General features: G+C 36.6%; 1 long non-coding RNA gene and 1 pseudogene across 1 annotated transcript; one reads left to right on the forward strand and one right to left on the reverse strand.

The window, feature by feature from the left end:
* The first annotated feature begins 686 nt into the window (after window positions 1-686).
* Window positions 687-1,626, forward strand: LOC141499320 (protein mab-21-like 3 pseudogene; annotated as a pseudogene).
* A 12,934-nt stretch (window positions 1,627-14,560) lies between these two features.
* On the reverse strand, window positions 14,561-41,920 carry LOC141497367 (uncharacterized). Its single transcript, XR_012471314.1, has 2 exons — window positions 41,834-41,920; window positions 14,561-14,842 (listed from the first exon to the last, which is right to left on the reverse strand). It is a non-coding gene; the product is annotated as an uncharacterized LOC141497367 (long non-coding RNA).
* Between the last annotated feature and the right edge of the window lie 30,169 nt (window positions 41,921-72,089).

Consider the following 72,089-nt stretch of genomic DNA (forward strand, 5'->3'; position numbering starts at 1 on the left):
CTCTTCCTTTTTTTCTTTCTTTATCTTTCTCTCATATATATGTACATATATATATATATATACACACATACACACATATGTATGTGTGATGTATTACAAAATAATTAGTTGGAAAGAGAATAGTAACAGCATAGGGCCATCAGGAGAGGCATCTTGTTGGAGGTGGCATGTAGTTGTGCTTTGAAGAAAGCCAGGTATTTACAGAATTGAGATTGGTCTCTGAGAGAGTGTTTCCCTTCTCTGGGCATCAGTTTACTTATCTATAAAATTGATGGAACTTCTGAGTGGTACAATGGATACATGGCTCTAGAAATGTCCTAGAAAAGACCTAAGTTCCTATCCTACTTTGAAGACATGCCAGCTGTATGACCTTGGAAAGCTGTTTATTACCAACATTTACCAACATAGCCCTATGCCACCTCTTCATGTGAGACAGGAGTAAAGAAAGCTATCCTGGCAGAAGATATGTGCTTATGACTTGCAAGAGATGATTTGAGTCAAGAGCTGAGGAGGAAAGATCCCTGAGTAGTATAGACTGCCCTTTTGTTTAACTTTCAGAGAAACTGGGAGGAGTAACATGTGGATAGTGAATTACAGCCTCCAGACAAATTGTACAGCAACAAGTTTCTGTGCAGTTATAATCAGCCCAAGAATCTAAAGCATAATCTGGAGCAAAAAGAGAAACCATGGATTCATTAACAGAAGAAAACATGAAGCGTTTTCTTGCAAATAAAGTTTTGGCACTCACCCAGCTTATTGTCACAGTCCCAATTAAAGGATTACTTGGTTATAGAAAGACCAAGAGCTAAAGATGGCAGTATTAGTCTGTGAGTTACTCCAGACTCTTCTCTCCAATTTGGGATCCAGAAGAAATGTTCCAATGGTTGGAGCTCAATCAGTTTTTGAAGACTCTGCAGCAATGGCATGAAACAGATGTGACTATGGAAGGAGACATCATGCCAGCTAAGGTCCTTGAAGATTTCCTGGAACTGGTGGAAGAGGCAATTAAGGCCTGCAACCTCTCTAATGAAATCTACATTGCAGAAAATTGGCCCCATTGTTCTACTGATTATACAGACTTCAGAATTTAAGGTAGAGTTAGAGCTAAGGTGGAGGTCCTTAACCATCGGGATGAGAAAGCTCAGTGGCCTCCATGTTTCTCACGATGGCCTCCAGGGAGATAGTATAACGTGTTAAGTCATTCGGATTTGGGCTGATGGCTTGCTCCAGCTACTACTGGCAAGTGGTCTTGGACAGAGCTGAATATATGCTGATGGAGGGGATGGATGATGATGGTGGCTCCCTAAGGACATGTTACCAGATCATGAGACAGTTGAAAAAGGATATCCTGGTGTCTTGGAGAGAGAGAGAGACCTGTCATCACAGCAGAGCATCTTCAGTCTGTACTATTTTGGACTTGTGATAAGTACCCACGTGCTAAAGACTGACATCTTCAAAAAAGCCTTCCTGCACCTGATCCATAAGCTGTACAAGTATGTGAATCAGCAGTATTTGAAACACTTTTTTTTATCAAGGGGACTAACATGTTTCAGTATGTCAGCAAAAAATGATTTGGATATTGTGGCCCAAAAGCTGAAACCTTTCCTAAAAAAAACAAAACTCTAACTCAATTGAGAGCCAGAAATGATCTCCAGGGTTTTCAAGGGGCAATCCCCCTTGATCTTTCTTGACTTCTCCTTTGATGATCACCATGCTAATGGAAGTTGGGACTGAGAGGACAAAGGGGAACATTTCAAACCATATCCTACAATGTCTCATCCAGACCCATTTGCAGTTTGGGCTAAATATTCCTCTTTTAAACTACTTCACTTGGAATCTGAGCCTGCCCAAGCTACAGACTATTAACTGTTGATAGTTCAATGATTATTTGCCTCTGATCAGACTCCTTACTATCTATTAGAGGGGAGAGGGGAGACTGGAGCTCCTACTAGAAATGATCTTGATGATCTAGTGTACTTCCATATCACTGACCAGGAACATAACTTTTTTTTTATTTTTTTAAATGGGGAGTTTTATGTGAATCTACTGTGATGCCATTTCAGATGTAATGCACTTGATCAGCACATAGTGTTATTAGGAGCTGACATCTGCATCTAGTACGAAGAGCTTACCTACAACATTGATTAAAAGAATAGGTTTAATAACTGTGTTAATATTTCAATAGCTGTTCTCAATATTCTCCTAATTACTCTATTTCACATGGGTCCCTTTTCCATCTGTAGAGAATTATGTTGCTGACCCAAGAGTAGGTCAATAGAAAATCAATGGGATGGGTATTGACAGTTACTATTACTCATATCCATTCCCTCTGATTTAATATATATGTATGATATGATTTTTTTAGCCATTAAACTATGTACACAGACCCAACTACTGCTATAGAGACCACCACTGCTTAGAACTGCAAAGCAAAGCAAAGAATTGACTAAATTCTAAGGGCTGGTGTTCAAAGCACATGTAGAATGTTGAGAAACCTCATGTAATCCCCATGGACATCAGGGTCTACATCTGTAAACTGGAGAGTTTGGAGCAGATGATTTCTCAATCTCTTTTAGGTCTTGATGCATGATTCTTTGATCCTCTAAATTTGTCACTCAGATTTGTTGATTGACTACAAACTTGACTGAAGCTAAAATGAATTTTGATTTTAAATTTGATTAGAATCAACAGGAAATCAAACCTCCTAAAACCACAATGATTGAGCAGGAATTCCCAAATTTTCAGCCAAAGAGAATGCAACCCTTTCCCCAATCACGAATCTCATTTCCAATATCCCCAGGTACTAATTAATCCAGTGACATAATGCTATTTTTAATACTGGCATTAGACATTATAGTCCTTAAAAAGTTATACAAGGCTCAACAGAGCCTTGATAATAAAAACCTAAAGAATTAATAAGGAATAAGCCAAATGAAAGAAAAAAATACCTACAAATTAAATCAGCACTCACTGCTTTGGACAGCAGCCTCTGTCCAGGCATCTGAATTCAGTAAAGGACCTATTTCTATTTTATTATAGTTTTTGCAAGGAAATGGTGTTAAGTGATTTACCCAGGATCACACAGTTGGGTAACTGTTGAGTGTCTGAGGGCGGATTTAAGCTCAGATCCTCCTGACTCCAGGGCTGGTGCTCTGTCTACTGTGCAACCTAGCTGCCCCCTAAAGGACCTATTTCTGCTGTCCTACCTAGGCAGTAGTGGGACATCTGTTTCTCTTGTACTTAGCCTTTGACTTAGTCAAAGTACCATGCTCTGGTTGTCTTTAATGTGATTCACAACCAAGGGTCACCCCTGGGAAGGGTACAGGGCCCAGGATTAAAATGCAATGATCAATACCTCCCATTGAAAATAAAACCTTTTTTTGCTAGTGAAATATGGTCACAATTTAATATCAAGAGCTATACAAAAGGGGCAATAATTTTAAGAGTAAATGAATCACTTTCACATGGGAAAGGGAGAAGTAAGTAAAAGGGGAAAAAGGGTTTTGGGGGTAATGACATACAATTTCAGCATGGAATCATAAGGTCAGCAAGGGATCTTTCATATCATCTCATTAAAAATTATTATACAAAATCCATATTATAATTATGTATTACATTTATCATATATAAATAATCATATGACATAATTATATAAATGAGAAAAAGAAAACCCAGAGAAAATAAGTGACTTTTTTAGATCACAGAAGTAGGTTAATAATAAATTTCATCTCAAGTTTCTTTCAGGTGCCCTTTCCTCAAGGGCCTCTCACAATGTATCACTGGGGTGTCTTTCTGGACAACTGTGGTTGTACCCATGACTATATCACAAAGATTTGAATCAGAGAAAAATGCATATAAGCACAGAACAAGGAGTTGACTCAGTCACACCAAGATTCCACAACTATTGGTGGCTTGTAGATTAGCAAGAATTGCTAGCAATAGAATGGCCTACTTGGGTACCTGAACAGAGAAAATGGAAAGTGGATTTCAAATATAGTGGCTAGTCTTGAAACTATGAAGACTTGAGTCCAAATCCTGTCTTTAACATGTACTGGTATCTGACCTTAGATGAAGCTTAGTTCACTAGGCAAATTTCTAAGACTCAGTCTAAATTGTAGAGAGGGGCAGCCAGGTGGCACAGTGGATGGAGCACTGGGTCTGGAGTTAGAGAGACCAGAGTTCAAATGTGACCTCAGATATTTAGTAGCTGCATAGTCCTAGGCAAGTTACTTAACCCTTGCCTACAACCAAAGAAGGACATACATCACTCCAGTATCTTTGTCAAGAAAATCTCATGGACAGTTGATCCACAGGGTCATGAAGTATAGGATATGACTAAACAAAAGTTGTAGAGGAGGTGCCATGCTATACTGTTAAAGAAAATTCCTAAGGGCAGCTATGTAGCTCTGTAGAAAGTCAGGAGGACCTGAATTCAAATCTGACCTCAGAAATTTAATAACTTTGTGGCTGTGGGCAAGTCACTTAACCCTAAAGTTTCTCTCTAAAAGTTCATATATTAGTGAAATCACACTGAAATAATTTTCATCTTCACAAGATAGAAATTAAGGGGAAATTTTACTGTAGTCAACTGGTACTTTACCTGAGATGAACTTGAGAAATTGTGGGGAAAACCTTGGGTTTGGAGTCAAAGGACTTCAGCTGAAAACTTTCCTCATCTGTGCAAACCCTTCTGTGGGTCTGTTCATCTGAAAGATGAAAGCATTGGACTAGATCTCAAAGGTCCCTTTCAGTTTTAAATTGCATGAATCTATGGGTTAAGCATAGTCTGGATAAAGTGTTGTGAGCCACTCAGGAAAGGAGAAATGACCATAGAGGCTGAATAAGGAACCCAGAAATCCAAGTTCTTGTTTTGGTGCTGATAGACTTGCATAACCTTAAACAAGTCATTCCCTCCCTTTTTTAAAGTCAATTGGAGTTGAATGACTTGCCCACAGCCACACAGCTAATAAAGTGAATGCGAGTTACATTTGAACTCCGAAGCTGATGCTCTGTCCACTGTGTCACTCAGTATTTCCCTCTTCCAGGATTCAGGAGGAGCTCTTGGCCAGACTAAATGAATAAAGATGAAGCTGGGACAGATAGGAGCTGCTGTGAGAAAAAAAAAGATACTGGCATGGTGGAGGAACATCCAGAAAAGACAACTAAGATGGGGAGAAGACTGGAAACTGACATTCTAAAAATCAACTGAAGTAGCTGAGGATAATTGAGGCAGTTAATCAGCACAATGAAGAGAGTCAAGTTCAAACATGGTCTCTCATTTTCTAGCTATGTGACTTTCAGGCTAGTCATTTAACCCTTTTCAACATCAGTATTCTCATCTGTAAAATGGAAATAACTTTCTAGGGTTATTGTAGAGATAAAATGAGATATTTTAAAAGTGCATTGTAAAACACTAAATAAATGTTAGCTATTTTTATATGATTTGCAAGATCCCTTTCATCTCTAAGTATAAAGAGATTTGCTCATGGTATTATTGTTAAGATATCAGTGGCACTTCATTGTCAGATATCACTATTAATTAGTACCTCTGCATCTAGGTCACAGTGTTCAGGAGTTCTTTGCCCTTTGGGAGCTTAAACTCTAGCTGGCCTTAGTTGGATAGACATGTTTTACTTGGCATCAGATGGCAGAACAAACCATGATGATAGATACTGCAAAGAAGAAAAATCTACTCTCCCCTCACTGAATGTCTTCAAGAAAAGGGTAGCGTCTGGTTCAGGTAAGGGATGGACTAGATGAGGTTGGACTTGAAATCAGGACTGCCTTGACCCTTTCCAAGTTATATGAACCTGGGCAATTTACTTCTACCTAGTCTCAGCATCAGTCTCTTCATCAATAATGAAGTGGTTGGAAGTGACAGATCTAGAGCTGGGATCCTCTGAGTCTCTAAGGATCCTTCTAGCTCTCACATTCTGTCACTCTCATTGGAGGTCTGTGCCAACAAGATCAAATTTACATGTTTGATTCTATCAGGAATAGAGCAATGTTCCCTTCTTCTGAAACAGCAGATTTAGAACTCCAGACATCTATCCTGTCTTGTTGCAAATGTTGCCATTGGTTTAAAAAAAAGAAAAGAAAAGAGAGAGGTCTGGGGAAAGAATAGATGATAAGTAAAAATACTCAATAATAAAAGGAAAAGAACCTTTATATTCTAAAATATTGATAGCAATTCTCCTTATTGTGGCCAAAAAAACCCCCTGGAAATTATAGGAATGTCTGTCAATTGAGGAATAGCTGAATAAGTTATGATTGTGATGGAATATTACCATGCTATAAGAAATGATGAGCACATGATCATACAAAAACATGGATTAACCTGAATGAAATAATGAAGAATGAAATGAGCAAAACCAAGAGAACACTGTTATATAGTAACAGCAATATTGTTTTAAGAACCACTTTAACAACTAAGTCATTTGGATTATTATAAATACCAAAATTAACTACAAAGGATGAAGGAAGACAGTATCTGTACTCAGAGAAAGAACTGAAGAATAGAAGTATGTATGGAAAGGTTTTACATATGTGTATATAAACATAATATATGTTATATATATATATCTGATACACACATATACATATTTGTGTCTAATAATAGCTATCTCTAGGGTGGGGGAGGAAGGAAAGAAAATGAAAAAAAAAAGAAAATTTCATGATAACTTTATTTTTTTTTATTTAAGGCAATAGGGTTAAGTGATTTGTCCAAGGTCACACAGCTAGGCAATTGTTAAGTGTCTGAGGTCGCATTTGAACTCAGGTCCTCCTGATTCCAGGGCCTGTGCTCTGTCCACTGTGCCACCTAGCTGCCCCAACTTTATTGTTTATTTAAAAGGCATAACAAGTTATACAAAAGAGATTTGCAGTTTCATGTGTAAACTTTTTTTCTATTCTATGTTATAAAATGCTTATTTTATTTCTTAAATTCACAATAAAATAAAATTTTAAAAAAGAAGGCCAGGTATTCTGCAAGGTAGAGAAGAGTAAGGAAAGTATTCCAGATATGAGAGTAGGAAGCAGACTATTCAAAGGCACATAGGAAGTGGGAGATAGATTGTGGGGTAGAGGGAATAGCAAAATCAGTTTGATTAGAAAAGTAGGCTGGAGTCACAGTCTGTTTTGATATCTTCTACTCTTCTTCCCAAGCAACAGAGACAGAAAAATCATTCTGATAATTAATTCAAAGTTTTGGATCTGATTTTCTACCATTCCCTATTCCCAGATACTTTCTTTTCTCATGAGGCTATATCTGGGGACTCAGAATTCTGCCAGTAAGATATCTGCTTCTGTTCAACATTGGTCAACATATTTCCTGGAATGCTAGAATCTCTCTTTGGAGGTAGGTCCTTAGGACTTGAAGTATCAAGAGAACATAGCATAGTACTCCCTCCCTCCATAATTCCTATTCCTTCCCTGTACCAGGATAGGCATGTAAAAACCCAAAATGAACTGGAGAACTTCACCCAATGATTTTATCTCTATCCCCACACTGACTCATGAATCATGAACAAATCATGTTTTATATCATTCATCACTGTCCAATATTACTACTCAGCATTCTGCAGTCCCTGCATACTTCCTTCTCCTCCCACTCCACAAATATCCAGGGAGAGACACTAGTCATTACAAAGTTGATCAAATTACTTTGGTTTTTGGGAAATGGAGCATTAAGTTCCTATCAATGACCCATGTGTGAGCCCCTCAAGTTTTCCCTAGCAATGTCTGATTATTCAAGTCCTTAGTATCTATGAGACAACCCTGGGCAAGTCACCCCTCTTCACCTCAGTTTCCTTATCTGGAAAAATCCCCTCATTGGACTCATGGATGACTTTCTGTCTCTAAATCTATGATTCAATGTCACTAGTAGATTAGTCAGCTGGATTTCAGATCCTAACAGTTCCTAGAATTAGTAAAAGCAGAATATTTAGCCTAATCCTTCTCTCAGAACAAGATTTTTAGAAACTGATGGTAAAATGGAGGGGATCTTTGGGCCTTGGGGAATCTTAATACATTATCTGAAGAGGCTCTCTCCTCCTACTCTGTTCTTCTGGAGTCTCCTGTTAACATTCTCCAGTTAGAATGGAATCTCTTCATAAGTAGAGCCTTTCATTCTTTATATTTGTAAATTCAGTGATTGGCATAGAGTAGGCAGTTAGGTGGCACAGTAGATAGAGCTCTGAAACCAGAGTCAAGGAGAAATGAGTTAACACCTGGTCTCAAATACTTTCTACCTCTGAAAACCTGGAAAAAGTCATTAAACTTGTCTTTGTTTCTTCAAATTGCCAAATAAATAAAATCAAATAAAACCTTCAGAGGGTAGGTTTGTTCCCTTCCCCTTTCTTTAATAAATACTCATTAGTTCAACCAAATGCATTTATTGAGTATTTGTGAGTGCCATAAACCAGGATGTGTTGGCTATACAAAGAAAGGTTAAAAACACTTTTTACCCCCAAGAAATTTCCATTCTAATGGGAGAAACATTGATTCTCCAGTTTCCTTGGTTACCACTGCTGAGAAGCTATTGTTTCCTTGGGAAGGAATATTGCTGGGCCAAATAGATAGTGCAGTGGGTAGCACACCAGCCCTGGAGTCAGAAGGACCTGGGTTCAAATCTGTTCTTAGACATTTACTAGCTGTGTGACCCTGAACAACTCACTTAACCCTGATTGCCTCAAAAAAATAAGAAAGAAAAAAAAGAGAGAATTTAATATTACCAATGATGATAATAATAGTTGTCTTGTTACAATTAATTTACTGGACTCTGGAAGGTGAGTCTAGTTTCACATGGCCAACCTAAAGATGTGCATTTGGTCAACAGGGAATCTTTGGGCTAGATATTATGAATGAGCCTTTTAAGCAACTCATACCCCCTTTTCTATCCTCTCAATTTAATCTCCAGACCACATTTTTTCCCTCCTTCCTTGAATTTGGTTTAATTCTGATTCTAACTCATGCTTTTTCATCCAGACTTCAGTCATTAATCCTTCTACTGAACCTTCTCTATCCCTGGGATACTGACCTTGTTCTCTTTGGGACCAATAAGAATGGATACTACCTGAACCTTAACCTCCCAAGCATGGCCTTTTCTCATTCTTTGGTCCCTAGAGGTTTGGTTGTTCTGAAGAATCTCTGGAATGTGCCATGACAGCACTTAGAAGAATTTACCTGAGCCTCAATTCTCGAGTCTCCAGTCACAAAACTAAAAATGATAACTGATTTTATGACTCTGGCCCTGGGGAAGATGATGATGGCAGCTGTTTGGTATTTTAGAAAGAAATATTAAAAACCATTTTAACAAGAGCTTTGGGTTCACATCTTGAGTCTCATATTTTCCAGCTGTGTGACCATGGATAGATTATTTAACCTCTCTTAACTTTATTAAAATAATCTAAATCAATGGCAATGCTATGTTCCAAAAGCAGTTAGCTCATTTATAAAAATGAGGAAAATACCCACACAGTTACAAGAAAAGTAGTTTAAAGACTAAATATTATATAAAATATATCATATAGATATAAGTTATTATGAACAAGTTCAACATAGGAGGCAGCAAAGTAGCACAATAGATAGAGTGCTGTTATTGGAGTCAGGAAGACCTGAGTTCAGATACTGACTGTTATGCTTACTAACTGCATTACTCTAAGGAAGTCGTTTAATTTCCTTCAGCCTCAGTTTCCTCATTTATAAAATGGGATAATAGTAGTACCTACCTCACAAGATTATTGTGAGGAATAAATGAAATACTGTCTCAAGTGATTTGCTAACCTTAAAGAGCTATATAAAAGTTAAGGATGATGATGATGATGGTGATGATGATGATGATGACAATGATGTCTTAGAATTCCCACTAGTCCTTTGGATTCAGTTTATAGTAAGGAAGAAAGCATAACTATCATTTACTCACTTGGCAATTATTAGATGAGTTAAGATCCTCAAGGATCTGAAAATTTTGTAAATTAGATAATAATATTCAAGTTTCCAAAATGTGCAACAGACAGAAGAAATATAAGAAATTTATAGATTATTATGTGAGATAAGAGGAGGGAAGAGATTTGGGGGCTAAGATGTTTCATCAGGCAGGAGGAAGCCTAGCCTAGTATAATTTTTAACATCATTTCTATAATTTTATGTCAATTCCTCCATTTGTTCATTTATTCTTTCATTAGAACAAAACTTGTAGCTTAAGGACAGAGTTAAGGATAGGAGAAAAATAGCATGAACTTGCAATTTCTCATGAAGTAGAGAGGAGAGAAAAGGGACAGAGAAGCTTCAATGTAGAATAAAGGAGGAGCCACTGAACCAACGATCTAGAGAACTAGAGTCTGGCATTGCTGTTGGTCTCTGACTAGCTCTGTAAAACTATAGGAAAGAATCTATACTTCTCTTAATCTATAAAATAGGAAAATAACATGCCCCCTACTCACTTACCCAACAAACCACATGTTGGTTTGAGGAACAAAATAAGCAATAGGTGTGACCATAATTTACTATGTATAAACTTTACTGATCTGAGGTATAATGATTAGCACTACTAAAATTGCTCCTGAGTCTAAACAATGAGAAATGCTTCATTTATTAATTCAAACGCTGATCTTTAGAAAAATCAAGTATCCTTTATGAGTCTTTGGGATTTAAAAACTATTTGAGTAGCGTGCATTGCTTATTGGCTAGTCAATAATCCATAAAGTGAAATACTTTGAGTTTTAAATTTAATTTAGCTACAATTTTACTGAGTAGTTAATCTTCTAGCCTTCCTGTCCCTCAGTTTCCTCTGTCTATACAAATGGAAAGAAGACATAACATAGCTGTGTTAAAAAAAATCCTAGTCAGAATTTCACAAATAATTGAAAAATATAATATGCTAAAGAAATATTTAGTAATATGCAAAATTTTTTATTTGACAAATGTGACATATTGTGGCTTCCCTAATTTAAAAAAAACACTGATCATTTTTTCACAACCTATTTATTACTGGACTTTTTTCCCCTTTAAAAAAGAAGTGGAGAAGGAGGACTTTTTGTGAAAATTTTTTTTCCTGGTAAATGCTTCCTTCAACACTCCTGAAATCCATTTCCACATAGAGAATATAATTTAGAACCCTGCTTTCTGATTTCTTTCATTATCTAAATCATCTCCAATAGACTTTTAAAAGCAGTTTGTTAATTTAAATGTGTATATGTCGGCTCTAATTGAAATTCCTAAATAGTCACTTTCTGAACTGTCAAAATTTTAAAGCTGTTGATGGGTGCAGCACTGAGGTTGCCATGGCAACCACTTCCATTGCCTAGGAAACACTGGTCTGGTGATATCACTGCTGAACTGGCTCAAGTCTCTAAAAACTTGGCGGCTCCTAAAAATGTGCAACCATGTCCTGAAAGTTTAACGGAGTTTTTATTTTTATTTCTGGCATAAGCCATACCCTGACAGAAAGCCCTCTGCTCTATGCTGTCAGAACATGGGAAGGAAAAGAAAGTCCACTTTGAGATCCTCCATTATGCAGGCTTTTAGAGAGAGATTTGACAAGAATGCTAATACTCCCAGATCGGATTTTGCTGGTGACCTTTTATCTGAACAGCTCCCAAATAACATGACCATCAGTCAAGTCAAAGGGGCCGGAGTCTGAGGTCTGTGACAGAGCCTTGATTCAACAATGAGATAATGAGATGCTTCTAAACACATGTCACCATCAGAAACCCAGACGGTCCTCAGAATTGCTCAGATGGCTGCTCTGGGGGGAGGTTTGGATCAGTGAGGAGAATATGGAAGCTGGTCATCCCATGATTAGTTCACCTTCAGAGTCTACTAGAATATTATGTTCCATTACTAAAGTGCCTCCTGTAAAACTCTTCATGGGAAAGTTATGTTAAAAAACAAATTACTATCTTGGTGACTAGCTTTATTTTGCCTGGTCAAAAATTATGCAGGGAGAGAAAATTACTCATCTTGTCTTCTTTCCCATAAACTGATAACACACATTCTCTTAATTACATCTGGAAAATCATTTTAAAAGGATGGTCCATTTAAAATCAGTCCTATTTAAGTTATGTTGCACTGAATGAAAGATTTTCAGATGAATCCTATGAATTCCCTGCATGGAAATCTATGGATAGGTATAGCTTTGGTGACATCATGAAAACAGGGAGCATTTCAGAAATTGATGTTCCTTTGGGCTGCTAGGTACAAACATTTTTTGAAGATTGATTTTTTTAACAATAAAAGATTAAATGTATCCTATTTAATTGAATTTATGCATTTAAAAATCTAAATTCCTAAGTATCAGATAGATGTTCAATTGCAAGCTTTATCTCTCAGTCTCTCAGTGTCATATGTGTGTAAATGGAGCATCATTTAAATTAGAATCAGGTTTATACAAACTCATTTGAGGATCCATTTTTTTCTGTTAGTCAATTAAAATTTATAAAGTACCTACTATATATCAGCACTGTTCTAAATGATGGGGAGAAAAAAAGGAAGGTCAAAGACAATATCTTTTATCAAGAAACACAAACTAATGGGGGATACAAGAACAAACAATCATGGACAAACTATATGCAGGATAAATCAGAAAAAATGTAAACTATATCTACAACATTCCCTTAATGTAACAGTTTAATCACTGTCAAAAAAAAAGCAATATAGCATTAGCCTGGTATTTTGTGTCTTTGATAGAGATATGCTAGCCCATTGTGATCATTACAATCTTTTCTAGATATTTGCAATCATTCCTTTAATATTATATTGTAGAATTTTGCCAGGATTTCAAGGCAAAATAACTGGACAATAGTTTGCAAACTCCCTTCTCTACCTTGTTTTTGAATACTAGAACATTTTTCCTTCTCTAATCCTGCAGTAATTTTGCTATTCTCTTCCATCCTCCTGAGATCACTCACTATGGTTCAAGAATCAAATGGCTCTTAGGACAGAGTTCAAGTTACGTGGCTTGAACACATCAAAGTCAGATAGGTATTTTCTTAACATATATTTACTTATCTTGAATATCATCTGACTATTAGCCATATTTAATATGTCCTTTCCCATTCTATTATCATTTTCTCAAGGTCTCCTTTATAAATGACTGGTATGCAGTGTTTGGATGGTGGGATCCCAATTGTTCCACAATTGTTGAGCTATGATGTGAAGTCCTGACTTCACATATAAGGCATGACTGCTGATTTCTAAAGATAATCTACCCAAAGTTACACAGCCAAAAGACCACTGTTCCCTTTGAAGTAGCAATATTTAGAGACTTGACACTTATTCTTATAAGGCTATTACTGCTTTAAGCATTTCTAGCAAGCCTCTTTTAGAATTATCTTTGGAACCCACTATAAAATTCACTTTATCACGCGAAACAGCCAAAAACTTTATCTTTTGAATGTGGATGTGAATTTTTTGAAACATGACAAGAAAGAGTTGTGATCTGGTTTAGCAATCGTGATTATTTCAGTACCAAGATGTAAGTCTAAAACAATGAGTGGTGTACTGTGTCACTTGTCTGTTGGCCCTGAAAGGAGTTCCAAAAGATCTTCTGAAATGTTAGGAGCAGTGGTAACATGGTCAGTAAGAGTATCACCTCCTAAGGTGGCTGCCACTCTTCCAGACAGCACTTGTTGTGTGCAGTAGTTCTCGTCTCTGTTAACAGCCTCCTTTATAGTCACATCTTGTGTTATTCTCAACAAAGGAACTGAACCAGGAAACCTCTAGGAAAGTGTATAGAAAGCAGAGACAAGAAGAGTAGGAGGTGTCTGGGAGAAAACAACACCAAAACTAAATATGACAAATACAATATTATGCTTGCCTTTATGGATCATATTCCTCTTCCTTCAACTAGAATGTGAGTTCTTTGGGAGCAGGGAAATATTTTTCCCCTTCTCTGAATCCTCTGCCTAACACAGAGTCTGACATGTAGAAATAATAATAATAATAATAATAATAATAATAATAATATTTATTACATTTTCTATGTATGATTATTGTCTCATATGATCCTTATAATAATTTTGCAAGGTAGATGCTTTTTTTTTACATATAAGGGAACTGAGACTGACAGAAATAAAGTGACTTGTCTAGAGTCACACATCTAGTAAGTTGTCTGATGCTGATTGTGAACTTAGATCTTCCTGACTCCAGACCCAGCTCTCTATCCACTAACCCATAACTTAGCTCTCTATCCATTTAGGACATAGTAAGTGCTTAATAAATGGTTGGCGACTGGTTTCCTCATATGTTGGAAATAAATTAGAACCACATGGTAACTACAGTCTCGATATTTTAGGATAGAATCAACATAAAGCAGGCTCCTCTTATCCCCTATCTAAGTGGATTTCAATACTGAAATAAACAGGACTTATAAGATATTGACCTTTGGAACCATCTCAGAAAATTAGTGAGCAGTTATATAGCTGAACCGTCAATCAGCTACCAGAATAAGCTTTAAACACATAGCTAAAAACTTCTACTTCACTCAGCTAAAGCATTTTCAGCAGATTTTGGTACTCCCCCCACCCCGGCCAAGTCAAGTGAGAGAAATAAAGAACACAGATTCTAAACCATAAGGATATAAATTTGGTTCTATATGAATTTCAGCTTTGCTGTGTAAATGTCTGGAATTTTTAAGACTTGAGTTTTTCCACTTGGTCCCAGGCAGAAACTTGACAATTTCTTCTCATGAATCATCTTTATATGGCAAGATTCCACACCCGGCAGAAAAATTATGTGAGGTCATATTCTTGAAGGGCTTGCTGGCCCACACTCAAAGAAAATACTCTACTCCATGTGGTCTTCGAGTCATTCTTTAGACTTTATATTCATTCGGACTCCAAATCTAATACAGGTTAGCAGGGGAAAAGAAAAGACAACAGGATTCAGTTGGAGGAAGACTTCCAAAGACATGGAATGAATTGATCAAATAATCAGCAAGCATTGATTAAATACCTAATATGTGCCAGATACTATGCTAGTATCTGAGTACAAAAGAAATAAAATACTCATCAAGGAACTTATAAGGGGAAATGAGATAACTCCATGTAAATATGAAATATTGTATTATTTATTATTTTATATATAATTATAATATAATAAATATCAATATTATTTATATATTTAATATTATTATTATATTGCTTGTATATTTATATTTCAAGGGGAGGTAGGATGTGAAGCTTTAGCAGTTGTTGGAACCAGTATGGTAAATCTGATTAACAAAAGCCAGAAGACAATCTACAAAAGAAAAAAAAAGAGGAATACTTGAACCTTGGGCAGCTAAGTAACAGGGTAGATGGAATGTTAGACCTTGAGTCAGAAAGAACTGAGCTCAAATCCAGCCTCAGAAGCTTACTATTTGGGTGACCCTAGACAAATCTCTTAACCTTGTTTGCCTCAGTTTTCTCATCTGCAAAATGAACTGGAGAAGGAAATGGCCAACTATGCCAGTTTCTTTGCCAAGTAAACCCCAAGGGATCACAAAGAATCAGTCACAGAAATAACTGAACAACAACAAATTATTGAAACTTATCTAAATTAGATGATGAAAATATACTAACAATTCAGATCCTCACAGTAACCTCGCAAGGTAGATGCTGTTACTATGCCCATTTTACAGATAAGGAAACTGAAGCCAACAGAAGTTTAAATGACTTGCCTGGAGTCTCAATAGACCCTCAAAGGGGGCGTATTGCTGAGGATATATTCCCCTCCCTGTGCTTTGTACTCTAGCCAAAATACTATTTATAAATTTAGCATTTCATCTCCCACCTGTACAACCTTGAAAGATTAATGTAGGACCATCTCTTAGGGGAAGAGTTTCCTGAAGTCCCTAATTGTTAGTGTTCTCACTTCAAATTATTTGTATTAACTTTCCTCTTTATAAAATTTTTCTACCTCAAGCAGAATGTGAGTTCCTTGAGTGTAGGTATAGGCTTGGCTTCACTTTTGTCTTTTCACCTCCAGCACCTTGCAGATAGTAGTTACAATTCCTGTTATAATTTGTAAGAACACATAGGTGGCCCAGTGGACACAGTCAGAATCAGACTCAGTTACTCACTAGCTATGTAGTCCTCTACAAGTTCTTAACCTCTGTTTCTTCATCTGTAAAGTGGAGGTAATAGTAGCACCAACCTTCCAGGATTGTTGTGAAAATAAAATGAGATCATACTTTGAAAAGTGCTTTGCAGACCTTACATAGGTATATGAATGTTAGCTTTCCTTCCTATTAAACTGTGTGCTGCTTAAGCGACTATCCTTTGCCCTTCTTTGTATTTCTGGCAAATAGTAGGTACTTCATAAATGGTTGTTAAATTGATTTGATCTAGCTTGTTAAACTGAACATGACTAATCCTAGGACACAACATAGAAAGCTTATTGGATTGGCAATCAATAATTGCATATACATGTAGCAAGGATTTTACTCATTCTCTTTGGCTGATTAGAGAAGCAACCAGGCTCTGCCTCTATCTCGTTCTTTTTTGGAGACTCTAAGGATAATTTACATAACCCAAGTCAGTTGCTTTGGAAGAAGACAAAAAGATCTTTAAAAAAAATGGAAAGAGAACAAAATTCCTCTCTAAACTCCAAAAGACTTCAAGAGAGTGTGTTAATGTCATTATGGGGCACATTACCAGGTTCTTGGGAGAGAAAAGGTAAATGGCTACAGATTTACTGCATACTAATCAAGAACAGGAAATAGAGATGTATTTGAGTGGTCCAAGGAAAGGACATTCCTACAGCCACCTTGAAGAGACTCTTTGTGTGGAGTTTGATCTATGGAACCCACATATAAATCAGAGGTTAAGAATGACCCACGGTGCCTGCTAAAATGGAGGACAATAATGGTGAAAGGGTAGAATACTGACAAGAGGAGAGTTTTTGGATAAAGACTATAAGACTTTAAAAGTGTAAGTAAGCCACTGCCTTTTTTTATGTGAGCAATTTGCTTGTAGAATGGATCATAAAATGAACTTTTAGGGAATAAATTAATTTCTGCACAAAGAAAAAAGAATTAAAACAACTTAATGATTGATATAAGAAACTTCCCTTTTTCCTGGAGAAGCAGTTTAGTGTCCAAAAGGGACAGAACACAATTTTAAAAGTATCAAATCTATATGGGAAGAAATACAAGTTTATATTTAGTTTTGTTTTTTGTTTTTAGGTTTTTTGCAAGGCAATGGGGTTAAGTGGCTTGCCCAAGGCCATACAACTAGGTGATTATTAAGTGTCTGAGGTTGGATTTGAATTCAGGGATTCCTGACTCCAGGGTTGGTGCTCTATCCACTGAACCACCTAGTTGCCCAAAATGCAGTTTTTGTTTGTGTTTGTTGTTGTTGTTGTTGTTGTTGTTTTTAATTAAAATATGAGGCAACACAGAGGGAATGGTTAGAGAACTGAGAAGATCTGTTTGAGACAAACAAAGAATTGAAACTTCAGGACATTATGGTTCATCATCTTATGTGAATGTGACTGGCTTTTACTCTTTCTTAATCAAAAAACATTAAGTGCCTGTGATATGCTAAGAGCTAGGTTTTGGTTTTTTCCCCCAAGTTTGCATAATTAAACATCACAAAGTGATCATTCAGATTACTACTTGGAGACAAAGGGAAGATTAAATAAGGATTGTTGGTTTTTCAAAACTGACCAAAAGTTGGATTTCTTGAATTTTACCTTATAAGGCAAAGATGCCACAAGGACCACCAGAAGGTTCTGGTTTTTGCTATTAGGAATATTGAAAGAGTTCATTAGATAAGAAGCAGCCAAGAAGGCAACAGGATACCAAGTGAGAAAATGTTAGTAGGCATAGCCACTTACCAAGGAGGACTCAGCTGCTATACTTAAGAAACTTTTTATTTGGAAAAGATGCATCATTTGGAAGATGACTGAAGAAAAGGCTGGCAGCCTTCTGATTGGATGAGAGCTAAACTCTGTTGATCATTAGTGCTAGCTATAGTTTCAGACACATAAAAACCTCTTTGATGTCCCCTTTGACTTGAAAAGTTGAAAAAATATAACTATGAAAAGACACCATAAAGTTCATGTTGTTTATATTCTATTAGAACAATTATTTGCTGTCAAGCATACTATGCTCACTTTTTAAATTTTTCTTTAGTGCTTTTCTTTCTTTGTCATGTTTTTTTCCACTTTAGTTCTAATTCCTCTTTCACAACATGACTAATATGGAAATATGTTTTAAAAAAAGAATTAAAACAACTTGTGATGGATGTACAACCTTTATCACATTGTTCACTGCCCTGAGGCTAGGGGAGGGAAAGGAGGATTGTAGGGAAAAAACTTGCAAAAGAATGTTGAAAACTTACTTTGTATGCAAATGGAAAAAATAAATTTAATTTAATTTAAAAAACAATTTTTTCTATCCCTGAAAAGACAACCCTGCATATTTGCCTAAAAGAATTTTCAAAATTATAAAAAACATTTATTTGGTCACTTCCATTTGTTGCCTGTATTTAAAGGGAAATGGTTTCTTAAAATAAATCCTGCTTTTGTGGTTCCAAAAATTATTTTTTTTCCTGCCTTGATTGATCTTTCTCTACTCCTACCCCTCCTCAAATGATTTTCTTATTTACATTAAATTGCCATAGAATGCTGCTGACTTGAAATCATATCTGTGTCCTAGGAAGCTGAGACTGCCATTTATTGAGAACAGTCTTCCTTAGCATATTAATACATTTCTTTGCTTTCAGTTTGGTCTTCAATCTTTGACCCATTGCCATCAAATACCCCTTCCCTCCTCCATAGGCACCTCTCCCAAGAAGACTCATTCCTCTCAGTCAAGAAAATTTCCTCAACAAATAGGAAAAGATCTGCAATGGAAATGAAGAGACAAGTTCCAGCTTGGGTCTATCAATAACATGCTTGGAGAAAGTCACTTCAACTCTCTGATTATTGATTTCCTGATCCATTTAGAAATTGAAGAGAATAGAGCAGAGGATCACTAAAGTCCTCTAATCTAACTAGTCTCCTAGTTTCAATTGTATTGTTCTATGTTCCACTGGAATATAAACTCCATGAAGGCAATATTCTTGTCTTATCTAAACTCTTGAGTACCTAAAATGATATTTTGTCCACAGTAGGCTCTTTGATTTGAATCAAATGTGATAATACATTTGAAAGCATTTTGAAAACTCTGAAGCATTATGTAAAATATAAAGAAATATTTTTTGTCAAAGAACTTGAAAAGTGTTACTTGGGAAAGGCCTCTGAATTGTCTGACCTGAGAACCTCAGAACTTTGGGGGCCTGACTGATAGAAAACTGAACAAGTCACAGTGGTTGCCCTCAAGAATTTATTTCTGTCTTGTGAACATGACCTTGCATTTCTACAAAATCCTGTAAATAAAAGCTTTCCTGATTATTCTTGTTCTCTTCAAAAAACTGGAGAAAATGTGATTTTGTTTTAAACAACAAAAAAGTTTGATTATTTAGGTTCATTGGTTTCACATGGAATCGCACATTTTCCCCAAAGGGCCAAAAAAAGAACATTTATTAAACGATGAGTTATTCAAAAATCAGCACAGGCCCCAGTTGCCTCTCAAAAGCTCTGATTTACTGCATAAGTCTCCCTTGAGAAAAGCCTCTTTTAAATGTTCATTTCCATTTTAAGAGACTCTGGGCTTTGATCTGTTGGGAGCATTCTTTTGCTTTTCCTGACTGATACATGTAGACTATTGAAAACAGAATATGAGCCCTGCACTGGTCCTGAGTTTTGAAATGGCATTCCTTGGGCATGTACGCAGGCCTTTCTGAATCTGCCTTTTCTCCTGGGAGAACTTCTGGCCTCATACCTGAGCTAAACATGTGCTGTTTCTTTGGGATAAGGGGATGAATGGTCATAACCTATGCTGGGTGAGACAGGAGCACATTTGTTCTTCACATCTCTTCCCACTAAAGAGCCTTCCCAGGGGACCAAGACATACAAGTGTTTTTAATAGTAGGCAACATGATCAGAAGTCCATATGTGTTCAGACTGTATTATTTTTTTTTCAACTACAATCACTAATTGATCCAAGCCTGCTAGCATAATACCTGATAGCACTCAATTACACAAAGGGAGGAGCTGGTGGGTGGTTAGATTGTATAAGCCTATTAGTGGATGTGCTGTGCAAATTAATATTAGTAAAAGCTAGTATATAGTACTTTGCTTCATAAATATGATCTTAATTGATTCTCCCAACCCTAGAAGGTAGGCAGCATTATTATTCCCATTTTACAGATAAAAGAAACAAAGGCAGACAGTGATTGAGTGATCTGCCAGGGGTCACATACCTTTTTTAGTGTTTGAGGCTGAATTTGAACTGGGTCTTCTAGACTATAGTACCTAGCCCAGTAATTCTCCACTCCCCCCCCCCAAAAAAAAAACAAATAAACCAAACAAACCCTTAAATTGGCCATATTTGTTCTATTTAACTTTAGGACAGAAGATAAAAGTAAAAATAATTTTCTTATCCCCAATCCTGAACTTCAAGCACCTTTAGTATAGCTAGGACCCCCTCTAGTATTAGATTTCTAGCCTTTATAAGCCCCCCACCCTGTGAGATACAATAAAAAAGACTAACATTTGTGTACATTTTGCTACTCAACAATCCCTAGGTTCCCTAAAATCAATGCTGGTGGTGTAAAGAGGGTCTCTCTAAAGGTGGGCAAAGTCTTTTAAACCTATATTCTTTCTCATTTTCTCCCTTCCATCTCCTCATCTGGCAGGTTAAAGTCAGATCTATTAACAAAAAGCCTTTCTCATTTGTTTTCTTTATTTTTTGCAAGGCAAATGGGGTTAAGTGGCTTGCCCAAGGCCACACAGCTAGGCAATTATTAAGTGTCAGATCAGATTTGAACCCAGGTACTCCTGACTCCAAGGCTGGTGCTTTATCCACTATGCCACCTAGCCGCCCCTCATTTGTTTTCTCCATTCCTTCCTCAACACAGGCAGAAGGTAAAATTTGTTTCAAAACATTTTCCCTACCCACCATGACCCCCCACACACACACACACATCAAGTTTAAAAAAAAAAAACTTACCAAAACAAATAAAAACTACCTCCTCTTTATTCTGTATCTCCTCATCCTCATTTCTTTTCCTTCTCTTCCCTCCCTCTATGATTCTATTTTTTCTGTGATTCTTTGGATCTGTCACTTTTGGGTCTGTCCCTTCTTTTCCTATTCCTCCCCTGTTCCCATTATTCCTACTTTCTCTCCCTATGAATTATAGTCACTTCATGAGTAACATTTTATCCCTGTGAAGACTGGCTTCAAATTCAGTAGACCCAGAGACTCCCCTGCATTTATTTAGAACTGAGTTCCCTTTAGAAGTCCTTCCTTCCTCACTTGCCCCTGCTGGCTCTGTGAAAGTTTATCATCAGGCTTCTTTTTTTTCCCTATAGTAATCTATAACTTGAACTATCCAGTCTTGGGTAGAAATCAGACTGTCAAAAAATGAGCAATTGACGGTCAATCCCTATCTACTATTGGCTACCACTGCTTTCTTTCACAGGTAAATGATGGTTAGACTTTTTTTTAGGACAACCATTTTCTTGTACCACATTTTTTTTTGTTTGTCAGATTACATGTTCAATCAATTGTGACAAGCCACTAGGCATGCTAGTCAGCAATGTAATCCAGTGTCAACTTCGGGCTTTCCTAGCAGGAAAAAAAACCTGATGACAAAATGGTATGTTGAGGTTTATTCTCCACTGTTGGGAGATGAAAAGGGGAGACCTAGAGAGTTGCCTCAAAGCCTCTTTCTGTCTTGGGGAGGGAAAGACTTGTGTTCCCCAAGAGAAAAGTAGGTTATTTTATTTTATTTTATTTTATTTTTTGGTAGCTGCAGGCAGTCTGTGGATAAGTGAGTATTACGATCCTGGTACATCTCTAATTAATAAGATCAATTGCCACTGTATTTTCTTTTACAAACTAATTTAGATATGTCAGGGCTGCAATTATTTTGAGAATGATCTGGCTTTACGCTTATTCATCTTTCCTCTTACTCAAGGAGAAAATAAAACTGTCAGTTTAAATGCCCTTTGAAGTCTGTTTTAAGGCTTGATTGAAAATTAAAAACAAAGCTCTCTGCCCTGTTGCTATTACTGAGGTCAGGACTCTTGCCCTCACATTGTTTTTTTATTTCTATTTTTTAAAATGGCAACAACTTATTGGTTTCCTAACACAGTGCTCTATATTCAGGAACATGTAAGTCTGCTGATATTATTTTAGAAATAGTAAGTTACGATTTAAGAGATGTAGCATGGGGTAGTAGAGAACTGGCCTTGGAGGCTGGAAGACATGAGTTCAAGTCTCTCCTTTGATGCATATAGACTGTGTAACCTTAGGAAAATCACTTAATTTCTCAATATTGTGATGCAGTGATGTCAAACTCAAGTAAAAACAGGATCACTGAACCATATATAAGGATCCCTGTCGGCCCTCTATCGACTTAGAAAACCAATTATTAACATTATCTATGTTCTATTGTATTTTCATTTTGTTAAATATTTTCCAATTCTATGTTAATCTGGTACATAGCACTGGGATGTTGTAGGCTCCTTCCTGCCCATTGGAATTTGGATTGACACCTCGATTCTAGTCAACAACCTAAGATCCTGAGTTAGAAAGGTGAGAACCTGCCTTGGTAGATCGAGTTTCCTCCCTCAGGAGTTCCCTATAGTAATAAAATAACAGGTGTAGATCCATTCCCCAATCCCCTAAATGCACAGTAGCCATTGTTCTTATGTGCCTCTTTCCACCTACCCACCCATCCCTACTATAACATCTTGAAAAGGATTTCTTCCTAAAGTGGTATAATGACTCGTGTGAATGAAGCCTAACTTTCACCCCAATGGTAATAACTGCTATAAATTACGGACTGAAAACACCCACCACTCTACCTCCCCCCCCAACAAGTATCCTCTGATTAGGTTGAAAATGCCAAGAATTATCTTTCCCCTGGGAAAACTGCAGTGTTATCACTGAAGTCACCAAGAGATACCACCAAAGTGATAAGTACCAACATGAGGTAAGGAGAAAATTTCAGGGAAACCTCTTCTGACTTCCCTTCTGACAGGGAGGGAGAATTAACGCTGTTTAGAAATGAGATGTAAATCCAAACATAGAAGAAGGCTCCTGTTAGCCATGAGAACAAATCAAAGAAACCTCACAGTGCTGCTTATCCCTGGCCATACTAATCTCAGAGAATCTTCTTCCTCTACCTTTGCTAGCTTGTCTGATTCACCTTTAAGATTTTAACATTATCACTCGTTTGACAAACTAGTACTTTTCTGGAAAATGAGGCATTTCCAGAAGCTGACAGACACTTTTACTTGACTCGATTCATTAGCTGAAAGGGAGAGGCCTAGAGCTTTTATGCTAGCATTACATTCAAGGTGATGATAAATGCAGTCTGGCGGGGGTGGTAATAAGGGGATTTCTAGCCAGGTCCTGTCTAGACCATGGTTTGTTATGGAGTGAAAATCACAAAGGGGGACTATAGAACCTACTCCACAGAAGGGCTGTCCTTGGGGAACTTCATACACATTTAAAGTCCAAACCTTGCTTCCGGCCCCTAACAGGGACTGCCGTAAATAACATTAGAGCTGTCTTTCAGTGAGCTCTGGGAAGCTTACTGACTGAACACAGTTTTTGTTGTTCGTAGCCATGCATTAAGCTCAGTAACTGTCAAGTCTAATTATTCTCATTAAGGCCTGAAAGTTTTAGGGATTAATTAAGCAGAGAACAAAAGCTTATGCAAAACAGAAATATTTTCCCCCTCAAGGATTATCCAGCCATTTGATTGGGATTTTCCTTAAACTTTGCCCATTATTTTATGTGATAGGGAAGGGTCAGAAAAAAAATACACCTCAATTTCACATGTACTATCATCCTTGAAAATAAGTACTGGTCCATGAGCCCATTACCCAGAAGGTTCCCTAATGAGAACCAGGCAGGGGGCCTCATGAGTTAGCCAATAAACTCTGCCCTTCTTTTTCTTTGGTTATCGCCTGAATCTGCATTTAGAGGAGTTTGTGGTCAGGCTGGAATCTGGACTCTTATATTTATGGAATTGTCAGAGTTAGAAGGATGCATAGACATAAACCAATAATTATCATTTATGTAGATTTTAACTACAGTATATTATCTTGTTTGATCTCTTCAACAGCCCTGTAGGATAGATTTTTATCTCCATTTTACAAATGAAGAAAGTGAGGATAAAGGAGATAAAGGCCCTTATTTTACAGAATACAGAGCTAAAGTTTAGGGAATTCAAGTGACTATTTTTTTTTTTTTTAGTTTTTAGGTTTTTTTGCAAGGCAATGGGGTTAAGTGGCTTGTCCAAGGCCACACAGCTAGGTAATTATTTTGTGTCTAAGGCTGGATTTGAACTCAGGTACTCCTGACTCCAGGGCCGATGCTCTATCCACTGTGCCATCTAGCCGCCCCCTCAAGTGACTATTCTAAGCCAACGATTGCAAACAACAGAACTATCTGAACCCAGAACTCTCCTCTCAGGAAATAAAAGGAAGAGGGTATGATTGTTAACAAAGAAAATCATTTAGAAGCGATGTATATAGACAGGGCCAATTTTGTGTTCCAAAATGAATTTGGGATAATTTTATTCAATTATTGACAACTCTTTGCAATGCTGTACTTAATCTTCATTTAATTGTCCCTGTTTAATAGTATTATTAATAAGTAAAGGAAATTGATTTGGGAGGATTTCTAATCAATTTGAGTCTCTGTCTATATATTTTGAGGTTATCTGGGGCATCTCTGAACTGGGGAGAAATGAGACAATTTTGGAAGACAGTTCCACTTCTGTGATTGAATCTGACCCATGCAAGTATGGAGCTTAGAGTGCTAAGCCATAGGTTAGAGGAGTCAAACCACAGCCAGCCCCACAACCATCCTTATGTGAAACCATTGGTTACAGGTTACAGTAAATGAAAAAGGTCTGAATACTGTGGATAAGTTCATTTATCTTAGCAGTATACTTTCCAGGGATGTACACACTGATAATGAAGTTGACACCCATTGCCAGAACTAACTCAATGTTTGAGAGGCTCAGAAGGAAAGTGTGGGAGAGAAGAATTAGACTAAAGGTCTACAGAGTTATTGTGCTGACCTCTGCCTACGAAACCTGGACAGTCTGCCAGCACCAAAACCAGAAACCAAACTGTGTTGGGAAGATTTTGAAGATCACCTGGCAGATTAAGATACCAGACATTGAGGTCTTTGCTCAAGCTAAACTGCCAAGCATTGAAACTCTGCTACAGAGAACACAACTCCAATGGGCTGGCCATATTGTTCAAATGCCAAACATATACTAGCCAAACAGATTTTTATGGAGAACTTAAACAAAACAAGAGCTGAGGGGTGAGGGGAGGAGGAGATGGGTAGTTGCACTGGAGGAGGGGGTCCAGAAAAAGTGATACAAGGATATCTCAAGATCTCTCTTTAGAACTTTTTAATTGATTATGCAACATGGGAGATACAATGGCCCATCATGGTATGCTCTCATCACAGAGGTTGCTGTGTTCAATGAGAAAAGGATAATTGAAATAGTTCAAAAGAAATGTGAGATGTATACGTTTAGAGAACCCATCCCAAATGACCACACGGACTATTTGTGTCCAACCTATAGTAGAGCATTCTGAGCTTGCACAAGTCATATACACTGAAATTTGCCTCTAACATAGTAATGTCATTTTGGTCCTCTTCAGAAATGAAGAACAACCAACCAAGAGTTAAATCTTAGGTTATGAAGTATAGCAATATTAAAGTAATGTGGCATTTTAAAAAAAAATCTGCGTTCCCATTCACGTCCAAATTAATGTAATCTTGAGGTTAAATATACAAAATCAGGAAATGCAAAATTACTAGCATTCATACTTAACATCAATTTTGCCACATTGCATGTATTTGTGATTCTTGCATAGTGTAACTGCCTTTAAAAAGAAAAAAAACCTGAAAAAAGCCAAATCTTCCCTTTATGATGAGAAAATGTATTTATTAAACATCTTATTATGACACTGTGCTGGATTTTTTTACAAGTCAGGTTAAATAGAAAGGACCTTTAGAAGTTTGTTTATTACATAAAACACTAATGTGAGTAGACACGTGATATGCCCTTTTATAAGGGCATCCATACAAACAATTTTAGTGACAGTGACCATGATGTTTCTTATCTGAGCATGAATGCCAATAGTGATGATGTGAATATTGGAAAATATATTCAGACTAGGTTGTAATCAGGGAATATATTACTTTAATCTTAGGTGGGGTTTACAGTAATAGTGAGATTTTGAAGGTTCTTGAGACCAGGGAAATTAATGAATTACAGTGGGTACAATAAATATAGTATTATAAGCATTAAATTTAAATGTAAAAAAAGTGGGATTGAGAAGATCTGTCAAAGATAGCAATGAGCAGGGTTGCAGGCTAGACAGATGTTTCTATATGGAAGAAAACCATTAAAGATATTTTTGGTTGGCAGATATACCTGATAAAAGTTAAAATATGGACAGGTCAGAGAACATGGCCCTACTTTTGAGTTTCAATTTCATGCTTATCAGTGAAAATCTTAGGAGGAGGAGTAGATTTTCAAACCCAAACTCATATAGCTACTATGGAGTTTTGTAAGACTTTTTTTTTAAAGGGGGAGGAAGGGGGTAAAGAGAGACAGGATCTCTGATCTGAATTTTTTTTTTTTTTGCAAGGCAATGGGGTCAAGTGGCTTGCTCTAGGCCAAACAGCTAGGTAATTATTAAGTGTCTGAGGCTGGATTTGAACTCAGGTACCCCTGACTCCAGGGCCAGTGCTCTATCCACTGCACCACCTAGCTGCCCCTCTGATTTGCATTTAAGGGATAAAGTCTCATAATCAGAAATTTAGAAGGAGTTAAAAGGAATTTTCTAACCTCAGGTCAGGTAGTTTGTCTGGGTTCAAGAAACTTTAATTCACATCAGAAGAAACGTGGTCAAAAGAATGTAGCTAATCTTAATCTGGGAAATTTTGTTGTCTTTTGTTGTCTGCTTGGATGGCTATGATGATTTATAGCCCTCAGCTATGTACTGAAAAACGTAGGAGTTCCCTGACAGGAAGAGGCTTTCTTGTCACCACATTCCCAATATATGGTAGCAGACAGTAGTAGATGATCTAGAAAATGCTAAATAGCTGAAGTTCACAGAGCTTCAGAACCAAAGAGCTATTCAGTGACCAGTGGAGACATTTATCAGAGCTGTCAAAGCCAGTAGAGAAAAGCAGAGAGCATCAGAATAACATCACCAGAAGACATTGTTAGCCCTGAGATACCACAGACATTACTTTGGCCACATATACCCCTAATGTATATGCCTCCCATTTGTGTTTTCTTTTTACATATGAGATCCTTTCCTTTCTGACAAAAAGATAACCTAATATGGGAAGGTGTATCCTATGTATGCAAGGGGGAATCTTTGAAGTCTATAAGCTATAATTTGGAATGGGTATTGCTGCAGAATGCCTCAAATCTAGGATGACTTTTCCATGATCCTAATATAAAACCTTTCATTTTAGAATTGGAGAAATTGAAAAATTACCATTATAACTTGGTAATATGTGAACATGTAAGGGTAAGATTTGGTAGTATCTTTTCAATAAAGATTCATCTTATAATAATATCTGATCTGTATAATATTTCCTAATTTTGCAAATGTTTAAGTACTGGTTAAATGCTAGTTGGATCAAGAGGTATTTGAAAATTATTATTAAACAATGACTTAGATTACTGAGGAAAACTATGGAATCTGATTCTTCCCAAATGGGTATATTATTATCCATCTGGCAAGTTTCAAATGTAGTCCTTCACAGAATTTAGGGATAGATTAGCTGTCTTTTTAAAATTCAAAATGATTTTAAGCAGGTGGGAAAATGGACATAGGGTATGCAAATTGCATTTATCAAGACTCCCTGCTGAAAAATGAACTGAAGTTAGAAGTAAAGCACAACTAGGGCCCATATCTAAGCAAGAAAAGGCTCTTAGCAAATTTATTCATTAGGGTCACACTTACTCTTCTAGTCTAAACTGTAGTCATTTGTTTGTTTGAACTCAGGCCTCATTCCTTTGTTAGAGACCCTAGTGCCTAGAGTAGGAAAGAATGTGCTGGAATTTTACAAAGTGTGAATTTCACACTTTTCTATTTCCAAACAGCTGTGGATTCTACCACTTAATTTATAATGGCAGTCTGTATTATTATAATCATCAAATAGCATTTATTAAGTAATCAAGCAGCTTGGTACTACACTCTAACATAGTATCACTATAGTGCTTATATTTTTCTTATGTACCCAATATATTATAGGTATGCAAACCAATGGAGTTATATACATGGGCTGAAAAGGTTTACAGTTCCACAGAAATACATACTTGCTCAATAATTTCATTTTCTGTTCCTTCCCACATCTAAGCCTCCCCTAGGTATGCCCACCTTCTCCCCATGCTGCAATTTCACTATGCCCCCAGCTCACCTGCAACCAGTCAGTCAATCTTTTCACCTACAATCAAACCTCTAATTATTTGTGGAGCTTCTATTAAGTACAAGGCAGGATGCTAGGGACATTGGAACACTAACGCCCAACACAGTAGAAAGCAGGTTGATTTTTAGTCAGGGAAAAACCTGAGCAGGAATCTCATCTCTAACATTTCCTAACTGTATAATCATGATCAAGATGTAACATCTCAGTCTCAGTTTCGTCATCTTTGAGGATACTTGTCCTGCCCATCTCACATAACTATGTAAAAATCAAATAAGCTAATATATACATATATATATATATGGATTATGTAAGATTTAGGGTTCCAAGTGGAGGACAAAAGAAAAACCTACAAGGAAGCAAATATGGACAGCTGTGAACACAATGTGTAATATGTATTATATCGATTGTCTTAAAATGGAAATGTATTATATAGATTGAATCCTCTCATGTTCTGTGGTCTTTTTTTCATTTATTTTGTATTTGAGTTTAAAATAAATTTAATAACTAAAGAAAAATACTGAAGGTGCCATATAAATGTAATCTATTATAGGTATTTTTATTATGAGAAATATAGTATCATGAAACACCATATAATCAGAAAATATTCTGGGGGGAGGACCTCAGTATCTAATTCAATTTCCACATAAAAGGAATTCCCCTTATAATATATTCAATAAGCCATAGTACAGGAAGGGAAATACCAGCTCTCAAGGCAGCCTGCTTAGACAATTCTAATTGTTACAAAGTTTATTTGGCTGAGAAAAATCTAAAATTAATATAATGGCCAATCTGGAAGTAATTAGGTAAGCTGATAAAATTTGTCAGATTTGTTCCAACTGGCCTGTGAGTAGATGCTCCTATGACTCATCTTTTTTTTAAAGATCAAAATATTTACTTTAATTGGTCTATTACATAAAGACTTTTCATAATATTTATAACTTACAAACCAATAAACTTTAATAACATAATATTGCAATTATGAATGTCTCTAAAATACTTGCAAAAATCCAAAATTTAAAACACAAAATATTAACAAAATAGAGAATATCTCAAATTACAAAGCAGACATTTTAGCCAGTTTAAAAGAAATTTGGACTTACTGTAAATTGACTAAATGAAATTCAATAAATTTCTATTTAACAACAGAAACAGAAATAGCATGGGAAAATCTTAATGAATGTTGCATATCTGATACCACTGAGTTTTGATCAACTTACAAATTTAAGAAATTCATGATTTGCATTCAAGTACTATTCAAGAGTGTGTTTTAATATTAATGTTTTAAAGATCTAGACTCAATCGATATCTTTAACAGTGAAAAGCCTCCTTCTCCTAACATGAAGGTGATCCCAGATTCCCAAGATCTTCAGGCCCAGTGAAAGACAGTGTACCTTTCATTCAAGCACTGCCTTGGTTAAATTCAAATGGGCTCCTCACCAACAGGTTGACCACCAGTAACTCAACAAGATCAACTACTAAGGCATGGAATGATTGCAATCTGCATTGGTTGGCAGTGGGGGTTCACATCAAAGAAATCCCAGAGCTTTTGAAGGATGGAAGAAGTATGCATGTGAGATGACTTCAGAAAGGGAGAAAAAAAATCACTCACATAGATTCATTGTTTTCTATAATTTGAAATTTGGATAACTTGAACATGGAAATACTTGAAGCAGATTTTTTTTTGGAGGGGAGGGATGGAAGAATGTAATTTGAACTTAAAGAAGGGGGAAAGCTATGAATGTATCTGGCAGGGAATCAATATGTTCTTTCCTTATTTTTGTTGGTTCAGAGTACCAACAAGAAAGAGCAATGGACAGAGTTTATAAATAAAAAAGACAAAATTAGCTTACAGTTCTCTTTCTTCTTTCAAACTCCAATAATAGGAGTGGTTAAGCTGGCAATGTACTTCACAGACTCTCATAAAGCAAATCTGTGAGCAGTGAGGCATGAGTAACAGAAAGGATCATGTAATGAAGTAGGAGACAGGGCTAAGAATTTATACATATTTTCCTGTCACTTGTTGATTACAATAACTCCTCAGAAACCTGAAGCCTAAATAGGGTTCCTTGTCAGTTTGTGGGGTGGTATTTATTTTATTTTATATTTTATTTTATTTTTTACTAGTTTACCCTTGTAGAATTTGCTCAGAATTATTTGGTTAATGTTATTGAAGGAGAGATTCATTGAGTAAAACATTGAGAATGTTAGCTTTAGAAGTCTAAAACATAGAAGAATAATCAACCACATTGCTAACAAATTCATTGTCAAATAAATTTTAGTTGTGTTTAACTGTCACCCCATTTAGGATATCTTGACAAAGCTACTTCCTTCCATAGTACCCCATTTCCTTTACAAAATGGTAGACAAGGGGCAACTAGGTGGCGCAGTGGATAGAGCACCAATCCTGGAGTCAGGAGGACCTGAGTTCAAATCCGACCTCAGACCCTTAATAATTTCCTAGCTGTGTGATCTTGGGCAAATCACTTAACCCCATTGCCTTGCAAAAACAAATAAAACAAAACAAAATGTAGACAATATCCAGCTGATGCTATCATAAGAATAATAGTTGGCATTAATTTAAAAAATTAAAACTTTATGAGGAACTTTGATGCTCACAGCAATTCATTGAGGCAGATACTTCACAGGTGGTTCCCATTTTATGGAAAAGAAAACTGAGACTGTGATCAATTAATCAACTGTGTCCATTCGCACATTTAGCTAAGTGTTGAAAGCAGGATTCAAACCTAGCTCTCTTTTGACTCCAAGTTCTGTCAGTGTCCTTTGTCCTGTCCAATATTGCCTCTCTATTATAGGTTCATTAGAAGGGAGAAGCTGCAGTAAAGTCCTAAGCAGGGATTCTTGAAGATTACTAGAAAGCAATGGAGTATTGCCTTCTTTTTCTTCAAAGGAATATTTTGCTTATTTGTCTTAATGCTATTTATTAGCAATAAGCATTTGTAGGCTGAATTCCTTTCTTTTCAGTGTGGAGATCTAGTTACTCAAAAAGAATGTCTTACTTTGATAATTTAGTTAACATTCATGGAAATTAGCATTACCCATATGCCCAGAACCAGAGCAAAATCAAAGTCTACCCAGAGAGAAACAACACCGAGCTAAGAGTCAGAAAGTCCTGATGGGGAGAAAGGAATCATGAGTCGTATCTCCTTAGGAGCCTTGAATGGCAATGATTGGGGGACATTGGAGTTTTTACACACTCTCATTCATATAGCCCAAGAAGAGAAGTTCTATACTAAGGATCTAACACGTCACCTCAGAATTGGAGGAACAGTTAAAAAACAGCAAAGATACAGAGGAGCAAAATCTGGTTTTATTAGGTGTTACTACACTGAGGTTTTGGACTGCGCTATTCTAATGAGAAAATAGACTGGCTGTATGCTAACTTATATCCTCTCCCTTTTGAACAGAATCTAAGACACTGGAGAAGTACTACAGATGTGAAGCTCCTATGACTCGGGTATAAAGAAGATATTTGTAGGTGGCCAAGGGGCTGCTCCTGTAGCAGACCCAAGTTCATTCTCATCTAAAGAGCACCCAAACTGCACAGTGGTATTTTGAGTTTGGAAGATTACAAAGGACCATGAAGTCTTTTTGACTCCAAGCCTGAAATTGTATCCACTGCTGCCCATAGCTAGCATTTATATAACGTTTTAAAGTATGCAAAACACTTTATATAATTTATCTCATTTGATCTTCATAAAAGTCCAAACAGTGGATACTATTTATCATTCCCATTTTACAGATAAGGAAATTGAGTCTGAGAAAGGCCATATAGCTAGTGCCTAAAGTAGGATTTGAATTCAAGTCTTGTTGACTGTAGATTTGATTCTCTGTGCATTTTGTCAACTACCTACCTCTAATTATAACATCCAATTTCAGTATAAAAAAAAGAAATATAATTAAAATTCAGGAGAAGCAGCTTTCTGAACTACAAAGGTAAGAGAAACCAAGCTGAAAGACAAGAAAGGTTTAGTTCTTAATCTCAAATTGAGATTCAATAATTATGGAAGTCTAGAATTTGGTGAAGGCTGTGTAACCTGAACTAATTCTAAAGAAGAATTGCTCAAGGATTAATAATCATAATAATAATAATAGCTGACATTAGGTGGCACAGTGGATAGAATTCAGGGCATGGAGTCAGGAAGTCTCTTCTTAGTGAGTTCGAATCTAGCCTCTAACATTTACTTTGCATGACCCTGAACAAGTCTCTTAACCTTGTTTACCTTAATTTTTAATTTCCTCATCTGTAAAATGAACTAGAGAATGAAATGGCAAACCATTCCAGCATCTTTGCTAAGAAAACTCCAAATGAAAGATTTACATGAGCTTATGCTAAGTGAAATTAGCAAAATCAGGAGAACATTATACACTTTAATATCAACATTGTGTGATGACCAACTATGATAGCTTTTCTCAGCCAAAAAGTGATTGGGTGGCTAGGCTGCACAGTAGATAGAGCACCAACCCTGGAGTCAGGAGTACCCGAGTTCAAATCCGACCTCAGACACTTAATAATTACCTAGCTGTGTGGCCTTGGGCAAGCCACTTAACCCCATTTGCCTTGCAAAAACCTAAAAAACAGTGATCAAAAACAATTCTAAAAGACCTATGATAGAAAATGCCATCCACAGCTAGACAAAGATCTATGGAATCTGTAGGTAGATCAAAGCTTACTTACTATTTTCACTTTTTTTCTTTGATTTTTTTTCATGTGATTTTTTTCCCCTTTTTGTTCTGTTCCTTCTTTCACAGCATAACTAACATGGAAATATATGTAACAAAGTTATGCATGTATAACCTATTTCAAATTACTTGCTATCTTAGAGTAAGGGGAGGGAAGAATGAGGAGAAAATGTTACAAAAATAAATGTTGAAAATTATCTTTACATATAATGGGGAAAAAAATAAATATTCCCCAATTCATGTATATGGTCAAAGGATATGAATAGAAAATTTTCAAATGAAGAGATTAAAGCTATATGTAATCATATGAAAAAATGTTACAAATCATTATTGATTAGAGAAATACAAATTAAGACAACTCTGAGGTATCATCTCACACCTATCAGATTGGCTAAGATGACAAAAAGGGAAAATAATCAATGCTGGAGAAGATGTGGAAGGATTGGCACATTAATGCACTGCTGGTTGTGAAGTGATCCACCATTCTAGAGAGCAATGTAGAGCTATGGCCAAAGAGCAATAAAAATGTTCATTCCCTTTGACCTAGCAATTCTAATTCTAGGCCTATATCCAGAAGAAATCATAAAAAGGGAAAAGTCCTACATGTTCCAGAATATTCATGGCAGCCCTTTTTGTAGTGGCAAAGAATTGGAAATTGAGGGGATGCCCCTCACTTGGGGAATGGTTAAACAAGTTATGGTATATGAATGTTATGGAATATTATTGTTCCATAAGAAACCATGAATGGTCAGACTCTAGAGAAGCAAGGAATGATTTGTGGGATCTGATGCTGGGCAAAGGGAGAAGAACCAAGAAAACAATGTACACATTAACAACAACAATGTGAGATCATCAACCTTGATGGGAGCACCTCCTCTAAGCAGTTCAAAGATCTAGGACAACTGTATTAGACTGTTTATGGACAATGCTATCCCCATCCAGAGGAAGAAAAACAAAACAAATCCTACATTCACTTTTTAAAAAAATATCTCTTATGTATTTCTTTTCCTTAATCCTAATTCCTCATGCTGAAAATGACTAACCTGTAAATATGCTTAACACAAATATGTAAGTACAATATTAACTGACTGAGGGGAGAGGGGTGGAAAGGGAAGGTGACTTAAGACTATGCATAGGCATATGGATGAATGTTAAACTTTCATAACATGTATTTGGAAAAGTAAAAACATCAATGTAAAAGATAGTAAATTTATTTAAAAAACCAAATGGAGTCATAGAGAGTCAGACACAAATGAAACAATTGAACAACCATATTTGTTAGACTCTGTGCTAAGCATTTATAATTATTATCTCATTTAATCCTCACAAATGACCCAGAGAAGTCAATGCTACTATTATCCTCATTTTCACAGATAAGGAAACTAAGGCAAGCAGATGTTAACTAATTTGCCTAGGGACATATGATTGATGATGATGAAGACTATGCCATCAGGGAGGTACTTCCATGACAAGCAAGTGAATTAGATTTGAGTTGGGGGGGGGGGGATTGTGCTAAGTCACCAATCTCACATTCATCTCTGGAATCCTCTGGATCCAGTGGCCAAATAAGGATCAGTATGACTGGAGATGACCCTGGATGTGAGGCAATCAGGGTTAAGTGATTTGCCCAAGATCATACAACTAATAAGAGTCTGAAGCTAAATTTGAGCTCGACTTCCTGATTCCAGATTTAACAATCCATCTACAACCCCACCTGACTACCCCCTAAAAAAATCCAGATATTTGCATATCATCCCAGCAGTAGCTCCTGTATAGAATAAAAGAACGTGACTTCATCTTTATTTGACATTTAGGTTTGTAGAGGGCCTTTAATAATTTAAGCATCTTTTTTTTCTGGTTCCTGGTTTTACATACATACATACATATATATATATATATATATATATATATATATATATATATATATATATATATGTATATATATAAATTCATAGACCTCAGCTTCCTCTACTGTTAAGTCTTCATTTTTTTTAGCTTGACTAGATAATTGACTTTAAAAACTAGATTAGGTTTAGCTAGGTGTTCCAATATTCTTGGCTCTAAATCCTATTAAAGAGGCAATGGGAATAAAGATAGAAACACAGTGAGAAATACAGAGCTGTTTCTATAGAGAGCTTCATGGACCAACAGATCAGAATCTTGCCCTAGCTATTACTCAGCAGGTGTCAAAATATTATCTTTGGCTTTGAGATAACCAGCAGGAAAATATGGGTTAATAATGGACTAATCTCTAGGGAAAACTATACATAATCTCCCTAAAATCTTAAGATCACAGAAATAATGTTGATTAGACTTCCAGATTTTGTTATTTCTGAAATTCTTAATAAGGGAACCATTTGATTTGAGGCCTTGGAAATCTACCTCGTTTGAATTACACTATCGTGTGTGTGTGTGTGTGTGTGTGTGTGTGTAAAGTGTGTATATGGTCCCTTGTTCTTCCTTTAAACAGAAGTTATAAATACAGGTTTTGTGCTTCCAAAAGAACTTATAAAGTGCATTGGAATAAGAGGGGCTAAGGCCCTAGGGTCAAAGCAGTGCCAGGCTTGTTGTTTTCTGCTGGCTGTCATGGGGCCCACATAGGCCAGAAAAGGCCTCCTCCATCCTGAAAGTAATACTTTGGCATATTTGGAGCACATGCTGTCAGCAGTTGCTTTTTCAAAGGCGTTGTAAATTCCAGTTCATTGTTCTATCCTATTTTCCATTCAGAGACACAGCAAGGGGCATTTTGGCAGGCCATGAAATAAAGCCGCACGTGTTGTAAGCCCTTTTTCAGGGGGCACCTCCATCCCCACCCCCATCCTCAACCTCTCTCTCTTGGCTTTTTTTCCTCTCTGAATTCATCTCTCTTCTCTCACTATCTTGCTCTCTTTTAAAAATTTCTTTCTGCCTTTTTTCCTTCCTTTTTCACCCCTCTATAATTTGGTTCTAGCTCTCCCTCCTCTTTATCTTTAAATATAGCCATAATTTTTGTTGAGGCTGTTCCCCAAAACCGGAAAGTATAGTTTATAACGAGCCCGGTGCAAAGACAGCATTAACACTGATCCTTTTGGCATCATAGCAGATGCTAAGGAAATGCTATTTGATTTCAAAGATGTCATCATAGTTGTCTTTTGCAAGTGGATGAAAAATGAGCAAGGTGACCACATCAACCTTCTTGGCATCTTATTCTCTTCTGCACAGCAGAATCCTTAGGAATAGTCTACATTCATTCCAATTCAACTAACTATTAGTCCAGAGTGCCAAGGCAGATATTAAGAAAGAGAAAGAAAATTTAAGTTTTATATGTACACACACACACACATACACACACATACATACATACAAACTACAAACTATGGCAAATATTGGAGAAGCAGAAGGGACCAACATCACATATTATAATCATCACCTTTACAAAATTTTTTGTCTATGGAAGTCACAAACAATCTTAACTATAAGGAAAAGTTATAAAGAGTCTAAATTCACTATGATAGTTCAGTTAATGGGAGTTTACCAGGGTTTGAAAACCTATGTACAATACAATCAAGTGGATAGAGTTCCAGGCCTGGAGTTAGGAAGACTCTTCTTTGTGAGTTCAAATCTGATCTCAGTCACTTTTTAGCTGTGCAACTTTGGGTAAGCTACTTAACCCTGTTTGCCTCAGTTTTTTCCATCTATAAAATGATCTGGAGAAGGAAATAAGCCACTCTATTGTCTCTGTCAAGAAAACCTCAAATGGGGTCATGAAGAGTTAGACATCACTAAAAATGATGGAACATCAACAAACTCTTAAATTTAAGAATAATTCAGAAGACAGCATGAAGACAGATATGGGGCAGAGGGAAGGGTTCTGGGCTTAGTGTCAGAGGTCCTTGGTTCTGTCATTTATTAATTGTATGACTTTGGGCACATCACTTAACCCTTTGAGGCCTGAGTTTCTTCATTTGCAAAGTTAGCAACTTGTTCTAGGGAGGCTTGGAGTTAAGAAGATTTGGTTTCAAATTGAGCCTTGAGTATTTATTAGTTGTGTGACCCTGGACAAGCCACTTAATCTCTATTTGTCTCAATTTCCTCTACTTTAAAATAGGAATAATAATAGCACCTATTTTACAGGATATTGTGAGGATCAAATATCACAAAATGCTTAGCATCATGCCTAGCACTTAATATGAATGCCTATTTCTATTTAAAGGTCTCTTCTACTCCTAAGTGTATGATCCTCCAAGTAATTCTTCCAACTGGTTAGCTTGATTTAGTTTATTAAATATATTATTATAGTACAGAGTATAATAATACATACTTGGCTTCTAAAAATGCTAAGTTTATATTAGCTATTTTGGCAATTTTGTCCCTTTGTTGGCTCATGCTGAACCTGTGGTCAGTTTAAAACCTCTAAGCATTTTTTTGCTTCTATGGCTAAGCATGCCCCCCCTATTATCCTATGCAGTTGAATTTTTGAACTATAGCTTAAGAGTTTTTTGGTCTGTCAAGAGCCTTTTTGAATTCTCAGGCTGTCCTACAAACATATTAGCTAACCTTCTTGGCTTTAAATCATTTGAAAATTGAATAAGCAAGACCTATTTATTCATTATATTAGTCCGTAATTATATAGCATTTCTAAAATACTGTTCTCATTAAAATCCATAAGTTTAGTAGTAAAAGCATTATTGCTATCCCCTTTATGTTCATCAATACTTTTTAAGGTCAATGATCTCATTCATGTGGAAACTATTTGATGATAATTAATCAGCTACCTTTTTTAAAGTAGCATTTAATTTCTTAACTCAGTTAAGTCATGTAAAAACTTTTGGAATTAATTTTTTCTTTATAATATTTTACATGTTAAAACAAGTTTTAAAAAATATTTTTACTTAAATTTTTTAGTTTAAAATTCTATCTCTCCCTCCTAAAACCTCTTTGTAAGACTGGAAGTAATTCAATATAAATTGTACATATGCAATCATGTAAAACATTTTCATATTAATCATTTTGTACAAAAAAGACTCAAACAAAAAATGACAGAAAAAAGAAAGTGAAAAATAGCATATTTCAATCTATATTCAGACCATATCAGTTCTTTCTATGGAGATAGATAGCATGTTTCATCATGAGTCCTTTGAGATTATCTTGGATCATTGTATTGCTGAGAATAGCAGAGTATCATGGTTGTTCATTGAACAATGATACTGTGTAACAATGACTGGTTCTGCTCACCTCACTATGCATCAGTTCCTGTAATTCTGTTCAGGTTTTCTGAAATCATCTTGTTTGTCATTTCTTATAACATGGTAATATTTTATCACAATCATGTATCATATCTTGCTCAGCCATTTCCCAAATAATGAGTATCCCTTCGATTTCCAATTCTAAGCCACCAGAGGAAGAACTCTATAAATATTTTTGTACAAATATATCCTTTCTCTTGGAGATATAGACCTTGCAGTGGAATTGCAGGATCATAGGGTATATACAGTTTTAGTAGTTCCAAATTTCTCTCCAGAATGGTTGCATCAGTTCACAATTCCATCAAAAGTGCATTAGTGTCCCGGTTTTCCCATATCCTCTCTAACATTTATCATTTTTCTTTTCTATCATATTAACCACTCTGATAGGTGTGAGGTGATACCTCGGATCAACTAATATTTATTGTCTCCTGTGTTCCATGTATCCTGATAAGCACTGGTATCAAAGAAAGAAAGGCAAAAACTAGACTTACTCTCAAGGAGTTCACAGTCTAATGGAGAGGCAATATGTAAACAACTATGTACAAACAAGATACATTCAGGATAAATTGGGGTTAATCTCTGAAGGATCACACTAGGATTAATAAGGAATGGGAAAGACTTCTTGCAGAAAGTGGGACTTTAGATGGTACTAGAAGGAAGAAGCCAAGAGGAGGACATGAGGTGGAGAACATTCCAGGTAAGAGGGACAGCATGTGAAAATGCTTAGAATTGAGAGATGGAGGGATATGAACAAGGAATTTCAAGGGGACTAATGACAATAGGTTGCAGAGTACATGGAAGAGAAAAAAGTCTAAGAATGCTAGAAAAGTAGGAAGGCTTGGTCAAGTTATGAAGGGCTTTGAAAAGCAAACAACAGCGTTTTTTTTTTTTAATTGATTGTAGAGGCAGCTACATGGCACTGGATAGAGCAGTGGCCCTGGAGTCAGGAGGACCTGAGTTCAAATCTGACCTCAGACACTTTATAATTGCCTAGCTATGTGACCTTTGACAAGTCACTTAACCCCATTGCCTTAATAAATAAAATTTTAAAACTTTGATTGTAAAGGTAATACAGAGATATTGGAGCTTATTGAGTCAGAATGGAGGCATACTAGGAACTATGCTTCAGAAAGATCAGTTTGACAGCTAATTGGGGAGTAGTTTAGAGTGAAAAAAGAATTGAAGTAGGGAAACCAATCAACAGACTATTATTAAAAAGAATGTACTCCTTTGACACCTTCATAGATAGTGTTCATAAATTGTTGTTTTTTTCCTGTTGCTGCTATTGCTGTTTTGTAGACCAGATCTGTGATTTCATTGATATAATCCAGATTTGACAGGGGCACAGCAAGATTAAGTGATCTGCCCAGGATATTAAAGATAACATGCCCAATGTATAGTAGACTCAGGTCTGGATGTGTGGACTTCTCTATGCTCTGTGCCAGTGCTAAGTTGCCATAGCCAAAATAACCTCATCACCTAGAGGTCAACCTTCTGGTGATAAGCCTTTGTATGCTGAGCTAGAAGACACATTGTCCAACATTTGTTTGCCCTACTTCTAAGATGTTTCAGTTTGAGATAACTTTTAGGAGCTCAGGGTAACATTAAAATTATGATAAAGAAATGACTCCTATTGTAGTTAAGGAAACTGAGGTTTAGGCAGGTGAAGTGACTTGCCCACAATAAAATGATTATAAACAATAGAACCAGAACTTGAATTTGATTCTTATTAGTTTTGGAGCATGTAATCCTTCACTGAAGACCTGTATGTAAAAATGGCAGAATCAATTATAGATTTCCACAGTGAGTGACCAGCAATCTTACTCAAAGTTATTTTGGATTCAGTTGTTCAACCAAATATAAACTGAACTTAAAAAATAACCTACACTCACTCCTAGTGAAAATTTTCTTTTTATGTGTTCATATGCCATATATTTAATCATTTATTCTAGAATTTTACAAAGGATTGACATGTCCTTGTTTGTATTTTCAAGATCAACTATCTTCCTTCTTGAAAATTGGGACAGGTTTTTTACTCTATCCAGTCTTTTGGCTCCTTTGCCATGTACCATGATTCCACAAAGATTATTTGTAATCTCACCTGTAAATTCTTTGAATATTTTGATATATATTACTTCTTGGTTTGGAGAATATGCATGGCAAGCATTAAAACATCAAAATTAAATAAATTAAAGCATTAAAAGTAACAAGGTGCTTTCTTATCACATCATCTACTTTGGGCCACATTTCTTTACCAATGTTTATTCTATGCTGCAGAATTACAAAACACAAGTGATAGGAGAAGACACTTACCCCCAATCCTTTGCAGAGATGGAAGATCTAGGAGTGTGATATTTTGCATCTATATTCAGGCTGAGTTTTACATATTAATTATTTTTGCTTGCTTTTTTCCCACCCTTCCTTTTTTTTCCCTTTTTTAAGGTTTTTTTGCAAGGCAAACGGGGTTAAGTGGCTTGTCCAAGGCCACACAGCTAGGTAATTATTAAGTGTCTGAGACCAGATTTGAACCCAGGTACTCCTGACTCCAGGGCCGGTGCTTTATCCACTATGCCACCTAGCCACCCCCCCTTCCTTTTTTCTTAAACAAATTTTTTGAGAGATGGCTCTTTGGGGATAGAAAGGAGAGATACTGGGTAAAATTTTGCCATTGTAAAAGTCAATGATATGAATAAAAATTTATTTTAAAAAGCAATGTTTTCTCTAATTTTTCATGCTCACAGGTCATTTCTCTAGAAAGAAAATAGAAGCAAAATAGAACTTCAATTTTGCTCTCTCTCTCCTCTATTAACATTAAAGTACATGTCCCCAAATAGCAGCTGTGTCCTTTCCTTATCCTTCTTGCTCTGAATATAATAAAAAAAAATTCCTTCCTATTTTCTTTAGCATGTTTCTGAAGCCTAGACTTATTTTAGCCTTCAGTCTTCCTTAGAGGTTTGAGCCATTCATTTCTATGCTCTCATTAGTATTTATTGTCACTAAAGCCCTACTCCATTGCCTCATTATGGTGTGATGATGAGCCTGAGTGGCATAAGTTGATGCCAAGAGGGCATATATTCTATCATGTTATGCCAAGATACAAATGATTCAAGATTGCTTGACATCAATTGTGTCTGCCATTTGAGGACCAGCTTAGTAATATACAGAGAGGTTAGTCACCAAAAAGTTGACTACCAGGTGATAATATTCTGGGCCACATTAGTCTGGCCAACTACAAAGACATTAAGGAATTCTTGACATACTGAATAAATACCACATTTCAATGCTTTATATACCTCTCTTCCCTTCTTTTTTTTAAAAAATATTTTTAATCACAGCTTGAAAGCAAGTTCATGATATACTCTTCTTGCCTTCTTCAAATACTCACTGTTTTTGTTTTTTTCCAGATTGGAATGATTTGTTATGTATCTATCCATCAGGGGAAGCTCATGAGTGAGTTCTACTACTGATGGTTCTAGGTTGCCATGGTAGCAATGTGATCATGACTGCATATGAGCAGTTGATGCCCTTTAGCTAGGCTACTTGTACCCACTCCCCTCTAGAGGTTATGTTTTTGAAAGCTGGCTGAAGTAGCAGAAGTTTTTCTTTTGCTTATTCTTTTAGTACTTCTAGTTTATCATCTATTTGAAGAACTAGGCCTTAGTTTTCACTGGTAGAGGGGATTCCAGATGAGCAAGGTTCCTCTCCTAATATTGGTAACTTTTATTATTTATTGTTTCATTTTACAGGAGATTAACATGAATTTTCTTCGTTTGTATTTTGTGAAACCAGTTTTCTCCCTTTTTAAAAACTGGGAGATTTTTTTTTCTCCCTATATAGTCTTTTGGCCTCTCTTCCATGTTCCATCTGCAATCTTACCTGTAAATTCTTTGAGTATCCTAGGTTGTTATCAAGTTACCAAGAAAGCTGGGAGGTTAAGTGATGTGCCACCACCATACAACCAATAAGTATTAGAAGTGGCACTTGGACCTAGTTCTTCCAGGCTACAAGTCTTGTTTTCTTATCAACTAAATTGTACTGCCTCTTTTTATTTGGAAGCTGCTAGAAAATTGTTTCTATTGAATCATTTCAGTCATGTTCAAATCTTCGTGACTCCATTTGGAATTTTCTTGGCAAAAATACTGAAGTGGTTTGGCACTTCCTTCTCTATATCATTGAGATGTGGAAACTGAGGTAAACAGGATTGAGTGACTTACCCAGGATTTCTTCTAGTAAATATCTAAGGTCAGTTGAACTCAGGTCCTCCTGACTCCAGGACTAGTGCTTTACAAAGAAAACAGGCCTAAAGTTATTCTTATATATTTAATCTCAGGTATTTTTGCAAGGCCTATAGTAGATAACAATGGCTTTTTCTCTTTTCCTGGGAGACTCCAAATCCCAAGTCAGCCTTTCTGGGAAAATATCTTTCAGCTGTGCAAAAAAATTCTTACTCTTATTCTTAATTTTATCTACACATTAATTAATACATCAAACAATCCGTGTCCCTTGTGGGTCAATGAATTATATCATAGGGTAATGAATTAAAAGGGGCACTAGGTAGCAAAGAAGATAGAGTATTAGATTTGAAGTCAGGAAGACTTATGCATTCAGACCTGCTTCAAACACTTACTAGCTGTATGACCCCGGGAAAGTCATTTAACTCTGCCTCTCTTTCCTCACCTGTTAAATGAACTGGAGAAGGAAATGGCAAACCACTCCTGTATCTTTCTAAGAAAACCCTAAACGGGGTCATTAAGCATCAGACACAACTAAAATGACTAAACAACCACCACAACAAACAAAACAACTAATTAAAACAGAAAGTAAAATTTGGGAAAAGAACAAATATTCTAAATCTCAGTTAGCTTAACAAATAGAAATGAAGAATTAGAGAGTGTGAATAACCTGAATAAACATTCATCTTCCTGGTGTGAGAGAAAGGAAGGGGAGAGTATGACCATATCTCCCTAAAAAGCTCAGCTGGTTGAGGAGCATGAATTCAGTCCCATCCATGGTCACCCTAAACTTTTCATCATCCCTTCAACTGACCATCACTTTGGCACAACCTCTAGGAAATTCAACAGCTCCTTCCAAGAATTTTTGTGACTACATTCCATGTTCTCTTCCTAGGCTATTACTAACTCTAGATGTAATGGTCATTTTCTCCATTGATTTCTATAATTTCTTCTATTAATAAGAATAACAACTCATATTTACATCAGGTTTAAAAGTTTTCAAAGCATTTTTGCTAATTGGCTCACATAGTTTTTCCACTTTAAGTCCATAGTAGTAGTAGGTCATATGTTTCCTCAACTTTGTGAAAGATGACTTGGAAAGTTATTTAATTAGAAAGGAAAAGAAAGAATGTACTTTAAGAAAATGTGTTACCTACTTCCTTAACTATGTCACAAGGCTACTTCTAGTCTTCTAGTGGTTCCCCAACAGTCTGATCCAATACAAATACAAACCTTGGTCAATGCTTCTAAGCTTTTCATTTATTGACTCCCTTTCTCTCCACTCTTATCTCTAAGTAAACCTCAGTCTGAATCTTCCCCCTTCATGCTACTCATCCATACCTGGATATCATTCCCCCCTCTAACCATTTGCTCACATCATCCCATAGTCATGAAACAATCCTACTGCTCCTAAGGCTCATCCTCCCTGAAAATTTTGCCAATTAACCTCACTCATTATTTCACCTTGATCTATTTCTTCCAATAAGTATATTCTTAAACTTGAGGTGTTATTCTTAATAGTGTTTTGAACTTGTAATCCAGAAGACTGAGTTCAAATCTTGCCTGAACATAATACTTGGGTCACGCCTGAGCAGATCATTTCACCTCTATCAGAAGGTAAAGTTCTGATTACCTAACAAAGGGATGAGTTTTAGTTTCCTCTTCTGTAAAATAAAGATAATAATAGTGCATGCTTCATGAGATTTCTATAGAAATGAAAGCATGTGTGAAACAGCAAAACCTAAAACACTACATAACTATTAGCTTTTACTACTTTATATGTGCTGATAACATATGTGTCCATCTTGTCTCACTTATTACCCTGTTGTGGTTTTTTTCCCCTCTCTTTTAAGGTAAAAAATTAATGTGTTCATAGGATTTCCAGTACCTCAGGGTACTTAGAGTATCTTTTCAGTTTCAATTCAATTCAGCAAACCTTTGTTTTGAACTATCTACCTGAAATTGTGCCATGGGAATCTTAGATCTAAAGTGAGAAAAGATCTCAGGGTCCATTTAGTTCAATCTCCTCATTTTACAGATTGAAAAAGTAAAGACTAGAGAGTTTATTGGACTTCTCCAAGGTCACACAGGTAATAGAAGGCAGAGTGAATAATTTATTCCAGGTACTTGGAGTCCAAGACCAAGAATCATGGTATTGCATCACATTGTGCTTAAAAGAGAGCAAAGTTTGGCCTGAGATCAGAGGGATAAGCAAGCCTTATTCATTTTGGAGGAAACTATCTACCAAGTCATAAATATGGTAGAGTGATTCAAGACCTTTGTACACCCTTATCTGGGTTTCTATAATTGTGAGATTGAACCCTGAGTGTCCCTTTGATGCTGACTTCTCTGAAAAGTATATACTGAGGGCAATTGTCATGTCTAACCTTTGTAATTCCCAGGATCTGTCTTGAAAACAAAGATGAACATGGTTTGAAACTAGTCCTATAAATAGGGAAAGCTTGAAGCAAAGAATTGAAATCACAACTAATTAGTAGGGAAAGTGGAGGCAAAGCACAGAGTCCCATCCCTTGCTATCAACAAGCATATCTCAAGACTCCCCAGCTTTGAGTCCTTGCAAGCACAAAGAGAATCACCACTGGGATAAACTGCTATCTCTGTACCTGCTTCATTGACTCAGTTGATAGTCCCCTTGCTCTGACTCTGGAAATTTTAAGCCAAACCTAGTCTCTTTACTCTCAATATGTTCATTCTGCACATTCTACTCTATTCTAGTTTATCTCCTCTTTGCTTATTTTCTCTAAAACCTCTTTGAAAAAAAAATTAAAATAAATAATGAATGACTAAAACCTATTAATTCCCTTCTATGTTGCCCCTCCCAATCTTCCCATCCATTCCCCCTGAAAGCTGCCACTTGAATAGCTTATCTTTTGATATCCCCAGTAAAGGATTCCTGATACATGTTTGTTCTATAAAGGCAATTTTGAAATCCCTAGAGTCTTCCTTTAGCATTAGAAAGTATTTAAGATTTCCAAATTCTAATACAAAATAGTCAACCCCTCTGCCTAAAATAGCACTTAATTTCAGAATCACACATTTGAGGAGGAAAATATTTTTATGATAATTAGCTAACCTGTTTCCTATCCTCCTGTGTGCTTTTGAATCCTTATCTTCCACACACCCAAAAGAGACTCCCCCTAAAGCTATGCCCATTGAACTCATCTCTTCCTTCAAGATCCAGCTCATATGCCAACTACTCTTGGAAGTAATTCTTAATCTACCTAACTGAAAATAATCTATCCTCAAATTTCTTAGAGCATTTTACCTGGAATTCTTTTTTGCCTTTTTTATATCATACCTTTATGGACGGTGCAAGGTGATATGATAGATAGCAATGATTAGGCCACTAAATCTAGAATCAGGAAGATGGGTTTAAATTATTCTTTACATGTTCACTTGCTGTATTACCTGAGCAAATCATTTATCCTCTGCTGCATCAGTTTCTTCATCTGCAAAATGGACATAATAATATTAGTACCTACTTCTGAGAATTTTAAGAAAAAATAAGTTAATATTTTAGTACTTTATAAACCTTTAAATGCTATATAAATTTTAGTTGTTATATTTCTATTATAATTATTGTTATTATTGCATATGTTTTATCTCTTCTCCTAAACTGTAAGTTCTTTGTATACAGGAATTAATTTTTCATCTTTGTATGCCTAAGTAGGCCTCACACAGTTCCTTTTATATAATAAGCACTAAGAGGAAGTGTGCTACAAACAGTTCTAGATTTGGAGTCTAAAAATCAGAGTTCAAAAATCTTCTTTTTGATATTCCTATCTGTGTGACCATGGACTAGTCATTTAAGCTCTTTCAGCTTTAATTTCCTTATACATAAACTGAGGGAGTTGGAATATCTGGCCTCTGGAGTCCCTTCCAGTTCTAGATCTGTGACCCCATGATTATTTTTCAACTTTGCATGCCCAAACTTGTCAAAATTCATTGCACATATTAGGCCCCCAATAAAAGGATCTTGTGATTCAATGTTAAAGAGTTCTGAACTAATTCTGATTCAGTTGTGTACTACTCTTCATGATCCCATTTGGGATTTTCTTGACTAACATACTGAAGTGGTTTGCTATTTCCTTCTCTAGCTCTTTTTATACATGAGGAAACTGAAGCAAACACAGTTAAATGATTTGCCCAGGGTCACACAGCTACTAAATGTCTGAATCTGGATTTATACTCAGGTCTTCTTGGCTACAGATCTAATGCTTTATCTACTGTCACTTAGCTGAAGACCTGAGTTCAAATCTCATTATTGCTGAATTTGTACTCAGGTCTTCCTGATTCCAGACCTGATGCTTTAGCCACAGTATCACTTAGATGAAGACCTGAGTTCAAATGTCAATGTTGCTGACTTACCTGTGGGTAGGTCACAACTCTCAAGGACTCAATTTCCATTGAAGAGGAGGAGGCTGGCCCCTTCTAGCCCTAAATCTAATGTCTTAGGATTGCAAACTATTAGAATTTCTCTGAAAAGAACTCAGAGAATACCTAGTTAATACGATTCCATAAAGTTTGTGTGGGTATTTGCTAAATACAAAACAAACCAAATAACCAAATAAAAACAAACCAAAAAAAAAAACAAACCCTGTTCTAGAAAGTCTAGACCCAAAAACAAAAACAAAATAATCCCTATCCTCAGGGACTTAATATTCTACTATGTGTTATATGCTAACAGATAATAATTACATTAATCAAAGAAGAATGCAGATAATATATGTAAAGTGTTTTTCCAAACTTAAAGTCCTATATAAATGCTAGCTATGATTATTAGCATTTCTACTGTATATTACATAGGCATCTCAGAATCTACAATTCCAAAAACTTTTCCTTAATTTTTTATCTCTTTCCAGGACACCATCTTTCAAGTCCCCTAGATTTAAAACATCATAATCATCCTCAATTCCTCTCCCTACTTTTCCTCATTCCCCATGTCCAAACAATGGCCAGCCTTATTGAACATAACACCAACAAATTCCCTCATGTTTAAGACTTTCATCTTTCATGCAGATAACAGGTTCCTAATTGCTTTCTCCATGTCCAGTCTATCCTGTCTCTCATCTTTCCTCTGCACAACTACAAAACTGATAGTCAAAGTGCAGATTAAACCATGTTACTCCTCTGGTCAAGAAGCTCCACTGGCTCATTTTTGCTTTCAAGATAAAACACGAATTCTTCTGCCTGGCATTTAAAGCTCTTCACAGGTTGGATTCAGTATACCTCACCATTTCACATTACTCCGTGCCATGTACATGATGTTCCAGCCAAATGGGTCTTATTGCAACTCCCACACGACATTTCGTTTTCTCTACCTCTGCACAGAGAGACCTCAATAACTGGAATCTCCTTCCCCCACCATTTTGCCTTTTAGGACACCTTAAAACTTGAGATCTACCTCCTGATCTCTACTCCCTCTTCCATTTTTTAGTCCTTTCCTCTTCTTCTCCCCGATAACCTTGCATACATTTAATATTCATGTATATATTTGTGTTGTTGTTCCTTAATAGGAAGTTTTCTCCTTGGGGAGAGTAACAGTTTCATTTTCTCTTTATACTCAAACATTTGATAATTGCTTATTGAATGAATGAATGAACTAACAAACTATAGGAACAATTCTCAAATTTTTTATGTCAGAAGACCTTTACACTACTAAAAATTATTCAGAACTTACCCCCAAAAGTTTCTGTTAATATAGGTTATATATATATATATAATTACCATATTAGAAAATAAAGATCATAATATTATTTTGAAAATGCTTTTAATTTTAAGAAGTTACTGTAGTGGCGTAGTAGATAAAGCACCGGCCTTGGAGTCCGGAGTACCTGGGTTCAAATTCGGTCTCAGACACTTAATAATTACCTAGCTGTGTGGCCTTGGGCAAGCCACTTAACCCCATTTGCCTTGCAAAAACCTAAAAAAAAAAAAGAAGTCACTGGAAAGCTCTTGGGAACCCCCAGAGGTCTCTAGATTATATTTTGAGAACTTAGCAGAGATTTACTGTAGGAACTGGCACCTCACTTGAATGAACCTTGAAGAAATCTAAGGATGCCTGGAGACAGAAGCAAGGGGGGGGGGGGCGGGAATGCCTTCTAGGAATCAAGGTGTGACATTTAAAAGCTTCAAGAGAAATAATTTCTGGGTAATTAATCATTTTATTAATGTTTTTCATTTTATTAATAAAAAAGGTCAGTGACATTCTCGAATGTCAAAGACCCTCATTGTAGAGGTCACACAATTTGCCTTTGGGAAACCGGGTGTTCCTGAAGGTGGCAATCACCTTTAATTGGGTTAACAATTAATGAGAGATTAAATCTTATAATGAAATGTGGACTCATTCTCATGAAGGTCATGGGTATATGGTCAAAGAGACTTATCAAGTCTAGTGGGGAAAGTTTTTCCTAAGATTTCCTACACTGGTTAATATCTCTATGAGGAAATGGAAAACCCTTTAAACCTAATTCAATAATTGGTGATCAATATAAGAAAGAAACCTCAAAATTCCCTCAAAGAATAGCCTGAACAAAGGCACATGGAAACAGAAAAGCAAGGATGGGGAATATCAAGTGGTCCAGTTTGTCTGGACCATAAAATACATAAGGAAGAATGGCATAAACAAGTCTGTGAAGGTAGACTGGAGACAAATTGTGGAAAGATTTAATTATCAGAATGAATAGTATGTATTTTATTTGAGAAGCAATAAAGAGCTACCAAACAGTTTTATGTAGGGTAGTAACATGGTAAGATCTGTGTTTGAGGAATAGTATTTTGATGGTGGTGTAGAGAGTAGATTACAGAGGACAAAGGCTGGAAGCAAGAAATCCATCAGGAAACTCATACAAAAGATTTAGGGAGAGGGGAGGAAGCCCTGAACTAAGACAGGATTCAAGTGAAAAGGATAGAAAGGGTATACCTAACCAAGAATCTTCCATGTGCCACCAAATGTTCATCCATTCTTCATCTGAAGACCTTCTAGAAATGTTTTTTGAATTCCATTGTCTTGTCATAAAGGTAAATGGTACATTTTGTATGGCAGCAATAGTATTGGACTAATATATTCTTTAGGGTGTCAGAAGAAGTAAGGAAGGAAGGCAGGAGGGTGGGAGGGGAGGACAGGAGGGCAGGAGGAAGGAAAGAGGAAAGTACCTACTTTATTAAGTGCCTACTCTTTGCTAAGCACTGAAATTTCACTACTATATCAATTTCCAGAGCAAACTAAAACCCTAAAACCTGGAGCAAACTAAAAATCTTGTAACCACTTGCTGATTATTTGGATCATATCTTGGAAAATTCAAGAGTTGAATTTTTTTCCCTTTGAAGGTTATCTTCCATTGTCAATAGATCCTACATACTTCCATAAATGAAGCATAGGCACATTCACACATACACATCACATGCTAATAATATGATAGTGTTTAGGCTTCAATCAATCTCTCTGTGACTTAAATTGGATGGAATCTTTTTTTTTTAGGTTTTTGCAAGGCAAACGGGGTTAAGTGGCTTGCCCAAGGCCACACAGCTAGGTAATTATTAAGTGTCTGAGACTGAATTTGAACCCAGGTACTCCTGACTCCAGGGACGGTGCTTTATCCACTATGCCACCTAGCCGCCCCAATTGGATGGATTTCCAATCCACTGAACTTTCTGGATAGGTACTAATAAAGTGGACATTGATTAGCAACAGAAGAACTGGGTTCGTGTGTGGTTTTTTTGGTTGTTTTGTCTGTTTAAATCAAACACATACATACATACATACATATGACTTAAGTCTTCTATTAAATATTTATGTTTGCTTATGGAGAAAGATAGCTGGTTTAAAGGACCATGAATCATAAAATTTGGATCAGTACTACAATGAATGTTCTATTATTATTTTATTCTTAAACATCATTCAGGAAAAAGCAACAGGAAAGGGTGGAAGTCTAGGGAAAACAATAAGGGTCACAAAAAATTACTAAGAGCTAGCATTTGCAGAGTGCTTTAAGTTTTACAGAGTACTTTACAAATATGACCTCATTTGATACTCATAAAAAAATCTGGGAGGTAGAAGTTATTAACCTCCCCAATTTATAAGTGTAGAAACTGATGCAGGTTGAGATTAAGTGACATGGTCAGAGTCACACAGCTAGTAAGTATCTCAAGTAGGATCTGAACTCAGGTCCTGTACTGCAGCCACTATATCACCTAGTTGTCCCGAGGTAGAAGAAATCTAACTGGTCAGGGCTGTCACTGCAAAGACAAGTGACAAAAGAGGAAGACCATCAACAGAGATACTGGATAAGCACAATGGAGCATTAAATACAGCTTAGGTGAACATTATTGTATTTTCCTTTTAGAAAATTTGTCATTCAAATATGTTAACTCTTTATTAACCATTATATTCATAATAGCTAGTATTTATATATTGCTTTAATTTTTGCAAAGCATCTTATATTTCTTTTCATCCAAACAAAAATCTTATGAACTAACAACTGTTCTTATACTCATTGCAGATGAGAAAACTGAGGCTGAGTGACAAATCTTAGAACTACAATATAAGTAAGTGTCTGAGTCTGGATATAAGCTCAGGTCTTCCCAACTCCTAAATCAATACTCTCCACTGAGTGAGCAAGCTGACACAATAACCTATTCCTTTACCATGTTAGATTATTTGAATGCCTAAACTTTTAGTCAACTTAATGGGGTGGGGGGGCAGCTGTGAGTCTAAAACCTCCAGTTACTAAAGTAGTTGTGTTAAGCGGCAAAACAAAATGGAAAAACAGCAACAAAAACTTTCATTTTTAAGTATTTGAGGGATATACCAATAAGGCAAGAAACAAAAACTGATCTAGTATAAATCATGTCCCAAATAAAAACATAGGCAAATAGAAAACATTTCTGGTGATCTAAGAATAAGTGATACAGTCTACAGGTCATATAAGTCCTTTGCTTCTATTCTTTCCCCCCCATTCTTCTCCCCCACTTTGGTATAATAAAATATCTCAGAACTTACATCAGAAAGGTGATAAAAACCAAAAGGTAGTGAAATCAAAATTCTTAAGATTGTTTTGCAGCTGTTTAAAAAAATTGTATTAAAAGAAATAGAAAAATAGGAAATTAAAATTCTATAAACTGATACAGAGTGAAATGAGCAGAACCAAGAGGACATGATGACAATATTAAAGAGAAAAAACAGCTTTGAAGAATCTCAGAATCTCTAATCAAAGTAGCAAAGAATAATTTTAAATGAATGGTGATGAAATATATCTCCTACCTCTACAAAGGTAATGGACTAGAGGTATGTATTATCAGACATGACCAATGTATTGATTTGTTTGACTGAACTACACATATTTATTACAAAGTAGGGCTGGGGAGGGGAAGGTATAGAGAATAGTGAGTAGTGCCAAATACAGTAATAAAATAATACCAATAAAACACATTTTTTTAAATTTACAAAATAAAACTCCAGGAGACAGAAACAAAGAGCATTTTTTTAACTTTCTTGTTAAACTCTCTCTCTCTCTCTCTCATCTCTCTCTCTCTCTCTCTATATATATATATATATATATATATATATATATATATATTATATATTATATATGTTGTGTGTGTGTGTGTGTGTGTGTGTGTGGTGTGTAGTATGTGTGCATATATATCTTAAAAATCAAGCTATACCTAATATAAGTTTATAATTTATTTTGTGTGGGGGGGGCGTTGTTTTTGTTTTTGTTTTTTAGTTTTAGCTAGGCAGTGGGGTTAAGTGGCTTACCCAAGGCCACACAGCTAGGTAATTAAGTGTCTGAGACCGGATTTGAACTCAGGTAATCCTGATTCCAGGGCCAGTGCTCTATCCACTGTGACACCTAGCTACCCAAGTTTAATAATTTCTTATAAAAAAATCTTCTTCCTTTTTCTTTAGAAATATTTCCTTTTGAGTTTTATGTTTTCAATTTTAAAAGTTTTTTAATTTTAGAATAAAAAATAAAGATTAGGGGGAAAAGATTGATAATTATTTCAGGAATCTATATTTTCTAACACTTATGTCAAAATTTCTAAAAGTTTTTTTTTTATTCTGAAGTACCTTACAATCAAACATCTTAAAATATTGCCTAAGATGTCATCATTTTCATTATGCTCAAGCTGCTAAGGCCTGGAGTATATCATAGCAGGGAATAGAAAGGTGGGAATGGTTAGAGACTCAGACTTGAAGTCTGTTTTCCTTAAGTTCCAGTACAAAACAAGATCTCACCAACTTTTTGAAAACATTGAAAGCTATCCTAAATTTTTGAACTCTTTTTCTTTCTTTCTTTTAAAGTTATCTTTAGCAGGGGTTCTTAATCTAGGTATTCTGACCCTTTTTTAATATTTTGATAAGTATTTCAATATAATTGGTTTTCTTTGTAATTCTATGCATTTTATTTTATCCATTTTAAAACATTATTCTCATAGAAGTTTCATAGGTTTTATCCAACTGCCAAGCAGATACATGACAGCAAAATAGTTAAGAAACCCCATTTTAAGGTGCAAGTATGCAACAATAACAAAAATCAACTTTAAAAGAATTTGTTGATTATTGCTGTTCCTTCTATGGAGAAGTTAAAGATAATACCTCCCATTAATAACTCTTTCCTCTCCCTTCCTGTCAAACTCCTTCACTGCTCACAAGAATTCTGAAGTATTCTTCCTAACTCCATCTCTGTACAGATCAGAAAATCCTATTTATAAACACAGGGGCTAGGATTACTTGAGTAACCCAGGACTTTTCCAGAAGTTAGGGTTATACCTATGCCATCTTTGGACTTTGTCCTGTTAATGGCTATTACTAAATGTATTCTCCATGAAAAGATAATACAATTAAGCAGAGAGGGTAGAAAAATACACTTTTGGGATTTAATTATTTTGACTTCATTCTCTACAGTTGGTTAGGGCAGCAGTGTTTTCCCCTTTCCCTACCAGTATATTTGATGGACAAAGTCTTTAGTAACAGAAAACAATTTGATTTTTTTTTAACCTGGGTTATTTCCTGCTCTCTTCCTCTTTCTTCTGTAGTTCATTCTATAGATCTAATGCGGGGGGGGGGGGGGAGAAGAGAAATACTGAGACCTACATGGTACCAGATCCTCCACTTCTGCCTAGGATTAAAAAAGATTTATGTCAAAGTGCACTCCCATAACCAGGGCTAATCAAGTTTAGGAGGGTTTCCTTGAATTTGTGGCAGCTGGGATGCTCAGGCTGCTCTTGCTGATTTGTTTCCCCTTTTGTTTCCTTACTGATTCAATAAGATTTGTGTGTCCGTCATCCTTCTAGAGTTGTTGGTTCCTTTGGGTGGATTTTTTTATGGTAGATTTTTATTTTCTTTATTAAACCACAATGAAACTGTGGTGAGGGCAGAGGCAAAGACAAGGGCCTCATGAAAATAATGACACTTGCTAAGTCAATGGAGAGGAGGGAAGAGTTCAGGACTTTTGTCCTTTGGACAAGTGGAGGGTTTGTTTGGTATTTTTTTGGAGGGGAAGAGAAACAAAGACGGAGAAGGATAAAATGGGAAGGGGGAAAGAGGAGAAAGGCAGCCAGTCAAATATGGAGAGACATGAGGAGAGGAGAGGAGAGGAGGGGAGGAGAGTATGTGTGTCTGTGAGAGAGAGGAGAGACAGTGAGAGGGAAACAGAGGGAGACATTGGGGGGTGGGGGGGGAGAGAGAGAGAGAGAGAGAGAGAGAGAGAGAGAGAGAGAGAGAGAGAGAGAGAGAGAGAGAGAGAGAGAGAAACAGAGAGAGTGTGTGTGTTTGGGGCAGAAGAGGGAAAAGTTAATGGTTGGAGGGCAGAGATGGATACAGGCTGAGTATACAGGTGAAGAAGCAGAGATTGGACTGTTTTCCAAAGAGCAAGTTGGCAACCATTCGCAGCTGATTGACAGCTGATGCTGGGCAGGCCATCACCTGAGTTCTCATCATTCTGCCACTCAGCCTTAAAAGAAGGCCTGTGTTTATTCATCTGGAAGGCCTGGTTCATGCCGGCCTCTGCCTCATTTGGCAAGCAGTCGCATCCATCATCCATCATTATTCCAGGGCCTTGTCACAAGATCTGACACACTCTAGGATTTCTAGGAACTTTAGAAAGCCTAGGTTTCTTCTCATCATCACTCCCAAGATTCATAGAAAGAGCCAAGAGCCTTCCTCTGCCTTCTCTGACTCACTCCCTATCCCAGCATTCATACATCTAAACATTTGGCTTCCTAAAAGCAGCAACAACAGAAACCTAAGGTCTAAGCCCCAGCAGTCAGGGAGAAGGAATCCTGTTTTTGACTCAGACTTCCCAAGCTAGTCAGATGTGATTATGGAGGGGTGGAGGGCTGAGGACTGTTAATCAGTTAGGAAACACTGATTGCATCTTAATACCAAATGGAAGGCACCCAGAGAGCAAGCAATTTGTCGTAATGGGGGAAATCAGCAAATCCCTAAGGTTTGACAGGAAGTAAACACTCTCCAGGTTCAGATTTGGGGAAGTCAAGATCATCTGTGCGAATGTCCTGGCTATGCCTGGAGCTGCTTCTGCTTCCAGTCCTTGGAGGACAGATAGAAGTACCAAATGGAGCACTGAATGATAGAAAGGTCATGTAAGACCAAGGCAGGCTTGCCCCTGACAGATATAAACTACCAGAAGATACTTTTAACGCCCGATTTATTCCCCTCTCCATCTAAAAACATTCTAATAATGGACCTATTCTGTAGTGTGACCAGTTGAGGGATCATCTGAAAAGCCTCATTTTCTTCCTTGGGCCATTTCTTAGGGTCAGAGAATTCTAGAGAGAGGAGAGCTGTCTCCCATGAAATATCTTTTCTTCTCTCAACTGAGTTTCCCAAATGGAAAGGGAATAGTTATTCCCATTAGAGGGTGATTTTTTTTTCACATTAGTTTTTCTTCCTCCTTGAAAATGTTCCCAGCACTGAAGTCATATTTTTCATGCATACAGTTTAGATGGTTTCTTGACCTGTTTCCAAATCAAGCAGTCAGTAATTGTTACTTCTGCTGTTATTATTAATACTGATATTTATCATAATCTAGCAAATGTCCAGGACAGCATTTCATCTTGCTGTTTTCCATAGCCAAAAGGAAAATACCAGACCCTGCCTCTCTCCAAGTTTTCCCCGCTTTGTTCAATTTCATTCAACTCCTGCTATTTTAGGGTTTTTTGGTAAAATAATCTGTTGAAATCAAGTCTCCTGTGACTGCTCTACTATTCTTGGCCCTATAATTCTGCCTTACTCCAGAGGGCAGAATTAAAAAGTTACAACAAAAGTTACATGCAGGGTGTTTTGAATTTGTATAAGACTATCAGAGCTGTTCATCAGTATAAAAAGGTGTCTCACAAAGTAGGGAAACCTTTGCTGGAAGTGTTTAAGCATAGGTTAGTTCATCAAAGGACAGATAAATAAAGGCAGTAAGATGGTGCAGAATAACCAGGAAGACTCATCTTTCTGAGTTCAAATATGACCTCAAACACTTATTAACTGTATGGCCATGAGCAAGTCACTTGACCCTTGAATTTCCTCATCTGTAAAATGAGCTGAAGAAGGAAATGGCAAACTGCTCCAGTGCCTTTGCCAAGAAAACCCTGAATGAGGTCATGATGAGTAAATGTGATTGAAAAGACTAAACAAGAACAGTAAATGCTTATGGAATTGACTCAAATGTCTATTGTATGTGAGAAGCACCATGATGGGTATTGAGAGTGATACTAAGATGAATGAAATATGATGATCTTGCCCTTTAAAAAGCTTATATTCTAGTAAGGAGAATGAGATTAGTAAACACAAAGCTTATAATACAAGTTGACCTCTAATAAGGTCCATCCATGCAGAGGATCACACAGAATGCTACATAATTTGGGCCATCAAAGTGAATAATAGCTTGCTTGGGTCATCAATGAAGGTTTCATGGACTAGACAATACTTGTGCTAAGCCTTTTAAAAACGAGCAAGATTTTAACAGGCAGAGATGAGAGGAGGCTAAGACGAAGGAAAAGACATATAACCAAAAATTGATAACACAAATAGCAAGTACTCATTAAATACTTGATGACTGAGTGACAGAGTGTAAACCTCACAAAAACAAAACTCAACTTGTCCGAAACTGAACTTATCATCCTCCCTTAAAAATTTAGCTTACTCTGCTGATTTTTCTATTTCCCACCTAAGGAAATAATGTAGATTTGTATCCAAGTGACTGGAAAGTGAGGCTAAATCCCCCAACAATCTTAGCTCATTTAGCATAATTCTTTGGGGAAAGTTTTTCATACTTGTTAATGAGAAGCTCACTTTTTCACTACAAATAACAAAACTAAATAAATGATCTCCTGGGGGAGTTAGAAGCAGGTAATTGGTTCTGTCTAAATTTTCTGCATTTCCCTTTTTGGGAGCTCTAAATTTGGGTATATTTTTTTTAAAAAATAGGACCAAAATATCATATGGTGGTGAACTTTGGTGAACAGCAATGGGTTAAGTGATATTAACAAAAAGAACCCTTTTCTTAGTCCTCTTCCTTCTTGACATATATCTGCAGTGTTGGGCACTGTTGATCATGCCTTCCTCCTAAATATTATCTCCCCTGGGTTTTCAGATCACTGCTCTCTTTTTATTCTTCTCTTAACTGTCTGGCTACCTCTTTTCCAGTCTCTTTTGCTAGATTATGATCCAAGTTTCTGCCCAGAGGTATGGTTTTGTCTTGGACCCTTCTCCTCTCTAAATATTTTTTCTTGATGATTTCATCAGTTCACTCAACTGCAACCTCTATGAAGAGAAGCCTCAAACATGTCTCCAGGTCTCACTTCTCTCTCAAACTTCACTCCCACATTATCAATTGCCTGCTGCATATTCCCTTTTGGATGTCCCATAGGCATCTCAAAATCAGAGCTTCTAAAACAATACTCATCTTCTTCCCCCTTGTAATCTCTCCCTTCTAACTTCCCCATTTCTGATAATAACACTTATCACCCTTCTGGTATGGGGGTAAATAACCTTGGAGTCATCCTTGACTCTTTATTTTCCCTTACTTCTCATATCTAATCAATAACCAACTCTTATTGATTCTACCTCCATATCTCTCATACCCTGTAGGCACCTCAAATTCATCGAATATGTACAAAACAGAATTCATTAACTTTCCCCTTAAACCCCTCCTCCCTTCCTAGCCTTCCTATTACTCTCAAGAACACAATAATCCTCCCAGTCACCCAGGCTTGAAAGCTCAGTGTGATTATCAGCTCCCAACTTACACTCAACCCCTATTTTGTCTGTTTTCAAAACTTGCCATTTCTACCTCCACAAAGCCTTCTGTATATGTCACCTCTTTAATCACATAGCCACACCCCTAGCACAGGATCTCCTGAAATTAGATAATTTCAACAGCCTTCTGGTTGTTCTCTCTGCCTCATTTTTCTCCACTCCAACTCATCCTGTAGGTACAATTCACATACATACACACACACACACACACACATTTGTGTAAAATATATGATATTTACTTTCTTAATTGAAGTTCAAAGATAGATCAAAGAGGCTGACTCATTGTAAGGTCTTTCCAGACATATTTTGTCAGGGCAATTCACTTTTAACTTATTAAAGTTCCATTCTCAGTAAAAAGAGCCAAAGCTTATTGGGCAATTAACATGGAAATCACTTTTGATCTTTGAAGTTATGATCCAATGTTTGGTTATGAACTCTCCTACAACCATTATGGCATCATGATCTGTTGTATGTTCCTCAATCTTTCTACTCAGATGGTTAATGAGAAAGAACATATAATATACGAATCTGTTATCTGAGAGTATAAAGGAAAAGTCTATGACTCTCTGTAGGAGTTTATAATTTAGTGGGATGTTTACTTTGTATATATGGTTGTCTTGACAAATTCTAGTGAGGGGAATGGAAACCCTGGCTCATTGTGATTTGAGGCAATTAGAAGAGTAGAATCACTAAAAAACTACATTGCATTTTCAGACATGTATACCTAGAATTATAGAATGCTAAAGCTACAGAAAACTTTAGGCATTCTCTATGAAAACCACTTGTTTTCCTGATGAGGAACTGAAAAATCATAGAAATTAAGTTAATAGCTCAAGGAGACTGAGCAATTGTGCACTCAAGGGTAAGTGGAAAAGAAAAAATAAGAATTTATGCTATAAAATTAAATCATGTCTATGTTGTGATAAAGTAGAAAAAGTGATGGATCAGGACTCAGAGGCTGTGGATTCAAATCCCACCCCTGATACTTACTATAATGTAAGTACTAAATAACTTGAGTAAGTTATTTAATTTCCCTAGACCTCAGCTGCCTTATATGTAAAATGGAGGGATCAAAATAAATGACTATCAGGTTGCTTTCTCTGGGAAAGAAGGTGGAGCAAGACAGGAAGATATGAATTCAAAATGAGTCTCAGATATTTGCATCTATATGATCCTGGACAGGTCACTTCAACCCTATTTGCCTTGATTTCTCTTCTGCAAAATGGAGATTCAATGGAGAAGGAAATAACAAACCACTCTGGTATCTCTGTCAAGAAAAACCCATGGACTTGTTGGACATGACTAAATAAAGAAATAACAGGATGCCTTCTAGATATACCTCTTTGATCTGTGACATCCTGGGAAGAGAAAAATAAATGGCTGATTTTTCATTCTTTGGATCACTCATCTGTATTTGTCAATTTAATCTTTTCTCATTTCTGGAGTCTCACAGACTCAGGGTCTCAGAAGGAATTGTTGTTCAGTCTTTTTGTAGTCATGTCCTACTCTTTATGATATTTTCTTGACAAAGGTCCTGGAATGACTTGCCATCTCTTTCTCCACTTTTTCTTTTTTCTTTAGGTTTTTTTTGTTCCCAAGGCAAATGGGGTTAAGTGGCTTGCCCAAGGCCACACAGCTAGGTAATTATTAAGTGTCTGAGACCAGATTTGAACCCAGGTACTCCTGACTCCAAGGCCGGTCCTTTATCCACTATGCCACCTAGCCGCCCCTCTCCACCTTTTAAAGATGAGGAACCTAAGGCAAACAGGGTTAAGTGAATTGTCCAGGGTCACACAGTCTGAGTTCAAATTTGAACCCAGGTCTTCCTGACTCCAAACCTGGAGCTCTATTCACCATGCCATTTACCTGCTCAGAAAGAGCCCAAGCACTTCCTATTACTTTCAAGAACACAATTATCCTCCCAGTCACCCAGGCTTGAAAGCTCAGTGTGATTATTCTCCAACTCCCACTTCCCAACCTCTTCCCTTTACCCCAACCTCTCAAAAAAGGAAGGTATAAGGTTTCAAAAGATGTTCCCACACAATTCCTTCTTTTCTAGAAAAATAATCTTGATGGTGGTAAGTTAGACCTAACAAGGGAAATAAAATGATTCCACTAACTCCTGAGTTAATATGAAGTTTGAAGTTTCAGTCTAAGTACAATTTGACACACCTAACCTCCTTAAAATATACCCCTGAATAGTGACTTTTATGAAAACTGACAAGATAAGATAAATCCATGGGGAGGAAGCCCTGGGTAGAGAATGACATCATTGTCAACCAATTAGCATTCCCTGTTCTGATCCACCTCCTGAAACCATTTTACAGTCACATGAATCTTGTCACCTTCTGTTACTTTGGGCATTATGAACATCCTGCTTTTCCCATGAAAACATTCGGGGCACCTAAGGACACATCTTCCAGGCAGCCAGCCACCAGCCAGTCAGCCAAACTGACTTTATCTTAATGTCACCCAATTCTCTGTTTTGCCTTCAGGGTGATTGCCATCTTTCTCACAGTAACAAATACACTGTAACTATATCAGTGAATAGGTGAGGCAAGAGGGAATGGTGGTTGCAAGAGGGAGCCTAAGGAATACTGGATCCTTTTACCTACCTCCTCTAGGAAAGGAGAGATCAGCTGGTGCAGTAGAGTGGAAAGCAGAATGAACACATGCACATTTCAACTACTTAAATACATATATGAAGAGACCATTTTCCAAAGTGTGAACTTAAGGGAAAAGATGTCTGAGAGAGAAGTTATTCAGTTAGCGTTTGTGTGTATGTGTGTGTGTGTGTGTGTGTGTGTGTGTGTGTGTGTGTGTGTGTGTGTGTGAGAGAGAGAGAGAGAGAGAGAGAGAGAGAGAGAGAGAGAGAGAGAGAGAGAGCATGAGCAGGCATAATGAATTATTCAATCAGAAGGTATTGATTGATCATAATCTATACCATAACCACTACTTGGTATACCAACAGAGTGTTAAGGTACACAAAGGATATAAAAATATGACTTTTGTCCTCAAAGAACTTACAATCTGACCTGCAATGAAATGTGCCTGCTAGACATTCATAGGACACAATAGCCCCACCAGCTACAACACTGTATCTTGAAGGTCAAATTTAAACAGCCTTATCATCTGCTTCACTCATAGACCATTTTCCTCCTGCTGATACTGTAGACAATGAGACTCATTCTTCAGTTGTTCCAACATAATCCCACCTTAACATACTCTCCCCATCCCAATGATTCTAAACCCATGACAGCCAATCCACAAACCTGAATCCCCATCTAAAACTGCTCTTTGGGGCAGCTAGGTGGTACAATGGATAGAGCACAGTCCCTGGAGTCAGTAGGACCTGAGTTCAAATCCGACCTCAGACATTTAATAATTACCTAGCTGTGTGGCCTTGGGCAAGCCATTTAACCCCATTTGCCTTGCAAAAAAAAAAAACCTAAAAAAAATAAATAAAACTGTTCTTTAATTCTCATTCCTGTCAACCTTACCCCCTCAACATGCCTCTCTAAATTTTCCTCTAACTCTTCCTCTAAGCTTTATGGAATGCCTGCTCTCCAAATAATAAACTTCCTTTTATCTTGAAATTTTTCTTTCTCACTTTCCATCTTTTGTGACTTGATGAAATTTAGCTGCCTTCTGGACATCTCCAAAAAATCCAATCTTGATTGCAATTTAAATTGCCAAAATATCACCTCTTTCAGGAAGCTTTTCAGTCAATCAATAAACAATTATTAAGGAACTACTATATATATAATCAGACACTATACTAAATGTTAGTGATACTAAAAGACGCAAAAGACAACCCCTGCCCTTCAGAAGTTCCCAATCTAATGGAGGCAAAAAAGTGCAAAAATTATGTACAAACAAGCTATATGTATGAAATAATTAAAAGAGGATAGGTACTGGAAGAGGGATTAGAAAAGGCTTTCTGTAGAAGAGAGGATTTTATTTGGGACTTAAAGGAAACAAAGAAGTCAGGTAGAAGTGAGAGGGAGAGCATTACAGACATGGGGAATCTTTCCTGATCTATATATCATTAGCATATAACTGTTTGCATGGTGGCTCCTCCATAGGACTATGAATTCCAGGAGTGTAGGGACTATTTAATATTTGCCTCTAATTGATTCCACAACATTTAGTATTTAACAAGTGCTTAACAAATTGTTTTTACACTAATCCATACCTCAGCTCAATTTTCTCTCTATTTTCACTTCCAGGCTCTCCATTTGCCACTACAACCCAGCAACTTCTCTCCCTTTGTAGTTCATTTAATCCAAATAGATCTCCTGATCCAGATCCTAGTAGCTATTATCTCCCTTGACACTCAGGACATTCCCCTTCTTTTCTCAATGACTTCAGCACCTGGACTAGAGCTTTTTCCTCTACCCCAATTCCTCTTCTCCTAACTGTAGACTTCAACAGAGATGATACTCTCTCCAATAATCTAACTTCCCAGTATCTCAATCTACTCTCTTCTATTCAAATTGCTATCAACAAAGATGATCACACCCTTGATCTTAGCATCCCCACAACCATTCTACTTATCTGTTCAAGAACAATGGAAATTCATTTATTTGATTATAATTTTGTACTATATTTGATTATATAGAGTTGAATTGGTTCCCCAAGGGATCTGAATGCAGAAGGCAGGAGAATGTAGTCAGTGCAGGGGTAATGATATGATAAAAGAACTGAAATGTGGGGGGAATGAAGGTCACAGAAGAGGCTTGTGGGCTATAAGACATAGGGAAAGACAAAAATCATAAAGATAAAAATAAAATAAATAAACTTTATATTTAGTGTTCAGTACTTCTCTAATTCTATCACAGGTGATGTCTTACCCTTGATTATTCCTACCATCTGTCTTCTTTTCACATGCCACTGAACAGAGAAAATAACAAAACTGATCAGAATGGATCTACTGCAAATGAATGAATTAAATCTCAAGTGGACCCTTACCATAGCAAGGAAATCCTTTTCCTACCTCAAATACTTGACTATCACAAAGCACAGAGGCTATTCCAAACATTTTTGTCCCTGCCTCCAGAGGTCACTCTTGATAATGAAGCCAGAGGCCTGAGACTGGAATCAGAAAGACTTGGATTCAGATTCAGACTCAGACATGATCTGTATGATCCTGGACATGTGATTTAACCTCTGCTGCCTCAATTTCTTCAACTGTAAAGTGAAAATGATAATAACAATCCTACTTCACAGAGTTGTGAGGAATGATTGAAATGAGATAATATTTATATAAAGCACTTAGCACCACATCTAAAACATGGGAGGTACTTGTTCACTTCCTCTTTTCTCCCTTCAAGTCTCCTAGTGCATCTTCTGCCTCCACCATCTCAATTGATGACTTCACTGAAAAAAAAATTAAGCCATCCTCCCTTTTTCTCAGTTTTCCTCACTTAGACATCTTTTCTCACTATTTCCTTATTCAATTCTGCCTCTGATAAAGTGATGGCCCTTCTACTTGCCAAAACAAATACTGGCTCTCATCTTCTCCAACAGATGCCCCCACTATTATACTCTCTCTTCAATCTTTTTCTATCTTTTTTTGCCTACAAGTACTCCCAATTTTCCCCCTTCCTTAAAAAATTCATTTGATTCTATTGCCTACTTTTGGCCAGTATCTCTCCTCTTAGCTATCCTCAAGAAAACTATCACTACTAAGTGTCTAAACATTCTCTCCTCCCATTTATTCCTAAAATCTATGTACATGGTTTCCAACCTCATCACCTGAGGGTATCCTTTCCAAAGCTGCCAATGATCTCTTCAAGACTCAATGTAATGGCCTTTTTCAATTCTCATCCTCAACTCATCTGAAGCCCTTGAACTATATATTTTATAAGTTTTCCTGATTGATTTCTCCTAGTTCTTCTCCTGCTTGTCTGACATTTTGATTTCTTTTGCTGTAGCTGTGTCACATCTACTAAGTGTGGGGTATACTTCAAGGTTCTGTCCCCAAGTCTAATCCTATGGATTCAATTATCATCTTTATGCAAATGATTCTCAGACTTAATTAACCAGTCTCTCTCCTGAGATATAATCCCATATCACCAACTGTCTTTTGGACATCTCAAACTGAATAGGCATCTCTAACTCAACATGTCCAAAAGAGAACTTATTTTTTTCCCAAAACCCTCCCCTCTTCCTAACTTTCCTGTTTCTGTTGAGGATTCCACCATCCTCCCAGTCACCCAGATTCAAAAGCTTAACATCACCACTGAGTACTTACTTGCACTCATCCTCCATTTTCATTTTGTTTTCAACTCTTATCCCCACCTCATTCCAATCTATTCTGCACTCATCTGCCAGAATGATTTTCCTAAAAAATCTAGCTCTGATTGTACTTTTCTACTCAGTAAACTATAGTGATTTCCCAATAATTCCAAAATGAAATTATAAAGTCCTCTGGTATTTAAAACTCTTTATAACCAGGACTCCTTCTACCTTTCCAACTTTCTTATACTTTCTTCATACACTTTGATCCAGTTACAGAGATCTAATTGCTGATCCTTATTAACAGGACACTCTAAAGACCTTTGCACTGGTCTTCTGACATACCCGAGACTGCTGCTTCCTCACCTCTCCCCCCTTGGCATTTCTGGCTTCAAGATTCATTTCTCTTTTTTTATTAGATTTTTTCTTGCAAGGCAAATGGAGTTAAGTGGCTTGCCCAAGGCCACACAGCTAGGTAATTATTAAGTGTCTGAGGCCGGGTTTGAACTCAGGTCCTCCTGAGTGCAGGGCTGGTGCTCTATCCACTGCACCACCTAGTTGCCCCTTCAAGATTCATTTCTAATCCCATATTCTCCACAAGGCTCTTCCTTATTCTCCCTTATCCTCTTCCCCCCTGAGATTATCTTCCATCACAGCTCAGTGGAGAGAGTGCTGAGCCTGGACTCCAGAGTTCAAATCTGGTCTCAGATACTTATTAGCTGTGTCCTTGGGCAAATCTCCTAACCCTGTGGTTCTCAGTTTCCTCCTCTGTAAAATGAACTGGAAAAAAATGACAAACTAGTCTGGTAGCTCTGCTAAGAAAAAGGAGTCACAAAGGGTCAGACATGACTAAAAAGATTAAAAAAACAACTCTGTACATCTATAGTTAATTATATATAGTCTCCATGATTAAAATATGAGCTTCTAGAGAACAGAGACCTATATTTTTACCTTTATTTTTATTCCCAGTATTTATCACAGTGCCTATAATAAAGTAACATTTAACAAATTCTTATTAACCAACTGATCTAGGAAAGTTTCTTGGCCTTTGCATCAAAGTCTGTCTAGGACCATACTTGAATTCTGATAGTATTTTAACCAAGGATGCACCAGTATGAAAAGGAATGTTTGACTGTCTAATGTTTAAGTCATATTCCTTTAAGCTTTCATAGAATAGTGAAAGGTGAAGATCAGTACACTAAGAATCAGTAACCCTGAGGTATTACCATTCTCAGTCTGCCACTAGCTAGCTATGTTTTTCTGAAGAAGTCACTTAATTTCTCCAGATCATCCTAATGAAATTGAAATGAACTGAGTGTATAAAATGAGTAGAGAATTCCAGGGAGTCTAATGACCAAAAAAGTCCATAAAAATATTTTTAATCAATAAGTAGACAGATGGAACAATGGAATCAGGAAGACCTGAGTTCATATCTGACCTTAAATATTTACTTACCTTTGTGATCCAGGGCAAATCATTTAACCTTGTTTGCCTAAATTTTCTCATTTATAAAATGAGCTGGAGAAGGAAATGGCAAACCACTTCACTATCTCAAGAAAATTCCAAATGGGGTAACACAAAGTCAGATACAACTGAAGTGACTGAACAACATCAAAAATTTTAAAACCACACTTTTTGCAGTAGCAAAAAACTTAAAGTGGATGCCCATTACTTAAGGAATAAATTAATGTAATATTACCATATCACAAGAAATGATAACTATAAGAAATGTAGAGGAATGAGGGCAGCTAGATGGGGCAGTGGATGGAACATCAACCCTGAAGTTAGGAGTACCTGAGTTCAAATCCGGCCTCAGACATTTAATAATAGACTAACTGTATGATCTTGGATAAGTCACTTAACCCCATTACTTTAAATAAATAAAAAATTTTTAAAAAAGAAATGTAGAGGAACATGGGAATACTAAGGGGAACTAGTGAAAAATTAAATAAGCAGAAATGGTAAGAATAAGAAAAAATATAGAAACAATGTGTGAAATTATAATAACCCAGAATGATTCCCAAAAAGAGATATGAGTAAATATCTTCTCTCCTCTCCCCACCCCCCAATCCCTATCCCTGCTTCCTTGCTAAAAGATGACATCAGTGATGTAAAAACAAAAAAAAAAATAAAATTGTACTTTTTAAAGGATATGGAAGTCAGATTAGATGATCTCTAGACCCACTCCAGCTCTAAAGACTATCATTAGAACTATTCAATTGGCATGTACCCTTCTCCTAGGGATAGAGGTCAGAATGGGGTTCATTGCCTCTTTTGATTTATATCTTGGTTCTTGTTTATAAGCCTTGAATATCAAGATTGGTGTAAAACAAAGAACTGAAAATCCAATCAAGTCAGCAAAGCTTCATCTGTTCTAAGAGTGAAAACAAAGGCTCCAATTTTTCTACCTGCATTTATAAGTTGCTCTCCATTAACATAAGTCTCAGTGAATGAGACAATAAGAAAGTAATGCAATATCTAGACACATGTAAGAAGGAAAGGGTGGGTCAGGCTAAGTCTTTGGTCATTTTTCAGTCACATCTGACTTTTGTGACCCTGTTTGGGAGGTTTATCTTCATTTTACAAGGACAAACAACTAAGTGTTTGTATTCAAATTCGAACTCAGGAAGATTGAACTGAGATTCCCCAAGAGGGGGTTATCAATATTGTTGAAATCAAAGGTCCAGATTATTCTATTTCATTTTTATTACTGATTTGCTCAGTATTATTTTTTTAAAAAAAATTCAAGGAGCATTTTTTAGAAACAGTTAATTAAGAGAATCATAGATTTTGTGTTAGAAAAAGCAGCAGTCATCTTGCCCCTCATTTTACAGAAAACCGAGGCCTAGGGAGCACTCCAAAAAATCTCTTAATTGCCAAATCTCAAACAAGCTCACTCCTTAGCCTTCCCAATCCCTCTGAAGCATTGATACAGTTATTGCTGTCTTATATAGTCCCTTCTTTGAGTTATCATGACTATTTTTCTCTTGGTTCTTTGAACTTTTTGACATCTCTATTTCAATCTCTTTTGCTGATTTATTATCCATACCACTCTTCTTTCTATGCATATACTCCAAGGTACTAATTCTCTTCTTTCTCTATACTCCTTCACTTGGTGACTTCATTAGTTCACATGAGTTCGATTATCATCTTTATGTAGATGACACCCAGATCTATCTATCCAGCCTTACTCCTGCACTGAGTCCTAAATTAACAGCTGCCTACTGCATATTTCAAAGTGGATGTTCCATAAACAAAACATAACTCATTTTCTGTTTTCCTCAAACCTCTCCTGTTCTGGACTTCTCTATTTCTGTCAAGAGTGCCAGCATTCTTATCTTTCAAGCTTATAACCTTGAAGTTATCCTAGATTCCTTATTCTTCTTTATCACACACAGTCAATCAAATGCAAAATCTTATCTATTCTATACCCACAAAATCTCTCAAAGCCAATCTTTATTCTCATCTCCCAAAGTCACCACCCAAATTCAGTATTTCATTAACCATTTTGTTGTTGAGTTTTCATTGGTGTCTGACTTTTTGTTACCTCATTTGGGGCTTTCCTGGCAAATGTACTATAATGGTTTGCCATTTACTTCTCATTTCACAGTTGAAACTGAGACAAAGAAGGTTCCATGACTTATCTGGGTCACAGTGCTAGTAAGTGTCTGAGACCAGATTTGAACTCATGAAGTTGAATCTTCCTGATTCCATCCCATATCTCTATCTACTTGACCACCTAGCTGCCCATATCTCATTTTTATTGGTCCTTGTCCTTTGTTCTCAAAGAAGACCATGACATCAGGGAGGTGATGCCATAAAAAGCTCATGAATTGGATTTGAGTGAGGAGACACTGGGCTAAGTCACCAGCCTCACGTTCTCCTCCAGAGCCATCTGGATCCCGTGGTCAGATGTGAATCAGGATGACTGGAGTTGGCACTGGATGGGAGGTTATCAGAGTTAAGTGACTTGCCTAAGTTTACATAGTTAGTCATTGTCAAGTGGCTGGGGTCAAATTTGAACTCAACTCTTCCTGACTCCAAGGACAGTACTCAATCCACTGCACCACCTAGGTGCTCTCCATACCACATTATCTCTTAGCTGGACAATTATAAGAGTCCCTCCAATTTAAGTATTTCCCCTCTCCAACCAATCCTCTACATAGCTACATGTAAATACTTAAATAATTTTCCTAAAGCCCAGATGTAATTTTTATTACACCTCTACTCAAAAAACTGCTGTGATTATTTTAAGATAAAATATAAATTCTACTTGGCATTTAAAGTCCATCACAGCCTGCTCCTGATCTACCTTTCCCTCTCCAGATATAAACATTACTCCCCTTTCCACATTCTATAGTGCAGTCAAACTGGGATTTTTCTGTTTCTCACACACAATAGTCCAACTCCATTCTCTGAGACTTCATTGTGGCTTTCCTTCTTGCTTGGAAGGTATTCCCTCCTTACCTCCACCTCTGAGATCTTTTGTCTTCTTCATGTCTCAGCTAAAATACTGCCTTCTACTAGAATCCTCTCCAAATATCCCCTAGGACCTAGTGCCCTATCTCATCCAATAATTTTGCATTGATTTGGTATTTATTCTACACATATTATACACATTTGCCCATAAGTTCCTTTGAGGGCAGATACTGTTTCATATTTGTGTTTATACCTCCCCAGCCTGAAGCAGAATAACTGGCCCAGAATAGGTGATTAATAAATACTTATTGATTGATTCATTGACTTTAAAACCAGCATTCTTCCCACTGTGCCAAATTGCCTTATATCTTTTACTTTATAGGGTTATATATTTGGTGCTCAGGGCACTCTAAGAAACTTATTTTATTTATTATTATAGTTCATTATTTCATTTACTTGCATAAATTATGTTGGGTTTTTTTTTTACTAAGCTCAGCTACTCTGTTTCTCTTTTTTCTTCATTGTAGTGATTACAAAATAGATACCGATTTCCCTAAGTCATACAAGAAATCTTTTTTTGGTCATACCTCCATCTGCTTGAGAATGCAATTTTGAAAGAAATCTCTTGTGTTTTTATTTGCTTTCCTTTAACCTGGGACAAAAAATGTAGAAGGAAAAAAGAAAGAAAAAGAAAACAACAACAAAACCTACAACCAATTTGAAAGCTGTAGGAAGACTGAAAATGTCAACATTCCCGAGTCAAGTATTACTGAACAGAGGTGTTTACAGAATGATTAGCTCAGCACTCTGTGTTCCATTCATTTCTTATTTGGTTGTTAAATAGGAGGCTTAAAATATTTCTGTTAAAAATCCTCTTTGCCCTAATAGATGTCACCCAGCCTGTACTGCTGAGCCCAGCACATTGTAGAGTCCAATACATATTAAACAACAATAATCTGGCATTTCCTGACAGCTGTACTTTTCAATGTTCTAATTTCCTTTTGCTTCAACAATGTTCACATTGTGGGGGTTTTAAAATTCAATCTGTCCATTCTGTAATTTTATATTAAGCCATTAGAAATATTCACTGCAGATTTCCTTTCACCTATAACATTTCTGGAGAACAACATAACCCAAAGACTTGAAACTTGGCCTGGATTACAGAATTGATTCACAATCCCACGAAGAAATGTTCAGAGTATTAGGAGTTCCTGGTTGTATCCTAAGCAGTTCAGCAAAGAGAGATTAGACTATTAAGTGAAGAGGCTGAAGAAAGCTATGTATCTGCAGCAGAGATTCAAAAGAAATACTGAGAGAGACAGAGATATGCAGATGGATAGGAAGAGACAGAGAGAGGCAGAAAGAGGCAGAGAAATATCCAGAGAAATACTTGCCTTTCTCTTCTGCCCCCCAATACATTATTTATGTCAGTCTTAAGGAATTTGAGTCTTATTTGTACTAAGGTTATTTGTGTCCTTATAATTGTGTCCTTGTCTAGACTATAAGCTCTTGGAGGTGAGGGAGAGTCTTATTCAACTTTGCAGCTCCCACAGAGTTCTGTTCAAAAAGTATTTGCTGATTTGAACTGAATTATAATTTTTGTTTCCATTTTTCTTTGTTTCCATCTCCTCATATTTATTTTAACAAATAGGAACTCATATAACTATAAAAAACATATAATGTTTATAAATACTCTAATAAAGTAACTATGAAGAAGTAACATATTTTAAAATTTTCAAACCTACCAGAATTTGTATATACAGATGTTCTGTTCTTCAAAGGTGCTAACTTGGGAAGTTCTACTATTCCAACAAATTACCATGGCTCAATATATGATCACATATTTGAGATGGAATAGATCTTAGAGATGAGTGGTCTAACTTCATTTTATAAGGGAGGAAACTTAGTCCCCAAGAGATTATCTGACCTGCCAAAGTAACAGAGGCAATTAGTAGTAGAACTGGAATTCCAACCCAGGTTCTCTGGCCTGAATCTTTCCATATCACTATGAGGCCATCCTTTTCTAAACTCCTTTTTAGAAATTCTCTTCAGAATTAGTTAAAGGGTCACAGATTAAAAAATATATCAACCTTTATGGTTAGTGTGTTTATACACATAGAAAAATACATGTATGTATACATGAGCATATTATGTTTATGTAAATGCATACATGCATACACATACATGTTGTATAGTAAAAATGATGCTGAGGTGGTCTCCTTCAGATCAAGATATCATCTTAATAACAGCAATACATAAACTGTTAGTAAAATGGACCCTGCTTACATCTCAGCAAAAGCTAGAGACCTAAGTATGATCAATTTATTGAATAGGCTAGCAATAACCAAGAAATTGGGCATATGGCCTTGCTCTCTCAATGATTAAAGATGTCACATTGGCACCAAAAGGGTCTTTTAAATCTGGGTGTGTATTTCTTCTTATTGGCCTGATATTACTTGATTTGGTTTCCCCTGGCAAAGGCAAGACAATCCTGACTGGTAGGTGGGTTGACTTTCAGGTATAGATGATCATTCCTTTCTCTAGCAATTAAAGAATATTGCTTGATAGTATTGAATGACTCTAGTAATCTTGATTATAAAACAAAACCATACCAATCAGGATCCTACCCCACTTCCTTAGCCTTCCCCTTAGAGAATGACTCCCCTAATTTTGCTAAGGACAGGAGAGCCCAAGCAGGTTCTCTGATTACCTATAAACCTATAAACAGAGTCAAACTTTAAACTGATTTGCTAGGAGTTGGAGGGGGGGATTGGGGAGGTATAGAAGTGATCACATTCCTCAGCAACTGGGGGGGGGTCTCCTTTTGAGGAGGCTAAGAGTAGGTTTTGACAAGATGAGGAAAAGGATGGATTTAAGAGAAAAATTAATTAACAAATGATATAGCATAATATTAATTTTCTTTAAAACATACAAATATAAATATACATTTATATATTGTATGTACTTCATTCACACATACACATATGCATAAACAATAGACTGAAAAAGAGACTATCCATAAAGGCTGATAAATATATATATATATATATATATATATATATGTGTGTGTGTGTGTGTGTGTGTGTGTGTGTGTGTGCGCGCACACGCACATATGTGTGTGATGGCACAGTGGGTAGAGTGCTAGCCCTGAAATCAGGAATAACTGATCTTGGACAAGTCATTTAATCCTGATTGCCAACCCCCAAGCTTATCTCATCCTCATTCATATCTGGCCACTGAACCCAGATGGCCTCGGAAGAGAAAGTGAGGTTGGTGATTTAGCACAGCATCCCCTCACTCTGATCCACATACTTGTCATGGCATCAGCTTTCCTGGTCTTCTTTGGGAAGGAAGGACAAACATCAGCAGCAGCAGCAGCAGCAACACACACACACACACACACACAAAGAGTGATATAAACTAATTCTGAAGAATCATCAGAATCAAGCACTGGT

This window comes from Macrotis lagotis, chromosome X (assembly GCF_037893015.1).
Source record: "Macrotis lagotis isolate mMagLag1 chromosome X, bilby.v1.9.chrom.fasta, whole genome shotgun sequence".
Lineage (NCBI taxonomy): Eukaryota > Metazoa > Chordata > Mammalia > Peramelemorphia > Peramelidae > Macrotis > Macrotis lagotis.